The 72089-nt window shown below is 38.5% G+C and overlaps 3 long non-coding RNA genes across 6 annotated transcripts; 1 reads left to right on the top strand and 2 right to left on the bottom strand.

The window, feature by feature from the left end:
- Positions 1-2302: 2302 nt before the first annotated feature.
- On the bottom strand, positions 2303-5988 carry LOC110799765 (uncharacterized). Of its 4 annotated transcripts, none has more exons than XR_002536470.2 (4): positions 5406-5988; positions 3720-3864; positions 3266-3356; positions 2304-2866 (listed from the first exon to the last, which is right to left on the bottom strand). It is a non-coding gene; the product is annotated as an uncharacterized lncRNA (long non-coding RNA). The 4 variants fall into 4 exon arrangements; XR_002536471.2 differs by having other exon boundaries at positions 2304-2861; XR_002536472.2 differs by having other exon boundaries at positions 2304-2772; positions 5406-5987.
- Positions 5989-41610: 35622 nt separating this feature from the next.
- LOC130470513 (uncharacterized) lies at positions 41611-47818 on the bottom strand. Its single transcript, XR_008931006.1, has 3 exons — positions 47680-47818; positions 47396-47487; positions 41611-46114 (listed from the first exon to the last, which is right to left on the bottom strand). It is a non-coding gene; the product is annotated as an uncharacterized lncRNA (long non-coding RNA).
- Positions 47819-49044: 1226 nt separating this feature from the next.
- LOC110799764 (uncharacterized) lies at positions 49045-50939 on the top strand. The gene is made up of 2 exons (XR_002536469.2): positions 49045-49304; positions 49428-50939. It is a non-coding gene; the product is annotated as an uncharacterized lncRNA (long non-coding RNA).
- Positions 50940-72089: the final 21150 nt, after the last annotated feature.

The raw sequence follows: 72089 nt of genomic DNA, 5'->3' as shown, positions 1-72089 counted from the left end.
TATTTAATATTTCCGTTTCCGGTTTTATTTTCCGATTCCGATAATATTTCCGATTCCGGCAATATTTCAGATTTCGGCAATATTTCCATTTCCGATAATATTTTCCGATACGTACCATGTTTCCGTTTCCGGCAACATCTACGACTTGGATAATATTTATATTTCCGATACGATCCATATTTCGTTTCCGGCAATATCATTGTTTTCGAAGTATTCATTTATTTGCCTTTGACGATCTCAGCTCCCACTGAAACCAAGATTCGTCGATTCCGAATATTCATAGATGGAGTATTTAATGCCATTAAATACTTGATCCGTTTACGTACTATTTGTGTGACCCTACGGGTTCAGTCAAGAGTAAGCTGTGGATTAATATCATTAATCCACTTGAACTGAAGCGGCCTCTAGATAGGCATACAGTTCACTTGATCTCACTGAATTATTAACTTGCATAATTAATACTGAACCGTATTTATTAGACTTACCATTAAATGCATACTTGGACCGAGGGCATTATTTCCTTCACAAAGATGATATTGTATACACATACAAAAGAAAAGCTAGATTGGTGGTTAAAGATTATAAACACACTACAAGAAAATTTAGATACAGACGCAACACCTTGAGGCAATTCATTTTTTATGGCCTCTAAAACTGCCTTTTAGCATTAGTTAATTATGGTAGCTTCTAAAAGTTATTTTTAGGGTCGGTGAAATTTAGCCTGCCCCTAAAAATACTTTTTAACATTAATAAAATAATGGTTGCCCCTAAAGAGTTTCTTTAGCATCAAATGAAATTAAGTTGCCCCTAAAAAGTACCTTTTAGCATTAATGCAATCATATTTGGCTCTAAAACTGTTTTTTAGCGTCAATGAAATTTACGTTGCCCCTAAAAAGTACTTTTTAGCATTAATAATATATTTTTTAGCATCTGTAAATAATGGTTGCCTCTAAAACTTCTTTTTTAACATCAATTAAAATTTTGTTGCCCCTAAAAAATATTTTTTAGCATTAATGAAATAATGGTTGCCTCTAAAATATTGTTTTTAGGATTAGAAAATAATAGTTGCCCCTATTACTTCTTTTTAATATCAGTTAAATTTTAGTTGCCCCTAAAAAGTACTTTTTAGCATTATTAAAATAATGTTTGTCTCAAAAACCTTTTTTTTTAGCATCAGTGAAATTTAAGTTACCCCTAAAAGTATATTTTAGCATTAATGAAGTAATGGTTGCCTCTAAAATATATTTTAACATCAGTGAAATTTTAATTGTCCGTAAACTATTTTTTTAGCTTTAATAAAATAATGTTTGCCTCTAAAACCTTTTTTTAGTATCAATGAAATTTATGATGCCCCTAAAATGTACTTTTTAGCATTAAAGAAATTTTAGGTCAAGTCTTTGATTTTTTATTATTAGTTTTTTGCTTTTTATCCATATTTTGTGCTCGTAACCGTGGTTTTATATTATTCTGTTCATTTCTCCGACTTATTTTTCAAGAATTAAGTTTCTGATATTTTTTTTCTTGGATTAATAAGGGTATAATAGACTAAAGTAAACGATCAACCAATAGGAGAATAGTATTATAAATTAATAGTAGTCTATGTAGGATTCGAACCTGCATCATTGTGCAATTGCACAAAGCTCTGTCAATTGAGCTAATAGACTCTTTTTATTGGTATAGTGTCATGGTAGTTTTAAGGGGAAAAAACAAAGTGTAGTGACATTTAGTTTGTGAAGCTGCATATAAAACAAAGTGTAGAGACATATTAGTTCACATATAGTCTAGCTTTATTATCTTAAGTGAGCCCATGCGAACCAGGATTTCTGTGCTAACTGATAAGAACAATTATGCCCATGTAGTTAGTACTAGCTCGGAGAATGAATTAAAGAAGTAGAAAGACGATGCTAACTTTGTGTAGATTTGTATTTCCATAGAAGGCATGATTTTGAAAGTTGGAGTTGCATGCCAATTGACCCGATTTATACCACCTACATAATTTTGCCACGAAAAATAATTAAAGGCCGCAACATCTTATATTTCAAATAATGATATTTAGATGCAATTTAAACCGTGATGAAAGGTTTTTAGAGAGCACTGCAAATAATTTAGCGTATCATTTGTACATTATAAGGCCAATCATCTATAAGCTCATTTTTTGGTAAATAAATAAACTTTTATTAACCAAACGTCAACCATTTTTTGTACAAGCTTAACCAAATAAAATACACTAGGCCTCCCAACAGCATAGAAGCCAAAAACTACAAAACAAATAAGCTATCCAACCAAACTATACAAGTATGCAACCCAAAGACCCCCCCCCCCCCCCCCCCAAAAAAATGAGGAACTACCAAGGCCAAAACAAAACATTGGTCTAAAATAGCTTTGTACAAACTGATTGCACCACATGATATATGATGTTCAGATACACGTCACCATCAGGCTTTAACAACAGCAATGGGCCAACATCAATGTGCAAAACAACAAAGTGCACACAGGAGCAGCCTAGAGCAGAACAGAACAGCAGTACCAAAAGGACATCAGAACAACAATAGTGCACCAGAAGCAGCACAACACAACCACGTCAGCCTAGTTCTGTAACTCAGGATCAGATCAGACACACCCAAGCCAGCTGAAGAGAACATACAACAGCAGAACAAACTTCGCAGATTAAACCAAACAGCAGTGTTTCATATTAAATCTCCAGACTCAGCTTCAAAGCTTCAATTCTCCTGGCCTATAACAACTCCCTCCAAGTTACGCTAGTACCTAGGTCTGTATTATACATACAGATTAAACCACTTTATATACGGCTTGCATCATATGTTGAACTGTGGTTTCGTGCTAATCAACCCGTAAGTCACCTAATCTTTACAAAAGGATTATGTGTCAAAATCTAAATACAACAATATCCATCTAATCACTATCTCCTCTTGTTTTCTTCACTAAGATATCCATTCACAAATAAACACAATAAAAATATGTAAATTCATCATTATAATGCCATCTCTTTCGTAGAAATGAACAAGTAACAGTGATCAAAAAAATTATCACATTAAAAAAAAGACAGATATCCCAGCCTTTTCCGGCTAAAACAGCCTATCCAAGAAACCGACTACCATTGAGGTTAGGCATTTTCATATTTTACAAATCCTCGTTCACTCGACAAAAATATGCAAAGTTGAAACAGAAAGGAACCATGGATCAACAAAGTTGATTACTAAAGTGGACAAGCAAATGAAGCTTCCAGGGAAAAATTTGCACCTACCAGCTATGGTGTAATACCAGTCAGGGTCCTATGGAGCGAGTTCCTTGAGTTTACTAGTCTTGAGAATCTCAGTCCAGTGAGGCAGCTCCATCTAAGTAGAACCAATAAACAGTAAATCAAAATCTAGCGCCATGTCAAAGCTTGCAACTAAGGCCATCTCATAAACAAAACTAGCATCTATTATCTAAAACTAGGGCCAACTCATAAACAACTAATTGATTTTCCATTGCAAGTGTTTTCGTTGAAACAATGCAGCTTAAGCTAGGGAAAACTCCAACACAAAGCAACCAGATACAAACAGAAGCAGAAGTAACTGCTAATAGCAGACAAGAAGCTCTTAGAGAATTATTAAGTCCAAAGAATAGTAACAAATGACCAATATTGTTCAAACAAGATTAATCCAGACATTAGAACTAGAAAAGGATACCATATGGAAAGAACACCAAAGACCTACCCTCATAGATGATATAATATCAGGAAGTCTTAGTGACCGGCACTGGAGATTTATTGATTTCAGTGAGCTTCCAGATCTTCGACTTGTCTGCAAACTCATAAAGAAATTTTTGTTTCAGATCTACTAGGCTTCGGTTATCAGCATTCTGCAAACCAATTAAAAGGGAAAGTTACACTTTTTAGAGTGATACACTTTCTGTAAGGGTACATCAATAATTTTTATTAATTTGCACTCAGAGAGAACATAGATTTGCGTTGCTCATCTCCTGGTAAACTAAGAGTTCCTAAAAGAAAAATTTCAAGTCGTATTATACTTCAATGCATCGTAATATAGAGATGATCAAGAATAGAGTAGTAAATACCAGAAAGAATTGAAGGCAAAATGTCCAAGCCTGGTCTAAAATGGTCCAACTATATCTCACAGTTATGGAATTTAATACTCCTAAAGCTCTGATAGACTTTGAGAAATTGAACAACAGCAAGTAGTAGTCAGTGTCTAGAAGAAACTTTGGGCAATCAGGTGGCTAGCAGATCCTTAAATTCGTCTAAATATTTCCACTAAGTTTCAAAGATCGAGCAGCAGACTATGTTTGAAAAATAAGACATACTGCTTAATGAAATGACAACTGCAAATTAACAGAAAACAACAAACAATATTCACTAAGAAGGTTTGAGTTAGAAGTCAAGGTGGCAACCTTTACAAATTATTACCTCAGATCCATATGACTCCATCTAATCACAGTTATGGAGTACGTGACATTTACATGTCATCATAACTCTAAAGACCCATAATGTTTAAGCCCTAAGATAACCCATTACAGTAATGTCACTCAGAAGAAGTCAGAGTCAACATGTATAATAGCATTCTGGTGAAAATGGAATTAATAAGGAAAAAAATATTGCAACAGAATGCTATGCAAAGGACTAACTCATTAAATTTTTATTATAGAATTCATTAACAAGTAGCCTAACAAGTTTAAAGTCCACAACCAATAACAGTACCTGAGAGTACATACATTTTTTTTTAATTAATTTTCACTCTTGAGAGAACATAGGATACGCGTTGCTCGTCTCCTAGTAAACTACCGCCTGAAAACTAACTTATGATTCATTTAAAACTTTGATTTAAAACCATTCGAAAGTATCTTGTAAGAATTCAAAGTTAAGCCATTCATTTAAAACTTTGATTCCCAACAAAAATACAATGATTTTGTTATAAACAATTCAACATCCAGATCAACCATTTCAATGGTTATTCACAAATTTCATGTTCGATTAAGATTTCTCTTTCCAAAAGAAATCTAAATAAGCTTCAATTTGTGATATGAATTGTTCGATATAGCAAATCTGACACCAGAATTACACCAAAAATTCAATCAATTCTTACAACTTTATGCTAATTGACTTTTGCCACAAAAAAAACTTTTGCAAGCCACTGTGAAAACTCCAGTTATCATACCTATAGCCCCGATCAGGATTCAAGGTGTTCTCTATGGACAATATCAAATATTCAAGCCTAACAATAACAAACAACAGGCATCTGAAGTCAAAATACTCAATCAAAAGTTTAAAAAAAAGGTTTAATTCACAAATAAATCAGACCCTAGATGGTTAGATTCAGCACAACCAACATCAAAATAGTGCAAATCAATGAAACTTTGAAATGACGGTTGGAGAGAGAAATTACCTCAGCAGCAATGTAATCGATCAAGGGCGGCGGCAGGTAAACCTTAACGCATTTCCCAGGCTTCAAAAACCGAGCTTGGACGAGGATTGATAATTAGAGAAATCAAAACCCTATATTTTCTTGAAGAGTATGAGTGTAATTGATGCAAATTGCCGGTTTTGAATATTCTTAATTAACATCACTAGTGACAGCCAACAACAGGTGTTGGTGCTGGAGAATTAATTGACGACGATGTACACCTAGAAGGCTAGAAGGTCGGTGAGATGAGGCTGGAAGCTTCACTTTGTTGGGAGCCCGTCACCACAAATTTAAACTTTTGGTTAGAGAGATAGAGGAAAGTGATGAGGGGAATCTATAACTTTTGCCCTATCGCTCATCACTATCTATGAAATTGAAAACTGAGATAACCGATTCTTTGTATCCTCAAAAGTAATGAAAACATGAAAGTTGAAAACGTGAAATTTCTGGATAGCGGGCTTTTGGGATTAATCGCGCGGCATTATGAAATTAGAAAATGTGGAATAGCGGGCTATTGGAAAATGATTTTGGCGGAGAAATTTCGATCCCCAAATTATAAATTGGTTACTTCCGGTGTCTGATATATATAATAGATTAAATATGAAAAAATAGACTATGTCAAAAGTCTCGTTTTAAATAAAAAAAATGGATTTGTGTTTTATTCCGTGTCGGTTTTGTTCAGCCTTTCTAATTGTTTAAACTAATAATGTACAATTAATTGATTGGCTACATCGTATTCAACCCAATAATCAAACCTTACTTTTGTTCGTACTAAGAGTGTGTGCATTATGTATTTATGTTCACCTTATAAACCTAAATTTAACTAAACTGATTGGGCTCAATTGAACAATATTGCGACTTATAGAAATTGATAGGACTAGATCGATCCCAATTGCAAGGTAGTAATAGGACATGAGTGTCACGAGTGAAATTATTGAAACTTATTTGACCTGAACTGATTTAAATAACTTAATTATTTGACTCGTTGCAATGTTGTTGAGATTGTTTAAACTACAATGGTATATTACGTATTTAACTTTGTCTAAATTCGTTAAAAAAATTGATCTAAGTTTAACAAAAGGAATATTACTTTATTATTTTAATTAAAAGTAACTTCATTCATGATCAATCAAACGTGTTTGCCTCGTGGCTACGTTGTTTGAACTAATTAATGATCTAATTCGATACATCATATTCCATTTAATAAGTTGATTTTAGTGAATAAGGGTATGTTTGTTACGATTCTATGAGCGATTCTATGAGCGATTTTTTTTAATTCCAATTCTAGGTGCGATTTAGATCTTTTGGGCCGAGTAGCATCGTAAAAACGTACGATTTAGCGATTTAAATCGCGATTTTAATAACCTTGATTGAAACGTTTTGACCTGATAGAACCTTATTGTAACTTTATCTAAACTCATTATTGGATGTGAACCTTAAATTTTGCAGGGCATGTTTGAATTGAGCGTGATGTATTAAGGGGTAATAAAAGTCAGGCTAAGAAAAATTAGGAAGATTAGAGACAATGATAAGGGGATGAAGTGATGGTAAGGGGAATGAGCTGATTATTACCCTCATTTGGGGTAATAGCCTATGTTCATGAACTCTTCATTTTACTTCAAGTACATATGTAAGATCCTCGACACTCAGACATATGTATGGACACTGTCACACTTGATAAGTTCAGTCACTTTATTTTCACTTATTTCAGTTACTTTATTTTCACTTATTTTCAGAAAAAATCAGTTCAGATAAGTTCAGTTAAGTTCGGAGGAGTTCATATAAGATAAGTTCAGGAAAAATAAGGGTTGACGTAACTAAAATAAGTTTTGATAAGTTCAGTTCAGACAATATAAGTTCGGGAGAAATAAGTGAAAATCGGGTGAATATAACGCAGCCTATGTCCAATTCAACAAAAGTATTTTTCAAACAATTAACACATATGAATGGAGTAGTTATTTTTCAACAAAAATAATTTAATTCAGATAATTTAATTTTCGACAAGTTCAATTGAACTAAACAGAGCCTTAGTTAATCGAATAAGTAAATTTTACTGAATGGGGTTGAACTGAACTGGAAGGATCGGAGCTGCAATTAAGTATACAAGAACAAGGCCTAACCGATCTACAAAGTGGATTGAGGTTATTGTTTGAACCAAAAGAGTAAAAAATATGAGGGAGAAAGATAAAAGAAACTAGAGAAAACTGAGAAACCCTAGCCTAAAGTTTCAACCTTTCTACATTCTTTATAATTTGTCTGGTATTCTATCTCTATTCACAAGATTACCCATCTAAAATCAATAACAAGAGATTTATGATGCTTATTTATGATACTTAAATCAATCACAAAATACTTGTAAACTTATTGGTGATCTTCAAGTCACCTACTATCATTCTGGTGAACTTCAGGTTACTTACTATCATGGTGAACTTCAAATCACCTATCATTATACAATTTTTCAAAATCATTAATATATCTTGTATTTATTTTCTCAATCGATTCATTATAACTATTCGATTGAAATACAACTCAACCTCATCATTTTGTCCTGCCTTTGAATATATATACAACATATGAGGGAGTGTCAGCACATAAAATTTTATTTGATAAGAATTTTCAAATTCTCATAACGCCATGCTCCTTAAACTAGCCAAATGGCCTGGATTATCACATCATGCGTATATAATATCCTATAAAATATTTCATTCGATAACTCCTGGTTATCTTCTCAAAGTGATCACTGTAATTATAGAATACTATAATTTGAACATATTGTGATGTGATATAACGACACAAACTGGTGTCTCAATTATAACGGCAAGACAATCTAAACAAAACTTATGGAAGATAGCTTGTACTCTTCAAGAGTATCCATTACAACTTTGGTACATATCACAAAAGTACACATCTTCAGAATGTAGTATATTACTCATGCTCATAGAGCGAGTCAATAAGACATGATCAAGTATTTGTATAGTTTAACATATTGTATTATAATCTTGATCATATACTACTAATTTTATTATGCTGAGAGCTATTTCCCACTAATCCTTGCATGTATTCATGTATAAATTTGGTTCGTAGAGCGCTACAATGTTTACTAGACTTATATCATACACCATGTTTATCTTCAATTTAAAGCTCAACAAGATGCTTTGGTGTAATGGGCCAAACATTTGGTCATTTTTCCTCTGCAACCAACCAAAAATATAAAATTTGTATTTTCTCATCATTAACTTTCACATGCTTTTCATCATTTACAATCTCACTTCTGGTGCGTATATGTGTATTTTGAAATTACATTTGTACTTATTTATTCACCCATGATTATACTATATTTTACTTTCACATCCTCAATCATGATTATTGACACTCACTATCTTTAGTCATACAATTTCTTATTCACTTCTGGGACTGGTTTACCTAATTGAACGTGATCATAATACTTTTCTTCAGGATTTCGTTACTTGTCTCATCCACCAAAAAGACAATATATAACTATTTAAAGACACTCTTAAATCTCTCTCAAAAATATCGTGTCTGCAGGACAACACTAGTTTCATGAAAGAAATGTAGGGTATCTTGACAACAAGATTTAGAAACTATTATAGTTTTCTATGTCATATTTTCTTGTACTTCACCAAAAATTCTGCGGCTTTTAATGGTCAAAAGTCTAAACTTAAGCCGTGAACCTATTTTGACTTATAAACAACAGTCAAGGGTATTGTAGACACCTAATTTGTGTCTCCCCTTTGGGATGATGACGATACCATAATTCTTATTAGGTGATTGGAATAACTCCAGGCGGAAATCCCAATTGCTAAGAATGCTTCCAAAATTCAAGATCCAAAATCCAACCCCCGAGACCGTTCCCCTTTCGGTTCTTGGTACAAAATACAACTTTCCAAATCCAATTTCAAAATCCAAGTACAATATCATCTAGTAGACCATCCCATTGGTTTTACTAAGCCTTTTCCACCCAAAATCATATAAGGCAAGTCAAATTCGACCGCCGACCCACAAAACCGAGCATGCCGGGCCCCGTCCCGTGAAACCGGAATTCAAAACCCGAGAAAGGCTTGTTTTTAGACGCTAAATGATGCCTTAACCTCCAAGAAAATACAAAACGCCAAACCTAGTACTATTCGCACAACAGGTACAACACTACAAGACGAAACAAGGACGGAGCCGCGTCCTTGCTTTGGCGGCATTCAAGCCACGCCACCAGCGCCCTGCGCTGACGTGTGCTGGCGCCTTGCATCCATTTCCCCTATAAATACTCCTCATTTTCAGCATAATGAGTAGGAGAACAACAATACAACGTCGTAATTTTGACATTACGCCTCAAAATACAACTCAAAAACTCCTCAAAAACACATACAAAATTCCTAAATTCAAAAGCAATTGGGAGCTCTTGCCTAAACCTAACTAGGTAAATCCGAATCCCATTTTAATCAACTATGTTGCTTTGATTTCTAAATGATTAGCAAGTTAGTGTTTTTAATCATTAAAAAAAACCACTTGCAACAATCATACATGTTTTCCAAAAATACAAACTTTTTCAAAATACAAAATACAAATTTTCAAGATTCAAGGATGTCCAAGTTGTTTACAATCACCTCTTGGACTAGAATCACCTTCAAACGATGGGGTAATCAAAGATGACACCTTTTAACATTTAAAGGTTTAGTCTTTTGAGATTCAAAACTCCATTTTCAATATACATGTTCAAGTTTTCAATTTTCAAGATCCCACCATGTTTAGGGTTGTTCATGGTTATTTCCCTAAACTAGGATCCCTTCAAGTTCAAATTTCAAGTTATTTCAAGTTCAAAACTTCAATATTCAAGCTTTCAAGTTCAAGTTTAACATGCAAAATCTAGGATATTTGGGTTGAGCAACCTCTCCCAAGTTGAGATTTTTGGCTTTGAATTCATGTCGGGCGCACTTATTTTTAAGGAGCCGCTTGGCGTTCGAATCTCACGTGCCCAAGTACAAATTTCAATTATGCACCTTTCAATATTTCAATTTCAATATCGCACTTTCAAAACCGCAATTTCAATATCGCACTTTCAATACCGCATTTTCAATACCGCAATTTCAATACCGCAATTTCAATACCGCAATTTAAATTCCGCACTTTCAATTCCGCATCTTTACTTGCCTAGTCCATTTCTAGGCAATGTGAACCTACTCCTTAGTCCTTTTCTAGGGGGTCTTGTATTTACTAATTCCGCACTTTATTTAGTATTGTGATGTTGCTTTATTTGCTTTATTGCTTTCATCGCCGCACATGCTAAATACAACAAAATACAAAGGTTACATCACGCTTAACAAAGATATTTTTGGACAAACCGGCCTTAGGTTCCTTAAATCAATCTTTAAAGCAAAGTGACCACCATACAATTAGAGATTCAATTTGCTCTAAATTCAAACCCACATAGTCTAATCTAGGGTATATTTTCGAAAAAATGTTGTGCCGTCGTACTTGAATATTTCTAAAGCTCGCGGAATAAGCATTTTTGTTCCCGTGCCAGGATCTCACCCATCCGTTTCAAGGATTCAAGGCCTTATCCAAAATAAAGTCACTTTCGGTCTTTCCAAACGAGACTTTAAACAATGTTTGGTGGCGACTCCTTCGAGGTACAAAAATTCTACGGTTTTCTAAATAACCGCCCCTCTTGTAAAACGGGAAACAAGTTTTGACACAAAAAAACCCCCCTACAATTCTGGCGACTCCACTGGGGACTCTACTAATTTCAATTCGAAAATGCGGGCAGATTTCGAGCAACAAGCCACTGATCTGCTTAAGTACTGGATGCCAGCACTGGCGCCAGGCGCAGCCCCTGCACCCAACGCCACTGCCTGCATCCAGGACAGTGGCTCACAGTGGCTTGTTGCCCACTTTTGCTCAAGTTTCCGTGTTGGGAGTTAGTCTATTTTTGAATCTGGAAGGACGCTCCCAAACCTCGTGAACAAGTGCCGAAAAATGAGCTTTACAAATACAAATTCAAGTACGATTTCAATTTCAATTTCTAGGAATTTCATGCATTTTTCGAAAACCATATTGTGCAAAATGAATTTCTACCTTTGCCCAAACGGATGTGTTCTACATTCGGGCTAGCCCCGGGGGCAACGAAATGGTGACTCTCCATACGGTTCCCGACCAAAGTCTGTGACCATTTCCGCGCCTACCGAAACTTGGCATTTACTTGACATTCCCGATGTCAAGTATGGAGGCCGTCTGCCGACACACACTTCCCTTAGGCGGATGTGAAAGCTTGTCGCCGGATCCGTCTCTTAGCCGAGTACCTTTTGATACCCAAAGTCGACCACTTGCATCATACAAAACTTAGACCGACCTTAGGTTGAGAACTTTGCATGTCGCATTCATATTCATGACTAGTGTGACAACGGGCTACTTGTGCATTGTGTGGGCGTCTTTGCACGCATGAATGGCTAACCTCGAGTTCTATCTTGCCAAAACCAATTAGCCTCCAACTAGGAAGCCAAACCCCTAGGAGCATCATTCAAACCTCATGCATCTAAATCGCCGATTTTAGGGTCTTTAGGAGTGTCACTCCATTTGATTCAAAACCCTTAAACACGCCTCACGCACAAATGCCAAATTCAAAATTCAATCCAACGGCGTCATAATGCCGGATTTTCAAGTCCAAATTCCAAGTTCCAAATTCAAAATTCAATCCAACGGCATCATAATGCCGGATTTTCAAGTCCAAATTCCAAGTGCCAAATTCAAAATTCAATCCAACGGCGTCATAATGCCGGATTTTCAAGTCCAAATTCCAAGTTCCAAGTTCAAAATTCAATCCAACGGCGTCATAATGCCGGATTTTCAAGTCCAAATTCCAAGTTCCAAATTCAAAATTCAATCCAACGGCGTCATAATGCCGGATTTTTCAAGTCCAAATTCCAAGTTCCAAGTTCAAAATTCAATCCAACGGTGTCATAATGCCGGATTTTCAAGTCCAAACCTCAAGTTTTCAAGTCAAAGTTCAAATCCAACGGCGTCATAATGCCGGATTCTCTAGTCCAAATTTCGAGTTTCAAATTCAATCCAAATTTTCAAATCCAAACCTCAATTGTCAAAATTCAAATCCAACGGCTTCATAATGCCGGATTTTCTAGTCCAAATTTCGAGTTCCAAGTTCAAATCCGAATTTTCTAGAACCTCAATTTTCAAATCCAAATCCAACGGCGCCATAATGCCGGACTTTCTAAATTCAAATTTCGAGTTTCAAGTTTCAAGTCGAGACTCAATCCAACGGCGCCATAGTGCCGGATTTTCTAGTTCAAATTTCGAGTTCAAATCCAACGGCGTCATGACGGATTTCCTATTTCAAACATTCAAGTCTTCAAACCTCAAACTCAAGTTGCCAATTCCAATCTCAAAGTCTCAAGTTCAAATATCCGAGCCCATACCGGCATAATGCCAACTTTCCAACTCGACCTTCAAAATTTCAAAGCTTCAAGGGTCAAATTCCAAATTCATGCCGTCGTAATGCCGACTTTTCTATTCTATATTTTAAATATCAAAGTCCTATACTTCAAGGTTCCAAGTCCACGGCGGCATAATGCCGGACTTTCAAGTTCCTAAATTCAATGTTTCAAATCCACGGCGGCATAACGCCTGATTTTCCAAATACAAAGCCTCATGTTCCACATACAAAAGTGCGTCCTTTCCATTTCAAAGTTCAAACTTCAAACCAAATTCAAATTCCAAATTCATCTTCAAGCTACAAAGAAATCTTGCTTTCCATTGATCTCCAATTCAAAATTCAAAACATTTCCAACGGGTTGAAACTCCCTAGAAATAATACAAGTTCGAGATTCCATTCAACGGGTTGAAACTCCCTAGAAATAATACAAGTTCGAGATTCCATTCAACGGGTTGAAAATCCCCTGGAATAATACAAGTTCAAATTCTATCCACGGGTTGAAACTCCACTAAAATAATACAAGTCTAGTCTTCCATCGAGTTGAAACTCCCCTAAAATAATACAAATTCCAATTCTCGAGCGGGTTGAAATTCCCTTCAAATATTCCAGATCCAATGGGTTGAAACTCCCCTAAAATATTGACGGGTTGAAATTCCCTTGAAACAATACAAAGTCAATTCCCTTTTCAATCGGGTTAAAACTCCCTTCAAATACTCCAAGTCCAATGGGTTGAAATCCCCCTAAAATATTAACGGGTTGAAATTCCCTTGAAATAATACAAAATTCAATTTTCTAGTACAGTCCAAATTCTCGAGCGGGTTGAAATTCCCTTCAAATAAGTCCAATTTCCAATAGGTCGAAATATTCTTTTTCGACATTCCAAGTTCTAGTACAAAGAGTCAACCTTCACAAAAGAATGAACGCTCCTCTCAAACATTTCCAACGGGTTGCAAATCCCGAATACAAGTACAAAATCCAAAATCCCGAATCTTTGGAGTGGCACTTAGGGTCAAGTCTAGGTCTCATTCATTGCATGCATATCATACCATGTGTCGGGAAGTTCAAGTTCTAAAGTTCAAAATCATGTCCTAAATAGGTGCTCAGACTCCTCCTCTCAAAATCATATTCAAGATGACTTCACTAGCAGCAGCTGTAGCAGAGCTCTATGAACGTGTTGAGGAAGCGGAGGCTCGCATAAGGGCTCTCGAAGACAATCAAGAAACTCTTTTCCATGCTGTGGGCCCATTCGAGGTAGAGGAAATATTTCACAACCAAAGGCCTGTGCCACACCTTGTGAAGCCAAGTGAAAACTCGGAATCTGGGTTACCTCAAGGAGACATTTGCGGGATCTGGGTCAGCGATGATGAAGAAACATATCAGGACCCTCCTATCGAAAACATCTCTGATGATGAATGCCGAGAAATCGTGAGCGCCGACTGGTACTTGGACACCAAGGCAGAAAACAGTGTTCAAGTCATGACTAGGTCTGGTCGAATTCAAGAGCCAGCCAACAGAACGGCACCGGCAACTAATGTTCCTCTACCCACCGAGGAGAACCCTCTAATCAAGCAATTGAAGCGCACTAAGGCAGAGGTTAATATTTGGCAACTCATGGCTTCCTCTGTGGAACACCGCACTACTCTTATCAATGCTTTGGTCAAATTGAATGTCACCCTATAAGTCACTCCTGACGAATTGATCGGGTTGCTTATAAATCTGGAAGAAGGAATCACCTTTACTAATGAAGACCTCCCACCTGAGGGGGCAGGCCATCACAAGGCTCTCTATCTGACTGACGAATACAAAGACAAGATCATCCCCATGACTCTAGTGGATAATGGATCAGCCATCAATGTGTGTCCTCTCCGCACTGCTGAAAATCTGGATTTCACCCCTAGTTACTTTTCTAGTTCCTCCCAAGGTGTTCGTGCCTATGACAACACTCGTCGGGAAGCAATGGGAACTCTCACTCTACTACTCCGCACAGGGCCAATCGAGCGGAAAGTGAGCTTTCAAGTGCTCAACATCGAAGAAAGTTTCAATCTCCTATTGGGAAGACCTTGGATCCATGACCTCAAGGCAGTGTCATCCTCACTCCACCAGAAAGTTCGAATGGAGGTCCAAGGAAACGTCATTACCCTGCATGCGTCCCATCCAAGGACCAAAATAGCCGACAAGGCTCTGATATTAATCGAGCATGATGACAACGACGAAGACCTTTGGGGATTCAGTGCTGAAGTTGGAGCCATCGATCAAGAATGAATCCCATGGCAAAGTGCATGATGATCAAGCGTGGGCGCTTCTTGGGCACTACTCTGCCACCGCCCACCGAATCTCCTTTCAAGGCCCAAGGACAGACTAACTGTTGCGGACTGGGATACAAGCCGACTAAGTTCGATGACAAGCAGCAAAAGGCTAAGCTAAAGGCCTGTCGAGCTGGCAATGATCAATTCAAAACACCTCCTCATCAACTCACACTCAATAGGCAATTCGTGAAAGAAGGACAGGATGACTTATACTTCGACTTCCCAGAACCTTTCTATGACTCTTCAATAGGGATCATTTACCCTGGATTCGAGATCTTTCAAGACTGTCACTTTCTAGAGGATGCTCCTCCAATACAAGACAAGGCTTCCCCTGAATGCCTTGACTCATCAGCTTTTGGTCTGTTATTTGGCCAGGAAATAACCCCAATCATTTCCGAAGACGCCATGGTTCAAATGATCACTCAAATTGAAGATTTCGACCCATCTAAGCCAATTACTCCAAGCGAGAAGATGGTCAATGGCTGGAGAAAGTCTCTCAAGATAACTTCTCCAAATGGCAAAATGTTCAAGATTACTGTGGGCGAAGGATCTATGATGAGCGAGTCCGAGTCTGAGGATGAGTCTGGATCTGAGTCTAGCAATGCGTCTAAGTGTCTAGAACTAGAGTCTTGCATCAATCAAGAGCCTCTAAAGGCTGAGCTTCAAGTCAAAACAGTCGATGTAATGATTGCTGATTTCAATAACACTTCAATTTCTACTTACTCTTCGAGTCCTAATTCAAAACACAATCCTAATCCAAACAACTTTGCTTTACAAGAAACTGACTTTGAATTTCTAAAAGCTATCGAAAATCATGAAAACAGGACGCCCATAATTGAGGAAACAGAAAAAATCAACCTTTCTGACAACGGTGACTCAAAACTAGTTCAGATTGGTTTAACTCTTTCTCAAGCAGAGCGGGACGATCTTATCAAACTACTTTCAGAGTATGTAGACGTCTTCGCATGGTCCTATCATGATATTCCAGGGGTTGATCCAAGCATCGGTCAGCATACAATTCCCCTTATTCCAGGTTCAAAACCCATCAAGCAGAAACTCCGTTGAATGAAACCGGAAGTTTCCCTCAAAATTCAAGAAGAGGTCTCCAAGCAGCCAGAGGCCGGGTTTATTCGAGAAGCAAAATATCCAGAATGGATCGCAAATGTCGTCCCAGTTCCAAAGAAAGATGGCAAAGTACGAATGTGTGTGGACTACATGGATCTTAACAGGACCAGCCCTAAAGACGGTTTTCCATCGCCTCACATCGACATTTTGGTCGACAACACCGCAAATCACGCCTTACTCTCTTTTATGGACAGGTATGCAAGCTACAATCAGATTCCCATGGCAAAGGAAGACATGGAGAAGACAACCTTCATCACTCAGTGAGGTACATATTGCTATACAGTTATGCCGTTCGGGCTAAAGAACGCAGGAGCAACTTATCAAAGAACAGCCACAACCATCATGAGCGATATGATTCACAGGGAAATCGAGGTATATGTCGACGACATGATTGTCAAATCCAAAGAACGGCACGAGCATACCTCGGTACTTCGAAAGTTTTTCAACAGGCTCAGACAATACGACATGAGGCTCAATCCTCAAAAATGCGCATTCGGGGTAACGTCAGGCAAGTTACTCGGATATTTTATCAGCTCTCGAGGCATAGAGGCTGACCCTTCAAAAATCAAAGCAATTCTCGAGATGCAACCACCAACGAATGAAAAGGAAATTCGGGGTTTTCTCGGCAGACTACAATATATCAGCAGGTTCATTTCAAGCCTTACAATGATCTGTGAACCAGTATTTCGAAAGCTCCGAAAAAGCGAGCCCAAGGTGTGGGATGACGACTATCAGCATGCATTCGAAACAATCAAGAGCTACCTTTTCAACCCACCAGTACTAAAGCCAGCCATGTCAGGGATTCCCCTCAGGCTCTACCTCACAACAACCGATTCAGCAGTGGGGGCTATGCTTGCCCAGGAAATTGAAGGCAAGGAGAACGCCGTATACTACATAAGCAAAAAGCTGATCGAGTATGAGACCAAATACACTCAGCTCGAGAAACTCAGCATCGCCTTGGTTTGGGCCACAAGGAAACTACGGCACTACATGCTCTCCCATACAATACATGTGATCAGCAAAGCGGATCCTCTCAAGTATCTATTCGAAAAACCAGCACTCAACGGGTGGTTGTCCAGATGGTTGGTTATGCTAGCAGAATTCGACCTCAAATACATTCCACAAAAGTCTATCAAGGGTTTAGCAGTCTCAGATTCCTAGCCGGTTGTCCTGTCGAGGCAGAAGAGGAAGATTACGACTTACCCGACGAGAAAATCTTAATGACCAGTGATGACAGTTGGTCAATGCATATTGACGGTGCTTCCAACCAGAACGGATGTGGTGTTGGAGTAATCCTAGTAGCTCCAGACGGCACACACATTCCGATATCAGTAAAACTACAATTCAACGTCACAAACAATGCGGCAGAATATGAAGCATGCATCATGGGCCTGGAAGCCGCCTTAGCACTGGCGTCTAGAAACTTCGAGTGTACGGGGATTCCTCCCTAATCATCAATCAAATTTCCGGCAAATGGAAAGTAAGAAGCGAGAGCTTAGCTCCATACCAGTCCTATCTCGAATAGCTGTGTGAACAAATAGAAGAGCTTCGCTATACATACCTCCCGAGAGAGGAGAATCAATTCGCCGATGCACCGGCAAAACTGGCTTCAATGATCAACATTCCAAGCAGCATGGCTGAAATGCCACTTACAATTGAAACACGTTAAGAAGCAGCATATGTCCATGCTATTCACAATGTCAAGCAAGACGAAGATGAGCCTTGGTTTACAGACATTCAAACGTATCTACAAAATTCAGAGTATCCCCCGCACTTTTCAAGCAAAAATCAATGGACTCTACAACTGCAATCAGCCAACTTCGTCATGGAAGGCGGCATTCTATACAAAAGGTCCCTTGGCGGTCCTAACCTCCGATGTGTTGACAAGCACGAAGCTCAAAGAGTCATGGACAACATACATGCTGGAGTCTGTGGCACCCACATGAATGGGAAAATGCTAGCCCTCAAGATCGTCAGGGCACGATATTATTGGACTACCCTCGAACGGGACTACTACTTCTTTGTCAAGAAATGTCCTACATGTCAGAAGTGTGCGAATCTGAAGCACATTCCTCCATCACTACTATACTCTCAATCATCACCGTGGCCGTTCTCAGCCTGGGGTATCGACGTCATCGGCAAAGTCACTCCAATAGGCACCGGGGGTCATGAGTTCATATTGGTCGCCATCGACTATTTCACCAAATGGGTCGAGGCCAGGTCATTCAAAGTATTGGGTTCCAAGCAAGTGGCCCAATTCATACAAGAAAACATCATATGCAGATACGGTGTTCATCAGTGACCAAGGAACCCATTTTCAAGGAGAGTGTGAAGATCTATTCACCGAGTATAAGATTCAACATCATCGCTCTTCACCTTATCGCCCACAAACCAATGGGGCAGTCGAAGCAGCCAACAAGAATGTCAAGACCATCATCATGAAAATGACTACTAATTACAAGGACTGGCCCCAAAAGCTGCATTTCGCATTATGGGGATATTGAACTTCAATTCGCACTTCAGCTGGTGCGATTCCGTTCTCATTGGTCTATGGAATGGAAGCAGTACAACCTATCGAGCTAGAGATACCTTCTCTAAGGATAGTCCTCGAAAGCAAAATCCCAGAAGCTGCATGGGTACAAGCCAGATATGACGAACTAGTCATGCTCGATGAGCGACGTCTTCAAGCCGCTCACCATGTACAAATCTATCAGCGCCGAGTGGCCAGACATTTCAACAAAAGGGTCAGAACCCGAAACATCAAGGAAGGCGAGCTTATCTTAAGAGCCCTTCGCAAAAGCACCATGGACCCAAGGGGAAAATTCAAACCCAAATGGGCAGGCCCGTACATTGTCAAGAAAATCCTCTCCTGGGGAGCAGTCGAACTAACAGACATCGACGGAACAGAATTCATATCTCTGACCAACCTCGATCAACTCAAGAAGTTCTATGTCTAAGTTCCATGTTCAAATTCAAGAATCCAAATTCAAGTCCTGTAAGGTGGTCAGAACTACGTCCAGCCTGATTCCCTAACGGGACACGTAGGCAACCTCATTTCGAGGCCCGGCCACTTTAATACAAAAAAATTCAAATTTTCCTCAATTAAGGGAATCCTAAAAATCAAATCAAATCAAATTTCAAAAATTGTTGTTGTCTTTATTCCAAATGTGCCAATTCAAAGCAAAGCATGTTCAAGCGAAATTTAACACAATAACTCTTTATTTGGCCCTAAGGCTTTCAAAGCTAATTCAAATACAAAGTCAGGATCAAGTGAAGCAAAGTTCAAAAGCCTTTTCACTTCCTAAACACATCTTCCAAACACATTCCAAACACAATTCATTCCAAACACATTTAGCCTACAAAGATCTAGGGTCGGGCGACTATGCTCTTGAGTCTTGGTACCTTGAGTACTATCCCCCGGCTCCTCCCGCAATCAATCGTCAATCTTCCCTTTGCCCAAGCGGCGGGAGAAGGAACTTGCAAGCCTTCCAAGACGGGAGGACGACGAACCTCCTTTGGATTCCGAATGGTCAAGCACCGGATGGGCACACTCCCGTCACCTTCCTCATAGTTAGTTGATGCAGGACGTCTAGCTCTACAACCTCGGACTCTAGCTGGTCCGAAGAAAGAAATGTCCCTCTGGCTTAGGCCTCTCATCCATACAATATACCCCGCAGACAGAGTAACTGACTCAGGTGGGAACTGGATACTCAAGAACGGTTTTGCAACCCAATACCGCCTCCAAACTTCAAGCCGATTCGTATTCAGCACAACAGGTTTCGGGTTCTCTTCAGTGTAGTCCGGGATCTCCTGTTTCAAGCCATATTGTCTCATCACTCGAGCGGGCGAGTAGAAGACCAGCATTGTGAGGCTTGGCACCCTCAAAGCAGTAGAACCAGGGGCATGTCTCAAAGCAGCAATTCCCCACCAAGGAACTACCCACCTTATACAAGATTCGACCCCGGAGAGTACACACCGCCACTCATCCAATGAAAGTCGGCCATACAACATGGGTCGCACAGTGAATCCCTTTCCATTATAACTCGCCATGTTCTCCGGTGGTGCTACCAACATGAGCCTCTCCATAAGCCAGACCTTGGGGAGTATACAAGAAGCGCATTTCAAAATTCAACATTCAAAATTCAAATACAAGTACAAATTCAACAAACAAGAGAGCTCCAGATCCTTACTTAGCGTAACACAGGACTTCCCGATGGCAAGGAAGAGGAGTCCGACTTCAGCATATCAAGACCCGTCAATGTTTCGCCAATCACAAGCGGCAATGGGTCCCGACCATTAGCAAACTGCTCTACAATTTCTATTAGGGAGGCATCATCGTTGCCAAACCCCTGTTTCGAAAAGAGAAAGCGAGCGAATATACAAAAACTCAAGGCTCTCAGGCGGAATACTTAGGGAACATCAAGCCCAGCAAAGTAGGTGACAAAGAGGGACAAATACACCCCTTTGCCATATACAACAACACTCAAAAGTGGGGGCTTCAAGCCCAAATACCTTTCAAAACTCAAGAAAAAGTGTTCTTCAACACTGGGCATGCATGGCTCCAGCATGATGGGCCACCCCAATATAGCACTAAATTCCTCAGGGAGGGGACATACCTCATTATTTCCAAAACGGAAGACATGATGATTCGGATCCCAAGCCTCCAGAGCAGCAAGAATGAAGTGCAAATCCAATTTTACAAACCGGAAAGAGACGAGCACCCCAAGATGCATGCCATCAAGCTCCCTTTTCTCCAATTTGCCTAGCGAACCAAGCCACGAGTTCAAGGCACTCTCAAAGGACGCAGCCATATTTTCTTTTCTTTTCTAGAGGAAGAAGTATGCAATGATAGCAGGGAAGGATTGATGCAAGAAATGATCCAACAAGCTCCCTATTTATACAAGAGTCGGCTAGCACAGCAGGGGCCTGCATCTAAGGACGAGGCCACCGTCCTCTCTTATGACTCCGAGTACACACTCTTTAGTGTTTTGGACAGCAGGGTACAACCTCCATTATTCAAGATTCCAAAGCCGCAAACCGCGCAACTTCAAGCAGTCCGGATCAACGCTTCGGGCAGATTTCGGGTCATTTCAAAATTCAAGCATCCTAGTCCTAGATCGGCGTCCTAAGTCGAGTTTGCATGTGCATAAGCAAGAGTTGAATATACTTTGACTTGCGCTTTTCCTAACCAAAAACCCTCAGTCAAAGTGGGGGCTTATAGTGGGTATATACACCCGAAAATATGGGGCATATTTTTTTTCATGCATGCACCTAGCCACACATTTCAAAACACACACAACGCATACAATTCCGAACATTCAAGCATACAAAAAATGAAGGAAATAATGCCCTTGGTCCAAGTATGCATTCTATGTTAAGTCTAATAAGTGCGGTTCAGTATTAATTAACAAGTTAATAATTCAGTGAGATCAAGTGAGCTGAATGCCTAGCTAGAGGCCGCTTCAGTTCAAGTGGAATTAATGATATTAATCCACAGCTTACTCTTGATTGAACCCGTAGGGTCACACAAATAGTACGTAAACGGATCAAGTATTTAATGGCATTAAATACTCCATCTATGGATATTCGGAATCGACGGATCTTGGTTTCAGTGGGAGCTGAGATCGTCACAGGCAAGAAATGAATACTCCGGAAACGATGATATTGCCGGAAACGGAAATATGGATCGTATCGGAAATATAAATATTATCCAAGTCGTAGATGTTTCCGGAAACGGAAACATGGTACGTATCGAAAAATATTATCGGAAATGGAAATATTGCCGGAATCGGAAATATTGCCGGAAACGGAAATATTGTCAAAATCGGAAATATTATCGGAATCGGAAAATAATTCCGGAAACGGAAATATTAAATATTTGTTCGAAACGGAAATTGATTCCGGAATCGGAAATATTAAATATAGTTCGTATCGGAAATGAATTCCGGAACCGGGAATTTAATCGGAAGCGTATCGTACGAATAAGCATCGGACGAGGCCTGCCGGACGAGGGCCCAGCACGAAGCCAGGCCATCGCCCAGCAAGCCAAGCGCGCCACACGAACAGCCAAGGCCATGCCAGGCCCAGCACAAGGCCAGGCCCAGCAGGCCATGGCAGCGCGCGCAGCGCGCGCAGCGATGGGCTGCGAGCTGTGCTCACATGGGCTTGCGGCTCGCGTGGGCCGAGCGGCCGTGTGGGCTGTGCGCGGGCATGGCCTGCACGCTTGCAGGTCATGCTCGTGTAGAGTTTGTGTTCACATACGAAACCTAAAGAGTATAGAATTTGTTTAATGATTAAAATTCCTAATCCTAAAAGATAAATTAATTAAATAAGAATTCTACTAGGATTCTAATTTAATTAATTCGTATCCTAGTAGGATTCGATTACTTATTCCATGGTCTATAAATATGAGTTAAGGGCTCATAATTTATATAGAGTATTCAAGTATTCAAAGTGATTTTTGAGAGCAAAAATTCAGTCATATAATTGCCTACAATAGCCGAAAATTCTAAGTACCTTAAGGGCGATTCTAGTTGGTCAAGCTTAAGGCGGATCCGGACGTGCTGTGGACTATCTACGGAGGGACGACACTTGGAGTCCTAAAGACTTGTTCTTGTTCGGTTCGGGCGCAGCTAGGGAGGGCACGCAACAAAGTGTATGCATCTAAACTATGCTAAATGATTATGTGTAAATAATATGCTTTCCTGGCTTTATGGTTTTTCCGCATGATTTATGTTTTGTCATATGAATCATAACCTAACAGTGGTATCACGAGCCTCTTATTATTTTCATAATCTAAATTGCATGAACATGGTTAAATATTACAAATTTGCAAGAATTAAAAGGGGTGATTAATTTTCGTAATTGTTAATTAATTGCAAATTGCGTTTATTTAATTATACGTACGCAGTTTTTCGGCAGTTTCTTCGTTACTCATCCAAATCGAGTGATTTTTGTGTCAATTCCGCATGTAAAAGGCATTCTAAAATTTTAACGAAAAGAGTATTTTTCGGCCGAACCCAGAATTCTCAAATTCGAAGCCTAACTATGACTTTTTGGAGGTTTTAGTTTTTCGAATGCAAAATTTCGTAAATTTAAGATGTTAAATTAAATATTTGCGATTCTTGTTGATAAATATTGAATTTTTGATTGACATACTGTATATGTTTAACAAGTTTGAATGCCTAGCCTTGTTAATTATGCAATCTAATTTGTAATTATGATTAATTTGTTGAAAATTGGAATAATTTAGAATTAATTTGATTTTCATAATTAGTTATAATTTAATTAGATACCTATGATTAAAAACCACCATAAAAATTGTAAATTTATGTTAAATTTTAAATTTTTATGACCTAGACTTGAATCGATGTTAATCGAAAATCAATTAAATAATAAATTTTCGATTTTTCGCCCTAAAATTATGAAATTAATAAATAATATTAATTTGTCATTAATTTTGAATATAAATTTTTAATTTTTATGCGACTCGCTCATATAACTTGCACGCGATGGTGCGCGTTGGCTCGCTGGGCGATGGCCTGGCTTCGTGCTGGGCCTTCGTCTAGCGGGCCTCGTCCGATGCTAATTCGTACGATACGCTTCCGATTAAATTCCCGATTCCGGAATTCATTTCCGATACGAACAATATTTAATATTTCCGATTCCGGAATCAATTTCCGTTTCGAACAAATATTTAATATTTCCGTTTCCGGAATTATTTTCCGATTCCGATAATATTTCCGATTCTGACAAAATTTCCGTTTCCGGCAATATTTCCGATTCCGGCAATATTTCCATTTCTGATAATATTTTCCGATACGTACCATGTTTCCGTTTCCGGCAACATCTACGACTTGGATAATATTTATATTTCCGATACGATCCATATTTCCGTTTCCGGCAATATCATCGTTTCCGGAGTATTCATTTCTTGCCTGTGACGATCTCAGCTCCCACTGAAACCAAGATCCGTCGATTCCGAATATCCATAGATGGAGTATTTAATGCCATTAAATACTTGATCCGTTTACGTACTATTTGTGTGACCCTACGGGTTCAGTCAAGAGTAAGCTGTGGATTAATATCATTAATTCCACTTGAACTGAAGCGGCCTCTAGCTAGGCATTCAGCTCACTTGATCTCACTGAATTATTAACTTGTTAATTAATACTGAACCGCATTTATTAGACTTAACATTGAATGCATACTTGGACCAAGGGCATTATTTCCTTCAGTCTCCCACTTGTCCTTCGGGACAAGTGTGCATTTCCTAATTCCTTTGTCGCTCGATGCTTGCTCTTGAACATAAGGAAAGAGTTGTCATCCTTATTATGTCCAGAGGTGTTCCTCGGTTTCAGAGTTCAACTGATCAAATAAACAGATAATCATAGCCTATGATTCATCCGAGCACGGCCATGCATTTCACAGTTTCTAGCTCTCCGAGTGGCCTTGTACAACTTTTAAGCATCTCATCCCGATTTATGGGAGGACAATCCCAATCTTGCGATCTTGAGATTAGACTTCGTTTGATAGGTGATTACCTGAGCGTTGCCTTTATAGCCTCCTTTTACGGTGCGACGGTTGGTCAACGTCAAAGCAACCAGTTCTCAAACAAGTAATCTCAAATCACTCAGGTATTGAGGATTTAGTGTCTAATAATTTTAATGAAATTTACTTATGACAGATTTTCATCTCTTACAGTAAAGTTTCATAGGTCTTGTCCGATACTAGTCTTCCCAAAGTAAGTATCTATGCAAATGATTATGACTTTGCCATGTCCACATAGTTCAAGAAACAGAACTACTAGTCATCTTGCATTCTAGTCCTCTAACGTTTTCTATGCGTCCAATTTTATAAAAAACTCCGACTAGGGACCATTTTCAACTTTTGACATTCAAGTTCACTTGATAGACATTTCTTAGTCACAGGACTGGTCCTGACAGTCTATCTTGAATATATCGTCAAATTGAAGGGACTCATCATTTAATAAACCACAAATTAAATGGAAAAATGAATTCTTTTCATTTATTGTGAATGATTAACCAATGATGTTTTACAAAGATTTAAACTCTAAAACTTTAAAACATTAAACAGGGTCATCAAAGCTGTTCTCCAATATGCTTGATTCCCATAGCTGCAGTGTGCGAGTTGTGCTTCGCCTGCGGCAGAGGTTTAGTCAATGGATCTGATATGTTATCATCAGTTCCAATTTTGCTTATCTCGACTTCTTTTCTTTCAACGAACTCTCGTAGAAGGTGAAATCTACGAAGTACATGCTTGACTCTCTGGTGGTGTCTAGGCTCCTTCGCCTGTGCAATAGCTCCGTTATTATCACAATACAGGGCTATTGGTCCTTTAATGGAGGGGACTACACCAAGTTCACCTATGAACTTCCTTAGCCATATAGCTTCCTTTGCTGCTTCATGTGCAGCAATGTACTCCGCTTCAGTTGTAGAATCCGCAATGGTGCTTTGCTTAGCACTTTTCCAGCTTACTGCTCCTCCGTTGAGGCAGAAGACAAACCCAGACTGTGATCTGAAATCATCTTTGTCGGTTTGGAAACTTGCGTCCGTATAGCCTTTAACAATTAATTCATCATCTCCACCATAGACCAGGAAGTCATCTTTGTGCCTTTTCAAGTACTTCAGAATATTCTTGGCAGCAGTCCAATGCGCCTCTCCTGGGTCTGACTGGTATCTGCTCGTAGCACTGAGTGCGTACGCAACATCCGGGCGTGTACATATCATAGCATACATTATTGAACCAATCAATGATGCATATGGAATCCCATTCATTCGTCTACGCTCATCAAATGTTTTTGGGCACTGATTCTTGCTCAGAGTCATTCCATGAGACATGGGTAGGTAGCCTCGCTTGGAGTCCGCCATCTTGAACCTATCAAGCACCTTATTGATATAAGTGCTTTGACTAAGTCCAATCATCTTTTTAGATCTATCTCTGTAAATCTTGATGCCCAATATGTACTGTGCTTCTCCTAGATCTTTCATCGAAAAACATTTCCCAAGCCAAATCTTGACAGAGTTCAACATAGGAATGTCATTTTCGATAAGTAATATGTCGTCGACATATAATACTAGGAAAGCAATTTTGCTCCCACTGACCTTCTTGTATACACAAGATTCGTCTGCGTTCTTGATGAAACCAAAGTCACTGACTGCTTCATCAAAACGTATATTCCAGCTCCTGGATGCCTGCTTCAATCCGTAGATTGACTTCTTTAGCTTGCATACCTTTTTAGCATTCTTTGGATCCTCAAAACCTTAAGGCTGTGTCATAAACACAGTTTCTGTTAAAACGCCGTTTAAGAAAGCAGTTTTGACATCCATCTGCCATATTTCGTAATCGTAATATGCAGCGATTGCTAACATTATCCGAATAGACTTTAGCATTGCAACTGGTGAAAAGGTTTCATCGTAATCCACACCGTGGACTTGCCTGTAACCTTTTGCAACCAATCTAGCTTTGAAAACTTCAAGTTTCCCATCCTTGTCCTTTTTCAGTTTGAAAACCCATTTGCTTCCAATGGCTTGGTAGCCATCTGGCAAATCGACCAAATCCCATACTTGGTTTTCAGACATGGAGTCTAATTCAGATTGCATGGCTTCTTGCCATTGCTTGGAGCTAGGGCTCGTCATAGCTTGTTTGTAAGTCGCAGGTTCATCACTTTCAAGTAATTGAACGTCATAGCTCTCGTTCGTCAAAATACCTAAGTACCTTTCCGGTTGAGATCTATATCTTTGCGATCTACGCGGGGTAACATTTCTAGATTGACCATGATTCTCACCAGATTCTTCTAAAGATCGCTGAGTTTCATCCTGAATGTCATCTTGAGCATTCTCTAGAGTTTGTTGTTCGACTCGAATTTCTTCGAGGTCTACTTTTCTCCCACTTGTCATTTTGGAAATGTGATCTTTCTCCAAAAAGACACCATCTTGAGCAATAAACACCTTGTTCTCAGATGTATTGTAGAAGTAATACCCCTTTGTTTCCTTTGGATAGCCCACAAGGATACATTTGTCAGATTTTGGATGAAGTTTGTCTGAAATTAATCGTTTGACGTATACTTCACATCCCCAAATCTTAAGAAAAGACACATTTGGAGGCTTTCCAAACCATAACTCATATGGAGTCTTTTCGACAGCTTTAGACGGAGCTCTATTTATAGTGAGTGCAGCTGTATTTAGTGCATGTCCCCAAAATTCTAATGGAAGTTTGGCCTGACCCATCATTGACCTGACCATGTCTAGCAAGGTTCTGTTCCTCCGTTCTGACACACCGTTCCATTATGGTGTTCCTGGAGGAGTCAATTCTGATAGAATTCCACATTCTTTCAGATGGTCATCAAATTCATAGCTCAGATATTCACCGCCTCTATCAGACCGCAGTGCCTTAATCTTCTTGCCTAATTGATTCTCTACTTCACTCTGAAATTCCTTGAATTTGTCAAAGGATTCAGACTTATGCTTCATTAGGTAGACATAACCATATCTACTGAAGTCATCAGTGAAAGTGATAAAGTAGCTGAAACCACCTCTAGCATTTGTACTCATTGGTCCACATACATCTATATGGATTAAACCTAATAGTTCATTTGCTCTTTCTCCAACTTTAGAGAAACGTTGCTTTGTCATTTTGCCAAGTAAACATGATTCGCATTTACTATAATCCTCTAAGTCAAATGGTTCTAGAATTCCTTCCTTTTGAAGTCTTTCTAAGCGTTTCAAGTTTATATGGCCTAATCGACAATGCCACAGATAGGTGAGATCTGAATCATCCTTTTTGGCCTTTTTGGTATTTATGTTATATACTTGTTTGTCGTGATCTAATAAATAAAGTCCATTGACTAATCTAGCAGATCCATAAAACATATCTTTAAAATAAAACGAACAACTATTGTCTTTTATTAAAAAGGAAAATCCCTTAGCATCTAAGCAAGAAACTGAAATGATGTTTTTAGTAAGACTTGGAACATGGAAACATTCTTCCAGTTCCAAAACTAGCCCGGAGGGCAACGACAAATAGTAAGTTCCTACAGCTAATGCAGCAATCCGTGCTCCATTTCCCACTCGTAGGTCGACTTCACCCTTGCTTAACTTTCTACTTCTTCTTAGTCCCTGTGGATTGGAACATAAGTGTGAGCCACAACCTGTATCTAATACCCAAGAAGTTGAATTAGCAAGTATACAGTCTATAACGAAAATACCTGAAGATGGAACGACTGTTCCGTTCTTCTGATCTTCCTTTAGCTTCAAGCAATCTCTCTTCCAATGCCCCTTCTTCTTGCAGTAGAAGCATTTGGATTCAGAAGTGGGTTGACTGACCTTCCTCTTTACAGATTTGGCGCCAGTTTGCTTAGTTGGGCTGGCCTTGTTGCCACCTTTCTTAGCATTCCTCTTCTTTCCAGATTTCTTGAACTTGCCCCCACGCACCATAAGCACATCCTGCTTATCACTTTTGAGCGTCTTTTCAGCGGTCTTCAGCATACCGTGAAGCTCAGTGAGCGTTTTGTCCAGACTATTCATACTGTAGTTCAGTTTGAACTGATCATACCCGCTAAGAAGAGAATGGAGGATGGTGTCTATAGCCATTTCCTGAGAAAATTGCTGATCCAGCCGACTCATATTCTCAATGAGTCCAATCATTTTGAGAACATGTGGACTTACGGGCTCGCCTTTCTTAAGCTTGGTCTCAAGAATTTGCCTATGAGTCTCGAATCTTTCGACTCGAGCCAGATCTTGGAACATGTTCTTCAACTCACTGATGATTGTGAAAGCATCTAAGTTGATGAACGTTTTCTGCAGATCCGCACTCATGGTGGCGAGCATTAGACATTTCACATCCTTGTTGGCATCAATCCAACGATTGAGGGCTGCCTGAGTGACCCCGTCGCCTGCGGCTTCGGGCATCGCCTCTTCTAGGACATACTCCTTTTCTTCCTGCATAAGAACTATTTGCAAGTTCCTTTACCAGTCAAGGAAGTTTTTCCCGTTCAACTTCTCCTTTTCGAGAATTGATCGAATGTTGAATGAATTGTTGTTTGCCATTTTTAAAACTACAATTGAAAAGAATAAACAAATAAATAACCATTCACAGTTTCTCTTAATAAACTTAAATTCTAGCATACATGCATAATTCAATGTTTATTAAGCATTTTATTCAAGTTTATGTGTTCCGGCAGGTGTGAATAAAATGATTCCAAGATCCTAAAATCATTGAAGAACTAAGCACAGTTTGTCGACTTAATCCTAAAACATCTTAGGTAAGCAAAAGCCTTTTGCTAATAGTCTAGAAACTATTCTTGGTTGATAGGTACGTCTAAGAACTTATTAGGTAAACCTATCGATTTTGCCACGACATAAAAGGACTCCTTACTTATATCGTTGAGTTTCACCAAAACTAACATGTACTCACAATTATTTGTGTACCTTGCCCCTTTAGGACCAATAAGTAACACCTCGCTGAGCGAAAACTATTACTAGATTGATGTAAAGGATATCCAAGCAAGTGTATATTTTGGCATGGCACCTTTTAACTCAATTTTTAAGTTTGGAACTTAAGGCTCTTACTATGTTGGTTAGATTTTAAGTGAACTAAAATCCTTAATCATGCAACATAATCAAGCTTTTGATCTCATGCATTTTAATACATATTTAAAACAATAAATAACTTAAAACATGCATAAGATAAATGTGATCTAGTATGGCCCGACTTCATCTTGAAGCTTTGACTTCAAAGTCCGTCTTGAAAATCTCCGTGGGAGGCACCATTTTCTTCAAATAGGATAAGCTATAACTAATTACAACTATTTGATGGTTCGCAGACCATATTTGAATTGAAAAATAACTTTGGTACTTTAGACCAATTACATTCAAATTAATGGTACGCAGACCATATTTTCTATCCTATTTGGGCCATACTAGTCACTTCATAACCTGCAAAACAGTACATATACAATATATACCATTCACCCATTCATTATCATGAATGGCCCACATAGCTGGTTAGTAAAACACATTATGCATCACGTAAACATTTGCAGCAATTAATCAAGGGCACCAATAATCTACCAATTATTCAGTCCTTATTAATTCTAATCAAGTTGTTTTAACCTTAAGGATTTGTAGACCTAATCAAGAGTTTATGACTAAAAGGGCTCCCACTTAAACCAATAAATTCATATGCTTTACTAATTTTAAACATAAAAATGTATTTCTAGTCTAACCGGAAACATACAAATTTAATTAAAATTTAAAGCTCATATAAATTTATAATTGAATCCAAAAAGTTTAATTTAATTTCAGTCGTATTTAAATTAATTCATGATTTTAATTTTAGTAAAATAATTAGAATAAATAAAATTTATTATAATTACAATATTCAAAATTAAAATCCAAGAAAATAATTTAAATTATTAATTTTAAAATTAATTAAAATTACGTAAACTGAAAATTTCAAATTAAAATTTCAAAACGATCTAATCGCAACGCAAACACCCTACGCAACGTACGCCCATGGACCACACGCACATAGCCATCGCTGGCCATGTGCGCGCAGCCCATGCGCTGCGTCGCATCGCTGCTGCTGCTATCCTTCGCAAGGCACCACGCGAGCTTGTGCTCGCTGCGCGCGCCAGCGCTCGATGCACGCGAGCCATCGCTCGCTGCGTTCGCTCGCCGGCGCTCGCTTTATGCGAGCCAGCCCTCGCTGCGCGCGCTTGCCAGCGCTCGCTTTATGCGGGCCAGCGCTCGCTGCGCGAGGCATCGACGCTGGGCGTAGCACTCGTGGCACCCGAGCTTGCGCTCGCTGCGCGCGAGGCTCCGCGCGCTTGCGCGAGGCAGTGCGCGTTGTGGCGCAGCTCGCTTGCTGCCCACACGCGACTGCTGTGCCTTGCATTCGCCCTCGCCCATTCGTCCATTACTCATAGCCCACGATACAAGGCAGGGCTGCTGCCTTGTGCTCGTGCACCATGGCCTTGCTCATTGCATTCGTGCCGCATGGGCGACGAGCTCCCTTGCTTGTCGTCACATGCCCGCACTATACAACACCCCTTAAGGGTAACACGTAGCGTCCATTGCTTTGTGCGTGCAAGTTATATGAATGAATCGCATAAAATTTAAAAAATTTATATTTAAAATTAATGACAAATTAATAAATAATATTAATTTCATAATTTTAGGGCGAAAAATCGAAAATTTATTATTCAATTGATTTCCGATTAACATGGATTCAAGTCTAGGTCATAAAAATTTAAAATTTATCATAAATTTACAATTTTTATGGTGGTTTTTAATCATAGGTATCTAATTAAATTATAATTAATTATGAAAATCAAATCAATTCTAAATTATTCGAATTTCAACAAATTAATCATAATTACAAATTAGGTTGTATAATTAACAAGTCTAGGCATTCAAATTTGTTAAACATATACTGTAGGTCAATCAAAATCTCAATATTTATCAACAAGAATCGCAAATATTCAATTTAACATCTTAAATTTACAAACTTTTGCGTTTGAAAAACTAAAACCTCCGAAAAGTCATAGTTAGGCTTCGAATTTGGGAATTCTGGGTTCGGCAGAAAAATTAATATTTTTGTCAAAATTTTAGAATGCCTTTTACATGCGGAATTGACACAAAAATCACTCGATTTGGATGAGTAACAAAGAAACTGCCGAAAAACTTCGTACGTATAATTAAATAAACGCAATTTGCAATTAATTAAAAATTACGAAAATTAATCACCCCTTTAAATTCTTGCAAATTTGTAATATTTAACCATGTTCATGCAATTTAGATTATGAAAATAATAAGAGGCTCTTGATACCACTGTTAGGTTATGATACATATGACAATTCATAAATCATGCGGAAAAACCATAAAGCCAGGAAAACATATTATTTACACATAATCATTTAGCATAGTTTAGATGCATACTCTTTGTTGCGTGCCTTCCCTCGCTGCGCCCGAACCGAACAAGAACAAGTCTTTAGGACTCCAAGTGTCGTCCCTCCGTAGATAGTCCACAGCACGTCCGGATCCGCCTTAAGATTGACCAACTAGAATCGCCCTTAAGGTACTATTATTTTCGGCACTTTTAGGCAAATGTGTGACTGAATTTTTCTCTCAAAAACTCACTTTGAATACTTGAATAATCTATGTAAATATGTGACCCTAGGCACCTATTTATAGAGTTATGGAAAAGGATTTTGGAATCCTTAAGGATACTAATTTATTTAATTATAACCCTAATAGGACTCTAATTAAATAATCATTATCTAATAGTTTTAGGATTTAATCATATTTCGAATCCCGATTGCTTTAGGATTCCCGCACAAGCATTGCACGAGCATCATACACCCGCGCAAGCCTTGCGGCCCACGCTAGGCGCACAACGCTCGGCCCACTGCGGCTGTGCTCTCGCGCGCGCGCCCCAGGCCTTGGCTGGGCCTGGTCGAGGCTTGGCACGCGATGGTGCGCGTTGGCTCGCTGGGCGATGGCCTGGCTTCGTGCTGGGCCTTCGTCTAGCGGGCCTCGTCCGATGCTAATTCGTACGATACGCTTCCGATTAAATTCCCGATTCCGGAATTCATTTCCGATACGAACAATATTTAATATTTCCGATTCCGGAATCAATTTCCGTTTCGAACAAATATTTAATATTTCCGTTTCCGGAATTATTTTCCGATTCCGATAATATTTCCGATTCTGACAATATTTCTGTTTCCGGCAATATTTCCGATTCCGGCAATATTTCCATTTCCGATAATATTTTCCGATACGTACCATGTTTCCGTTTCCGGCAACATCTACGACTTGGATAATATTTATATTTCCTATACGATCCATATTTCCGTTTCCGGCAATATCATCGTTTCCGGAGTATTCATTTCTTGCCTGTGACGATCTCAGCTCCCACTGAAACCAAGATCCGTCGATTCCGAATATCCATAGATGGACTATTTAATGCCATTAAATACTTGATCCGTTTACGTACTATTTGTGTGACCCTACGGGTTCAGTCAAGAGTAAGCTGTGGATTAATATCATTAATTCCACTTGAACTGAAGCGGCCTCTAGCTAGGCATTCAGCTCACATGATCTCACTGAATTATTAACTTGTTAATTAATACTGAACCGCATTTATTAGACTTAACATTGAATGCATACTTGGACCAAGGGCATTATTTCCTTCATCCTCCTCCTATACACAATCATACAATCATCCAATCAATACAAGAATACAAGAATACAAGGTTCAAAGCTCACCGGTAGTACGAAGCGTACTGGTGGAGCCAGCATCCTCAGGAAGTCGTCATAGCTCCCCTTCCTGTGTACAAAATCCCTCCAAGAGCGGCAAACAGCATCGCCCCTAGCCTCCACATAGAGCCGGGCCAACTCTTCATCCAACGCCAACATGGACCCTGGTGGGTCCTTGGGGATAAGTCTCTCCCCCGAATTGTGCTGCGGGGACACTCTCTCCCCTAGGTACCACATATGGAGGTACACACCTGGAAGCAAAACCCGCCGCCCAGACGGGAAATGGGAACGTGCAGCCGAGGCAGGTATAAGCGCGTTGGCAAAAGGACGTCATACCACCTGCAAAACAGACAACTCAGGCAACAACACAAATACAAATACAAAGAGGGCACAACAGTACAAGAATATTACCTCGTCAGCAGGTAGGACTCTCCAAGCTTTGCGAGAGGCCGCCAGAGGCACACTGCTGCGCACCCCTCCTATCCAAGAGGCAGCATACGGGTAAGCCGCATCTCTAGTACGATCCGGCGCCAAAGTCGGAAAGTGCTCATATATCCAAATCTTTCAAGAAGCAAGCAAAACATCAGTCAAGTTCAAATACAAGCATGCCAGTACAAAGTACAAGGTACAAGAATTCTTAAATACCTCCAGCACACTCCACAGAGCAGCCATGCTCGGGTCACTCCCCACCGCAGTCCGGGAATCCCGCTTCATCTCATACAAAAGGTGGCTATATGCCAAGCCACCCCAGTTATAGCTCGAAACAGCTCTCAAGTCCCTCAGAACGGACAGGAACCGGATGTGCACCCGACTGTTCCTACTCGGGACCATCACTCTGCTCACCAAGGCTAGGAGAAAGAGCCTAACCCTCTGCTCCGCGGATACATCCACACCGCAGATAGCCTCCACGATCACAGTCACAGAAGCAAGGGCATCGTCATCTGACAAGTCAACAACAGGGCCAAGCAAGTCCCTAGCAGCGGCAGAGCGCCACGTCAGCTCTGGATCAAAGGTCACGTTCCTCTCAGAAAAAGGGAGACCCGTGATCATAGCAAAATCAAAGGGGGTAATGGTGATCTCCCCCCATGCCATGTGGAAAGTGTTGGTGGTATCCCACCACCGCTCCAACAAAGCCCACAGTCAGGGCATGATCCCCTTTCTCCTCGATGTGCCTCCCATTGTACGCCAGAAGTTGGCCAGGCCCGTCTGCAACCAAATCTCCATGGCCTCCTCATCAGCACGAAGAGCTTTAAAAGCCCTCTGAACCTCCACCAAGGACCAGAAAGTACGAAACGGCTTTCCATCGGCCTACAGGTGAACGAGTTAACTCCAAACCTATACAAAACAAGATACAAATTCAAAGCACAATACAAGACTCACCATGCCAGCGCGAGGCCGCTGAGACAAGTGCCACTCTGGCCGAAACACCAGGTCAGAAGGGCTCCAACCATTACCACTAAAAGTAGGCGCATCCCGGGGAACCATACCCCCGTTGGGCGCGTTTATTGCAGCCGCTTCATCATCCGAAGCGTCCTCCTCAGCAGCTCGATCTACCGACGATTCGGTGAGCTTCCTCCGAGTGTGACGAGGCATACTAAATCAAGTGGAGTACAAGGTGTCAAAATTCTAAACTGGGGGCTATCCTATACTAGCCTAAACAAAGTCAAAAAATTCAAGACGAATCCCCAGTGGACCTCTAGTTCAAGGTACAAGTTTAAAACCAACGCCTAGGCTACCCATGCCAAAGCAAGTATACAAGTTCAACACCAACGCCTAGGCTACACATGCCAAAGAAGGAATACAAGTTCAAACACCAACGCCTAGGCTATCCATGCCAAAGCAGGTATACAAATTCCACAACAACGCCTAGGCTACCCATGCCGAAGCCGATACAAAAAATATACATTCAAGAAAACTTTCACAAATTCAAAACTACAAGTTTCAACAGTTCAAGTTCAAGTGGCTATCAAACAGTCTTCTACAAGATTCAAAAAGCTTAAGCATACAAGCATCATTTCAAAGTACGAGAAAATCAAAACTATATGCAATCCTAGAGTTATTTCATAAGCAAAAACATGAAAAACTTACATGGATAAGGCAAGAACAAGACCAAGGGAAGGCAATTCGACGTTTGAGAGAGAAAGAGGGCAAGATGTTGCTCCTCAAAATGGCACGGCAAGGGGCACTTATATAGTGCAGCCCGCGCCACACGCAGCCCCAGCGCCCAGCGCTGCCCCCTGCATGCGCGAATCTTCAGCGCGCGATCTCCCGTGCTGATTGCACGTCCTTTGCTGCTACGGTCTTCCGCACCAAGCATCAAACATCGCATCAAGCCATCCATCAAAAATACGGGTATACACCTGTATTTCCAAGTGCAAACAGATGCATATTTCAAGAATACGAAGTCCAAAAAATACAACGACTCAGGCGTTCAACTCCCAACGGACCCAAGCTCCGGGAAAGTCAGTCGAAATTCCAAATTTTAAGGGCCAGCAAAAAGCTCTTATCCCCAGCAAAGCACATCCCCAACAGATTAACTCCGGGTATTCAAAAATTCAAGATTCAAAAAATTCAAGATTCAAAATTTTCGATGCCAAGCTCCGTCCTGAACTGAAGGCGGAAAATACAAGTACAAATCGGAGTCATCACCAACCGCACCGAGGTAGACTTTATCCTTTTTTCTAACACCTGTTTTATGTAGGTACCTGTTAGGTTATGATACATATGACAAAACATAAATCATGCGGAAAACCTTAATGCCAGGAAACATATTATTTACACATAATCATTTAGCATAATTTAGGTGCATACACTTTGTAGCGTGCCCTCCCTAGCTGCGCCCGAATCGAACAAGAACAAGTATTTAGGACTCCAAGTGTCGTCCCTCCGTAGATAGTCCACAGCACGTCCGGTTCCGCCTTAAGCTTGACCAAATAGAATCACCCTTAAGGTTCTAAGAATTTCGGCTAAATAGGTTGCAAGTGTTTGGCTGATTTTTGCTTCAAAATCTTACCTTTGAATACTTCAATGTTGTGTATAAATTTGTGACCCTAGGCCCCTATTTATAGATTTATGGAAAAGGACTTATAATCCTATTAGAATACTTATTTAGTTTAATTAAAATCATGCTAGGACTCTATTAAATAAACTTTATCTATTAGGATTAGAATTTAATCATATGTCGAATCCCGATAGCATTAGGATTCGTATAGCACGCACACGAGCATCGCACGAGCACCGTACACCCGCGCGCAGGCCTTGCGGCCCACGCTGAGCGCACAGCGCCTCGGCCCAGCTCGCTGCCTGTGATCCGCGCGCGCGCCCAAGGCCTTGGTTGGGTCTGGCCTTGCGCTGGGCCTGGTCGAGGCTTGGCGTGTGGTTTGTTGCGTGTGGCTTGCTGGGCGACGGCCTAGCTTCGTGCTGGGCCTTCGTCTAGCAAGCCTCGTCCGATGCTAATTCGTACGATACGCTTTCCGATTAAATTCCCGATTCCGCAATTCATTTCCGATACAAACAATATTTAATATTTCCGATTCCGGAATTAATTTCATTTCGAACAAATATTTAATATTTCCGTTTCCGGAATTATTTTCCGATTTCGATAATATTTCCGGTTCTGACAATATTTCCGTTTCCGGCAATATTTCCGATTCCGGCAATATTTCCATTTCCGATAATATTTTCCGATACGTACAATGTTTCTGTTTCCGGCAACATCTACGACTTGGATAATATTTATATTTCCGATACGTTCCATATTTCCGTTTCCGGCAACATCATCGTTTCCGGAGTATTCATTTCTTGCTTTTGACGATCCTGCCGACTCATATTCTCAATGAGTCCAATCATTTTGAGAACATGTGGACTTACGGGCTCGCCTTTCTTAAGCTTGGTCTCAAGAATTTGCCTATGAGTCTCGAACCTTTCGACTCGAGCCAGATCTTGGAACGTGTTCTTTAACTCAGTGATGATCGTGAAAACATCTGAGTTGATGAACGTTTTCTGCAGATCTGCACCCATGGTTGCAAGCATTAGACATTTTACATCCTTGTTGGCATCAATCCAACGATTGAGGGCTGCCTGAGTGACCCCTTCGCCTGCGGCTTCGGGCATCGCCTCTTCCAGGACATACACCTTTCCTTCCTGCATAAGAACTATTTGCAAGTTCCTTTGCCAGTCAAGGAAGTTTTTCCCGTTCAACTTCTCCTTTTCGAGAATTGATCGAATGTTGAATGAATTGTTGTACTTAAAAAACTTAAATTCTAGCATACATGCATAATTTAAAACTACAATTGAAACTACAATTGAAAAAGAATAAACAAATAAATAATCATTCACAGTTTCTCTTAATAAACTTAAATTCTAGCATACATGCATAATTTAATGTTCATTAAGCATTTTATTCAAGTTATGTGTTCCGGCAGGTGTGAATAAAATGATTCCAAGACCCTAAAACCCATTGAAGAATTAAGCACATTATGTATTTAGACTCAATTCTAAAATCTTTTAGGTAAGCAAAAGCCTTTTGCTAATAGTCTAGAAACTACTCTTGGTTAATAGGTACGTCTAAGAGCTTATTAGGTAAACCTATCAATTTTTCCACGACATAAAAGGACTCCTTACTTATATCGTTGAGTTTCACCAACACTAACATGTACTCACAATTATTTGTGTACCTTACCCCTTTAGGATCAATAAGTAACACCTCGCTGAGCGTAAAACTATTACTAGATTGATATAAAGGTTATCCAAGTAAGTGTTATTTTGGCATGTCACCTTTTAACTCAATTTTTAAGTTTGGAACTTAAGGCTCTTACTATGTTGGTTAGATTTTAAGTAAACTAAAATCCTTAATCATGCAACATAATCAAGCCACAATCTCATCCATATTTAAGACATATTTAAAAGCAATAAATAACTTAAAGCATGCATAAGATAAATGTGATCTAGTATGGCCCGACTTCATCTTGAAGCTTCAACTTCAAAGTCCGTCTTGAAAATGGACTGGAAACTCCGTCTTGAATTTCACAGTGGGAGGCGCCATTTTCTTCAAATAGGATGAGCTATAATTAAACTAATTACAACTATTTGATGGTACGCAGACCATATTTTAATTGAAAAACAAATTTGGTGCATTAGACCAATTACATTCAAATTAATGGTACGCAGACCATATTTTCTATCCTATTTGAGCCATACTAGTCACTTCATAACCTGCAAAACAGTACATATACAATATATACCATTCACCATTAATTATCATGAATGGCCCACATAGCTGGTTAGTAAAACACGTTGTATGCATCACATAAATATTTGCTGCAATTAATCAAGGGCACCAATAATCTACCAATTATTCAGTCCTTATTAATTCTAATCGAGTTGTTTAACCTTAAAGGATTTGTAGACCTAATCAAAAGTTTATGACTAAAAATTGCTTCCACTTAAACCAATAACTTTATATGCTTTACTAATTTTAAACATAAAATTGTATTTCTAGTCTAATCGGAAACATACAAGTTTAATTAAAATTTAAAGCTCATATAAATTATAATAGAATCCATTTATTTAATTTATTTTTCAGTTGAATTAAATAAATTTAAATTAATTCAAGGTTTAATTTTAGTAAAATAATTAGTATAAATTAAAATTTATAATAATTATAATATTCAAAATTAAAATCCAAGAAAACAATTTAAATTATTAATTTTAAAATTAATTATAATTATTTCCGAACTGAAAATTTAAAATTAAAACGAGACGCATCAATAGTTTGCAAGACGAGGCACTTGGGCTTGCGCCCAAGCCCCATCGAGCTACGAGGCCCATTGCCCCGTGCCATTGATCGTTGCCCATGGCTCGCACAGCAACATCGCACACACGCCCCATCGCCACGCACACACGCAGGCTTGAGGGCTACGCTGCGCGCAGCTTGGTGCTGTGTCGTGGCTGCCTACCCTTCGGCAGGCTTGGTGCGTCGTGGCGCAGCGCACTGCTGCCCACACGCATCATGCTTAGCGCTGTGTGCCCACTGCCCTCGCCCATCGCCTAGCATGCACGACTAGGCCTAGAGCCTTGCGTGCCGCATAGCTCGTTGCTCGCTGCATTCGTATCGCACGGGCGACGAGCTCCCTTGCTCGTCGTCGCGTGCCCCCACTATACAACACCCCTTAAGGGTAACACGTAGCTTCCTTTGCTTTGTGCGTGCAACATTTATGAGCGTTTTCATAAAATTTAAAATTTTTAATTTAAAATTAACGACCAATTAATAAATCATATTAATTTCATAATTTTTGGGCGAAAAATCGAAAATTTATTAATCAATTAATTTCCGATTAACATGGATTCTAATCTAGGTTATAAAAATTTAAAATTTAACATAAATTAACAATTTTTATGGTGGATTTTAATCATGGATACCTAATTAAATTATTAATTAATTATGAAAAACAAATCAATTCTAAATTATTCGAATTTCAACAAATTAATCATAATTACAAATTAGGTTGTATAATTAACAAGTCTAGGCATTCAAATTTGTTAAACATATACTGTAGGTTAATCAAAATCTCAATATTTATCAACAAGAATCGCAAATATTCAATTTAACATCTTAAATTTACAAACTTTTGCGTTTGAAAAACTAAAACCTCCGAAAAGTCATAGTTAGGCTTCGAATTTGGGAATTCTGGGTTCGGCAGAAAAATTAATATTTTTGTCAAAATTTTAGAATGCCTTTTACATGCGGAATTGACACAAAAATCACTCGATTTTGATGAGTAACGAAGAAGCTGCCGAAAAACTGCGTACATATAATTAAATAAACGCAATTTGCAATTAATTAACAATTACGAAAATTAATCACCACTTTTAATTCTTTGCAAATTTGTAAAATTTAACCATGTCATGCAATTTAGATTATGAAAATAATAAGAGGCTCGTGATACCACTGTTAGGTTATGATACATATGACAAAACATAAATCATGCAGAAAACCTTAATGCCAGGAAACATATTATTTACACATAATTATTTAGCATAATTTAGGTGCATACACTTTGTAGCGTGCCCTCCCTAGCTGCGCCCGAACCGAACAAGAACAAGTCTTTAGGACTCCAAGTTTCGTCCCTCCGTAGATAGCCCACAGCACGTCCGGATCCGCCTTAAGCTTGACCAACTAGAATCGCCCTTAAGGTTCTAAGAATTTCGGCTAAATAGGTTGCAAGTGTTTGGCTGATTTTTGCTTCAAAATCTTACCTTTGAATACTTCAATGTTGTGTATAAATTTGTGACCCTAGGCCCCTATTTATAGAGTTATGGAAAAGGACTTATAATCCTATTAGAATACTAATTTAGTTTAATTATAATCCTGCTAGGACTCTATTAAATAAACTTTATCTATTAGGATTAGAAATTAATCATATGTCGAATCCCGATAGCTTTAGGATTCGTATAGCACGCACACGAGCATCGCACGAGCACCGTACACACGCGCGCAGGCCTTGCGGCCCACGCTGAGCGCACAACGCCTCGGCCCAGCTCGCTGCCTGTGATCCGCGCGAGCGCCCAAGGCCTTGGCTGGGCCTGGCCTTGCGCTGGGCCTGGTCGAGGCTTGGCGTGTGGTTTGTTGCGTGTGGCTTGCTGGGCGACGGCCTGGCTTCGTGCTGGGCCTTCGTCTAGCGAGCCTCGTCCGATGCTAATTCGTACGATACACTTTCCGATTAAATTCCCGATTCCGGAATTCATTTCCGATATGAACAATATTTAATATTTCCGATTCCGGAATTAATTTCCGTTTCGAACAAATATTTAATATTTCCGTTTCCGAAATTATTTTCCGATTTCGATAATATTTCCGATTCTGACAATATTTGCGTTTCCGGCAATATTTCCGATTCCGGCAATATTTCCATTACCGATAATATTTTTCGATACGTACCATGTTTCCGTTTCCGGCAACATCTACGACTTGGATAATATTTATATTTCCGATACGTTCCATATTTCCGTTTTCGGCAACATCATCGTTTCCGGAGTATTCATTTCTTGCTTTTGACGATCTCAGCTCCCACTGAAACAAAGATCCGTCGATTCCGAATATCCATAGATGGAGTATTTAATGCCATTAAATACTTAATCCTTTTACATACTATTTGTGTGACCCTACGGGTTCAGTCAAGAGTAAGCTGTGGATTAATATCATTAATTCCACTTGAACTGAAGCATCCTCTAGCTAGGCATTCAGCTCACTTGATCTCACTGAATTATTAACTTCTTTAATTAATAATGAACCGCATTTATTAGACTTATCATTAAATGCATACTTGGACCAAGGGCATTATTTCCTTCAGTACCGGCGTACAAAGAGTGGTCTCGATTGCAGAACATCTTAATCATTCTCCGTCCCTTTCGAAATACTTTGACTTGCGCTTTCCTAACCGAACGCTCAGTCAAAGTGGGGGCTTCTGTAGACACCTAATTTGTGTCTCCCCTTTGGGATGATGACGATACCATTATCCTTATTAGGTGATTGGAATAACTCCAGGCGGAAATCCCAATTGCTAAGAATGCTTCCAAAATTCAAGATCCAAAATCCAACCCCGAGACCGTTCCCCTTTCGGTTCTTGGTACGAAATACAACTTTCCAAATCCAATTTCAAAATCCAAGTACAATCTCATCTAGTAGACTATCCCATTGGTTTTACTAAGCCTTTTCCACTCAAAATCATATAAGGCAAGTCAAATTCGGCCGCCGACCCACAAAACCGAGCATGCCGGGCCCCGTCCCGTAAAAACCGAAATTCAAAATCCGAGAAAGGCTTGTTTTTTGACCCTATATGATGCCTTAACCTCCAAGCAAATACAAAACGCCAAACCTAGTACTATTCGTACAACAGGTACAACACTACAAGACGAAACAAGGACGGAGCCGCGTCCTTACTTTTGCGGCATTCAAGCCACGTCACCAGCGCCTAGCGCTGGTCCAGCGCCCTGCGCTGACGTGTGCTGGCGCCTTGCATCCATTTCCCCTATAAATACCCCTCATTTTCAGCATAATGAGGAGGAGAACAACAATACAACGTCGTAATTTTGACATTACGCCTCAAAATACAACTCCAAAACTCCTCAAAAACACATACAAAATTCCTAAATTCAAAATCAATTGGGAGCTCTTGCCTAAACCTAACTAGGTAAATCCGAATCCCATTCTAATCAACTATGTTGCTTTGATTTCTAAATGATTAGCAAGTTGGTGTTTTTATAATCATTAAAAAACACCACTTGCAACAATCATACATGTTTTCCAAAAATACAAACTTTTTCAAAATACAAAATACAACTTTTCAAGATTCAAGGATGTCCAAGTTGTTTACAATCACCTCTTGGACTAGAATCACCTTCATACAATGGGGTAATCAAAGATGACACCTTTTAACATTTAAAGGTTTAGTCTTTTGAGATTCAAAACTCCATTTTCAATATACAAGTTCAAATTTTCAATTTTCAAGATCCCACCATGTTTAGGGTTGTTCATGGTTATTTCCCTAAACTAGGATCCCTTCATGTTAAAATTTCAAGTTATTTCAAGTTCAAAACTTCAATATTAAAGCTTTCAAGTTCAAGTTTAACATGCAAAATCTAGGATATTTGCGTTGAGCAACCTCTCCCAAGTTGAGATTTTTGGCTTTGAATTCGTGTCGGGCGCACTTATTTTTAAGGAGCCGCTTGGCGTTCGAATCTCATGTGCCCAAGTACAAATTTCAATTATGCACCTTTCAATATTGCAATTTCAATATCGCACCTTTCAATACCGCAATTTCAATATCGCACTTTCAATACCGCAATTTCAATTCCGCACTTTCAATTCCGCATCTTTACTTGCCTAGTCCATTTCTAGGCAATGTGGACCTACTCCCTAGTCCTTTTCTAGGGGGTCTTGTATTTACTAATTCCGCACTTTATTTAGTATTGTGATGTTGCTTTATTTGCTTTATTGCTTTCATCACCGCACATGCTAAATACAACAAAATACAAAGGTTACATCACGCTTAACAAAGATATTTTTGGACAAACCGGCCTTAGGTTCCTTATATCAATCTTTAAAGCAAAGTGACCACCATACAATTAGAGATTCAATTTGCTCTAAATTCAAACCCACATAGTCTAATCTAGGATATATTTTCGAAAAAATGTTGTGCCAACGTACTTGAATATTTCTAAAGCTCGCGGAATAAGCATTTTTGTTCCCGTGCCCGGATCTCACCCATCCGTTTCAAGGATTCAAGGCCTTATCCAAAATAGAGTCACATTCGGTCTTTCCAAACGAGACTTTAAACAATGTTGGGTGGCGACTCCTTCGAGGTACAAAAATTCTACGATTTTCTAAAGAACCGCCCCTCTTGTAGAACGGGAAACAAGTTTTGACACAAAAAAAAAACCCCTACAGGTATATTCGCATTTCAACATATAACACCCTTGATAAATAATTTTCTTCAGGGAAGAGCAAGACCACATATTTAAGTTCTTCAATATTATCTAGTAAATTCTATTATAAATTCTACTTGTTTTAGTAGACGAATAACCTTTTTCTCCGTTGCGGTAATATACATTGGTCACATATCATTTTTATCTTTCTCTTGTTTGTTACCATCTTTGTCCCACTTCTGGTGGGGATATGAGTTATTGAAAGAACCACCTCGTCCTCGGCCTCGAACTCGACCATATTCGTATCCACGCCCACGTCCATGACCACGTGTTCGACCACTTTTGTTGTGTGGTGTTTTCTTTCCCATTATGGGATGTCACATTCGCTTCAGGGAATGAAGCAGGACTAGTTGGACATGATTATTAATTTTTCATCAATAACTCATTATTTTTTCTCACCCACGAGAAGACAAGATATCAATTCAGAATATTTCTTAAAACCTTTTTTTTCGATCTTATGTCTACAGGACAACATTATTTGCACGAAAGGTGGAGTACATATTTTCTTATCTATTTGCATGAGTAATTTCCTCCCCACATAAGTTCAATCAAGAAATTATTCTAAACTTAGTTGAGTTCATTCACTCATAGACTAAAATAAGGTAATCTTAATGAAACCACTCATAACGAGCTTTTGGTAATACTCTCTATCACAATTTTCTGGTGGTCATACTTATCTTTCCTTTAGATATATTACTCCAAAGAATTTGTTGGTTTTTAATATGAGATTTATTGTAATAATTTGGCTCAAACTCATTGGAAAAAAGTACTATTAAAATTTATCTAAGATCATGATACGAATATAAATGCATTATAGCTTTTTTCACAAAAAATGCTAACGAAATTTACGTTTGGCTATGAATAACTTGGTATTTTAGTCTTATGAAAATTGGTAATAAAAGTGACAGACTATTTGCCAACAATCAATATTGGAAATTAATCAAAGAGAGGTTAATCATGATAAACCTAAACAACATAATATGTCATTATCATCCCAAAATACTATTAAAACATAAATTTGCGAGACGAGTCACCTATTATGCGCTTGAAAAGAAATATGACAGATCTACTGCCATGAGTAAGAATATCATCAAAACATATTGAAATTTCCACATTTGACATCAATACATGATAAATTGATAATGTATAATTGCTATAACTCATTAACTCTCATGAAATAAGCAAACCCTTTAAAAATAATAGCAAAGCACCGAATAAAGTTGCGGCACATACAATTTCTAAAGAACCAAAAAATATGATTGAAATCAACCGAAACAACTCCGCACATGTAAACTTAACAAATCCAATATAGTTATCAAAAGGTAACCACAAAAATATATCCTATCGTGCTACAAAAACACATTAATTTCGTATATAGCAAACAAATAAATTACTATGAGACAATAATATGTATTACCGCATACAAGATAGCGTGCAAACAAAAGTTCCCTTGTGTATAAAACAAAGGAAAAGTGCCAGAAACAAAGTAAAAATTTACACTTAGTTAGAATATAGAGTTGACGTACCGATTCTCAAGATCTAATTGCAATTGGCTGACATATTAAAAAAAATTGAGTTTATAATAGCATCGATTTCGGATGTACCTTATTAAAAATTAGCGAGATATGGTTTTGTAACACCCCGACTTCTAAACACCATTAATTAGGTTAATTATCTTTAATTAGCAGCGGAAACCCTAATTTAGTCGGAGCGTCACATGCCGTAATTTCCTCGTGGGAAATACAAGGCGACATAACCTTTTTACATTTACTGACTACTGATGAGTAACAGTAATTATACTTCACTTCGATTAATTCTTTAATATTTACATCGAAATCTAAATGAAATTTAATAAATATTCCTAAAATTGATTAAATATAAATATTAAAATCCAACTCAATAATTGAAATTTGACTTAGAGTTTAATTTGTTCATCCATTATTACTAGTGATACATGATTATCTTTATTAAGCATCGATCGTGAATTTGATGGTTGCATCCTCACTCTAAGGCAACCCCTGATTTTCTTCGTACCTAAAACAAAAGCAACATCGTGAGCCGAGGCCCAGTAACATACTACCCTAACAGCGTAAACTCATTTCAATTCATTTTATTTACTTTGCAATCAGGGAGAATAGAACATAGTAAAACACTTTCATAAATGCATTATAATAAAACATCATTTATAACTTGAAACTTTAATAGTTCCCATTATCTTTCATAAAACCTTCATTTTACTTGGTAACTGACAAGTTAGCCTTGCGGGACGTCTCCCACCTTGCGATAGTCCTCAAGGAGCACTCTCCCTTGTTGGACATACGCCCGTACCTACATAGTTTCTCTTTTAGCTTGCGGTAACCCTCAAGGAGCACTCTCCCTTGTTGGGTGTCCCGCGGTACGGCGATACGTGCACGACCTAGAAATAGTAACCCCACTAACTGCCATAATCGGTTACACTTTTATTTATCATGTTTCGAATCTTATTCATAACTCATAAACATCATTCTTATAAAATCATTCATAAACATATTTGTAGGGATGTCAGTGGGGCGGGTTTTATAGGAGACCCGCCCCGCATCCGCCCCAAGTAGGCGGGGATGGAGGGAGGTTTGGCGGGTGATGGGGCGGGGATGGGTATAAAAATCATACCCGCCATGGGTGATGGGGCGGGTGTGGATTTTGTGTTGGACCCGCCCCATCCCCGCCCGCCCCGCCCCATCCCCACCCGCCCCGGTTGATACTCGTCAACCCTATCCTAATATCATTCCCTACGTGAATTGAAAAATTTAAAGAACATAAAAATGTTGAACATTATTTTTTATGCGTTTGAATTGGTTTGTAGTATGTGATATTATGAATTAAGGCAAGATTCTTCATTTTATGTGTTTGAATTTTTTTGGTTATGGAAGTTACTCTTTTCCATAATGTTGGCGAAATAAGAAAAACAAGGTGGGTATTGACGCGGATATGGGGGCGGGGATGAGAGGGGGATGGATACCCGGTGGTGGGGCGGGGATGGATTTTAGTTTGTACCCGTTGGGGCGGGGATGGGGATGAATTTTGTACCCGCCATGGGTGATGGGGCGGGGATGGGGATGAAAATTTTAGGTGGGGATGGGGATGGAGGGACATACATCCGCATCCGCCCCGCCCCATTGACATCCCTACATATTTGAATATTATCATTCACGAAACACACTTATAAACATATTTCGTATCCCACAATCCAATAAAAACATATTATTATAAATACATTTCATAATCTCGTAAAACACATTTAATAAGGGGATTGTGGATGTTAGCAATAGATGTTACCTCAATCGTAGTTCATACCCGTTTGGTGGACCGTTCTTCCTGTGCTCCGTAAACCGATTGATTACTCTCGTAGTATACGACCAAATTAGTAGCTATACAAATATAAAATTGTAAATACTCATTTTTATAATCTTTCCATATTTTATTAGAAAATCATGATTATTTAACAAAACATTTTACAAAATATTTTAAAATGATGACTTTGGATTATCTAAAATAGTTAGGAAATTGAAATCATTTTTATTTTGTGGTAATACGCGCATAAGCACATACTGAGTACTTACCAAAATTATCATGGGAAATAGTAGGTTGACTTTTATACAACTTTAGTGATTGGCAAATTTTGGGAAGCTGAAAAGACCAAACTTTGGTCTTTACCCAGAGAGTACGAAGCAGAGTAGCACGAGACAAAAGAAGGAGGTGAGTCTCGAGATGGCAACTGGGTATGGCCCACAGAACGACGGTGAGTAGAGGCAGCAGGGCGCCGACGAAAGGGGGCTGCACTGGTGGTTGTTGGCTGGGGCGGAGGTACACCGAGAAGAGAGAGAGAAGGACAAGGGGGCTAAAATGCGATGAAGACCGAGAAGGAAATAGGAGAAAGGCAACAAGGTGATTGACGTGGGTGGTCCTTTGGGTGGTCTTAAATTAATCGGTGTTTCTTGTTGGTGGTTTCCGGTGGTAATTGAAGCCGAGAAAGGAGCGGCTACGATGGTGGTGGTTCAACACCAACACCAACACCGAGGAATAAGGTAAGAAAAGTTCACCGTTTCTAATGGTGGTAACTGGAATAAGATATTGGTTTTGGTTGTGAATTGAATTTGATGAATCACTAAGCTATTTATAGATCTTTAGAGGGATGCAAAAACGTCATCTATGAGCTATTGTTAGTGGTTTTGTCAGGAAACAATTGGCATAGAGAGGAGAAGGAGAATCAGTGGGCAAACCAGTAGAATTAAAGTACAATGGATCTCATGGGTTGTGCGTTGGCTTGAATTGGTGAAGGAGAGTCAAAAGTTTGATTGTCCGGCAAACTCCATGTTTGCCAAGTATGCAGGTACATACGACAAGGAAGAGGAAGAAGAAGACTTTGGTTCTTGTAGTTGTTGACTTGGACTTATAATAAGGGCAAATTTGTAATTTAAAAGCTTTGGGCTATTTTTGGAAACTACTAAAAATAGAAATGTTTAGCTAAAATTATTCTTTATGAAAATAACGTTAACGAAAAATATATAAATTTTCGTTTATAATTTATCGTAAAAACGTTTAATATAACGAAATTTGATTATTCGTAATTAAAACGAAATCAAGCTAATAAACATTTTTAATTTTAATAAATCAAGTTTAAAAATTTCGGGATATTACAGGTTTTGATTTGCAATTATAGACTTGATTAAATTAACAGGGTAGATCTATGGTGCTGATAACGTGTTGTGAAATACAGAGATAAAGGAGGAGAAATTGGGAGAGAATAACTATGTGTTTTATTCCATGAACAACAGGCTATATATACATACAATAGAATTGGGTTTGCTTGAGGAACAATAAACCCTAAGATCTAGAATATTCTGGAAATATACTAGGGTATAATGGGCATCCACATAATATTCATAACAGGAATCTCGTTTTTTTTAGAAAGAAAATTACTCCCGTAAAAAAAAAAGTAATTATATTATTCACTTATTTTAATTAAATTATTTAAGCTTTTCTCTAAATCTTCCTCCTCAACCTAAAAAACCCTAACGTTGTTTCCATAACTTCCCTCTTCAATCTTCATCAACCAACCTCAGCCCCTTCCCGTTGACCACCGCCGAGCTCTCGCCATCTTCCAGTCGACCGTCGTCGAGCTCACACCATCTTAAGTTTTCCACCATGAATGCGCAAAGAGATCACGATGAAATCATGGGTTCAGGTAATTAAACTATTGTTTTCAATTTTTCCTTAATTTTGTTAAAATTTGATTTAATTTGATTACGATGCTTGCAAAATTAGAGAAATTGGCTGAAATTTGAATGATGATATTGTGTAATTTAAGCTCGAAATTTTACTGAAGAAGAGAGGACAGAGTATAAGGAGATTATGTGGGACGACAAGGAGCTTTGATACCTTGTACGGTTCGACTTTGCCCTCACGATCTATTCGTCAATAATATTTGCAGTGATCTTGATTGTCTTTAGTTGCCTTGTTGTTGATCCAAGGATATTAGTTTGCCTTGTTGTTACTACAGTAGTACAGTTACAGTTTTATAGACTGTTAGTACAGAATACAAATGTACAATACTCTATTGTTCTTGAACGCTATGAACGTAGATGAGTCAAGCACTACAGTTTGAGCTGAACTTGTTCATTTGCCGAGCTTGAGATTTTTGTTTGTGTTTTATATTCTTAAAAAGTGAGTCTTGACCTAGCTTGTTCTTTAGGGATGGTTCAGACGATTTTCGTGCTCCATATGCCATAAAAATTTTAGGAAAAGAGGTGACACGTGATGAAATGAGAATACTGTGTGCTTTGCAATATGTTATAGGTGTGTATTTGTCTTTTAATTTTAGATGGTGCATCAGTTGGTGTATATTGGTTCATTGCAGTTGGTTGATAAGATAGCTAGGCTCAGCTTGAAGTTGTTTGACATGATGGTGCATTACCATTTTTTAACGTTTTGGCATGGCATACCTGTTGCGTAGTTGAATTTGGATAAATGTGTTTTAGGTTGGTGCTAAATCTCCTTGTTATCAGATGACATTGTGTTAATGATCTTTTGACTTAATTTGATAGATTTGATAATTGAAGAGTAATGCAGATGCAGCTGCTGCAGCCGCTAGTTGTCATACAAAGTCCAACATATTATCATAAAGTAAACATGACTAGTTGTAGAACTAGATCTTCTTGTATTCATTAAATTGTCGTAAATATTGAAAGGCTTAAGAATATGGCAAAGCCTATATTTTATACTTGTATTCATTTGTGAAAGACCTAATTACCTTTTTTTTTTGCATAAATGTACCTTAGACTTTAAGGGTACACCTCCCCCTAAGGTTATTCTAACCATTTTGTGTTGTCTAGAGCCTAGTTATTCAAAATCGGAATCGGTTCGGACTGAATTGGGTGTTCGGCCTTCCGAGTTGTTAAACATAGCTAATTTAGTTTTGATTCTTTTGAAGTTTTTTGAATAACTTGATGTCTCTTTAATATCCACATTTGATTGATATGTTTTGTTGGGTACCTTTGTCTACAACCAGAAGTAAATGTCAGAGAACTCTTGTTTGCACCATGTAAGCTCTATTGGAGGTTTCCTTTGCTTCTCTCCCTTGTGCTGGAAGCCTTGAAGTTGAAGGGCTCAACTGTGATAAGTCTGATAACATTTAAAGATAAGAAATATGGAAAAATGTTCCTCAGCTGGTTCACTTAATATCTTGAGTAACTGAGCTTGACAAAGATCATGTTATTGCCTGTTATAAATAATCTTTCAACTTCTGTTTGTTGTGGTCAGTCTTCAGTTGTGAAATCTCTTCATCCATGCAACGGTGCTGATTTTTTTTCCCTCTTAATAACTCTCAATGCTTATTATGATTACTGATTTGCAGATTTAAGTCTTTTGTCTTCTCATTTAAGTAATAAGAAATCTTTTGCTGCTTTCGTACTGGTCGTGCAGTACCATGCTAACTGGCATCGATCCATGCAAGTAAGCCCCATTTTCATAGTCACACCTTCAATCCTGTAATTATTTATGGGATTTCTAGAGTACTTTTCCTTTACACATATGTATCTGATTTCTATGAGACTTAGCTACCATGAGTTGGTGTTCTTGCTGCATTTTGAGTTGCGCGTTGCGCATCAGGGTGTGAACTTGTTTGTTCAATTACAACCTTACAGGTACCTGGCCTGACATGATGTCAGACGATGTTACTGATAGGTGTCAAAACTGGGATAATGTAGGGTGTCTATTCAATGTTTTAAAGAACAAGACATATTGCTAGAAATAGTAGTTTGGCCTGAAATTATATTGCACACATTTGGACTTCTATTTCATTTGTGATTGGAAATTACTACAAGTATAATTTTGTGTGAATTTTTTTTCATGTTTGTTATACAAACAAATGAAGAATGCACACACGACACGCACACCAGACACAAATGGGTGGGAGAAAACAACATTCTTGGTTACAAAATTTGAGCTAATTGTCTGTTTAGCACATTAAGGAGATAGGCTGTGATTTTGGCTCCTTATCAAATGAGGAATCTTGTTGATGATACGCAAGCTGAGGCAATCTCTTCAGAGGCGGCAAAAGGTTCTTCTATCTTACTTGAATGAGTTTCAGAAATGTCTTGCAAACTTGGAGAAGCCCTTCAAACCCATCTGGTGGAAAGTTGTTAGTCAGTTAGAGCACTCCCATTAATGAGTAAAAAAAAAATCTCACCACTCTTTCTCTACCATTTTCTTACTCCTCCACATCATTTTTCTCACAAGATTTTTTTTTCACAAATTTGCATCCCATTCATGAGGAAAAAAAAATTTCCTCACCACTCTATCTTCTACTATTCACTATACCCCACCACATTTTATTTCTCCAATATACTTCATCTATTATGTATTTATTTTAATGTTCATTCATTTATGTTAATTATTTAAATATTTATTAACACTTAATTAATTTTTTTTTTGGTAATTAAAATTAATGAAAATTTTGGTAATAATAATTTTTATACTCAACATAATGATGTACTTTTTACCTTTTATGTCCAATAAATAGATTTAATAGAAAATAATTAATTAATGTAGATAATAATAATAATAATAATAATAATAATAATAATAATAATAATAATAATAATAATAATAATAATAATAATAATAATAATAATAATCTGAAAGTTGGTAATTTTTTTTTCTGGTAAACTATTTTTTTTTTCAATAATAATAATAATAATAACTTTAAAGGAAAATGATTTTAATGAATTTAGAGAGAAATAAGTGATTTTTGAAAGTGTGTAGAAATATAGCAAATTTGGTCTCTATTTATAGAGAAAAAAAAATTATGGCCGTTGGTGATTTTTTTTTTTTTTTTTATAAATTATTTTTGGCTAAAATAGCCGTTACAAAATATAATCGTTACAAAAAACAGTTCTTTACACTCATATTTTTCTCACCGAAATCTCACACTCATATTTTTACACTGTTTCCTCGTGAGTTTTCTCGTGAGATTTATCTACACACTCATGATTTTTTTTTATCTCACCAAATAGTGTAGTAAATTCTCGTGAGATTTTTGGTTTTCCTCACCATTGGGAGTGCTCTTAGTTGGTACCAAGTCTTTAGGTGTCCTCCATATTTTCAGATGATACTGGTACTGGGTGAATCCCTTGCTACATTCTGTTTTCTAGCGATACATTGATTTGGTTTGACTTTGATAGTTTTTGTTATTTTTTGGTTTTGGTTTTACAATTTGGTTGGCTAGATTAGTTTTTGTAGTTTGGGCTTGCAGGTTGTTGTAAAGCCTAAGGTGTTTTATCCGGTTGAGCCTGTACAAAATTTTGGTTCACTTTTGATTAATAATATTACTTATTAACAAAAATTAAGCTTATAGGTGGTTGTGCTTGGAAATGTCTAAAATAATACGCTGAAATATTTCTGGTGCCTCTAAGCTACATTATTTCTGGTGCTTCTAAAAACCTTTCATATCAGTCTCATATTGCATCTAAATATTATTATTTGAAAATAAAATATTACTAATTATATTTCTAGGCAAAATTATATGGTTGCCCCTAAACATATGTGGTCTTTAAAAACAATTTTTTACTATGCCTCTAATTATATTTCGAGGCAAAATTATATGGTTGCCCCTAAATATATGTAGCTTTTAGAGATAATGTTTATGTTGCCTCTAACTATATTTCGAGACAAAATTATATAGTTGCCTCTAAATATATGCAGCTTTTAAAAGCAATTTTTTATATTGCATCTAATTATATTTTGAGGCAAATATATTTGGTTGCATCCAAATGTATGTGCTTTTTGAAGCAACAAGTTATATTGCCTCAAAATGTGGCCTTTAAAGGCAACTACTAATTAGCGACGGACTTATTAGAGGCATCCACTTTTTTGCGTCAAAAAGCCATTAGAGGCTACATCACCGTTTTTAGAGGCAATTATGTCTTGCCTCTATAAGTTATTTTTCTTTTAGTGACAACTTCATGTCGTTGATAATGTTGAAATCTTTTTCACCATGTCGGAATGCTTGAACTATTTTGGATAAATCTAGCAATCATTGCATATGGCAATATGGCAATTGGAAAACGAAACACCTTCCTCAATTGAACTTGTAGAAAGGAATTGTGTACATCACACAATGTAAAAGTTTTGCATGTTAGATAAAAGAGCAAGCTTAAGAAATTTATTCGTACATTAAAGCATGCAAGTGGGAATTGGACCATATTTTTCAACAAGGGTATTGAGCAATCATAGCTTTATGAAAACATGGATCATCTTGTAGATGATGAGTTTAGTGGGAGCTAAGTCAAGTTTATTGGTTCTACATATGAGATACATATCTCTCTATTGAAAATGACATTCAAATTCGAATTGGTTAGATTTGAAAGTATTTGTCAATATTAGAACCATGGCGAAACTTAGAACACACTGGGTTAAAGATCTATTGGATAAGATAGGTCTGTGCAAAACTATCCGAAAAACCAAAAACCCGAAAATCCGAACCGAAACCGATCCGAATATTAGGGTACCCGAACCGATAACGATTTCGGTTTGGGTACCCGATCCGAAACTTTGTTAACGGGTTGGGTAACCGATACCCATTAACAAAGATTCGGGTACCCGAATTACCCGAAAAGGTTCAGTTTTCAATTTTTTTTTAAAAAAAGAAAAGCTGAAAAAGTGAAAGGAAGTATACTACTCCCTCCGTCCCGGAATACTTGACCTGTTTTCCTTATCGGGCCGTCCCTTAATACTTGACCTGTTTCTAAAAATGGAAATATTCTAACAATATTATATTATTTCTCACTCCACCCCTATTAACCCACCTACCCCCTACTCCATACAAAAAATAATTAAAAATTCAACCCCTACTCTCCCCCAACCCCACCTCTTAACCCACCTCCCACTAACTACATTAAAATAATACCCCACTATCAACTACTACCTATTAAATTAAATAAGTCAATTCAAGTTCCTTAAACTCTGTGCCGGTCAAACCGGGTCGAGTATTCCGGGACGGAGGGAGTACTCCGTAATTTTTTTTGAAAAGAAGTATACTACTCCGTAACTTACTACTCCTAAGTGGCAAGTGAAATAACCTAATTCCTTTTCTTAGTCTTCAATCTCCAGACCGCCGCTCATCCTCTCTCTCACTCACTCTCTTTCTCTCTCTTCTCATTCTCTATTTCTTTTAGTCACTTACAATCTACAAATCAGAGATATCCATCATCTCCTCTTTGGGTCTTTGATATCATACTACTATTCTCCATCATCTCCTCAACACTCACTACTCACCGTCGTCACCGGCCGTTCACCACTTCGCATCCACTCTACAAGTTTTATAAGCAGATAATCAATTATGGAATATGGTTCCTATTGGAGTATAGAACATTAGGTTATAATTAGCTTGTAACTACCTTGTAACTACTTAGTATACATTCTCTAGTTTTATACTATATGTCTATCTCAATTAACTACACAATTAATAAAATGTAGTCTTTAGTTTTCTCTTTCAAAGCTCACGAGCTTCCAAGGTTCAACAATGGCTTCATGTTTTCTTCTTCCTTTCTTCTTCCTATTTCCTCAAATCTAACAGTTCCTATGGAGGAAGCACCATATTAATGCTATATCTAATTTTAAACAATTTTTTTTTAAAAAAATAAAATAAGTGTTGCATATTAAAAATTGGGAATATATAAATTCAATCAAAATCCAAAAATTCGGTTCAGTTCGGATAATTGGTTTGGGTATCCGGAATTTCAGACCGAAATTCGGGTACCCGATTCTTATCAGTTTGGTTTTGGATATCGGTTTTGCCGTTATCGGGTTTCGGGTAACCGAACCGATAAGCTTATCGGTTCGGTTACCCGAACCGTGCTCACCCCGAGGATAAGATCTAAAGCGTTGTTTGGATTCTGTAAACGTAATTACTAAATCAAACACAATTGAGAGACTCATAAGAGACTCTCAACCCATATGAGTAGGTCTAAGTAATGAATGCTTTAACTAAGTATAAAGCTAGGCTGTTATCACTAAAGTTAAACATGAAGGGCCTTGAAGAGGTGCCTTCACCTTATATCACATGGCAATGCCAAGATTTTAGTAATATTCAGTATCTCTTGAAACAGAATAAAGCTAAAAGTTACATGGATAGATTTTAAAATGCGAATGGTTTTTGCATTACAATCAATCATAAATGATGTCATATATAGATCGCCAAGATAACTCGTGAACATTGGATCGTGATGAGTTTATACCAATCTCTATTGATCTAGATCAAAGATCATTAGAACCATATCAAGAACATCTAATACATTTGGATATGTACGATGAGCACTTGATAAGAGGAAGTGAAGATGAAATAAAGTTTTGATGCTACATGCATTTGCCTAAGCAAAAATTGAATCTTGTTGTTAGGCAAACCACAAACATACACGGACAATTAGGCGTCGTGATTAAAAGGTGGTAACATAGGTTCTGAACCATATGTGATGCATGGGAAACTGAATCAATGATTAGTTTCCAAGTTCTCAGTTGAAAGATGTATCTCCCACATCTCTGTGAACTGGTTGGAGTATTCCAAAAGGATGGCATCATTTGCAATTCTACATAATTGAAATGAATTCATCATTGCCTAAGAAGCAATGAAAGGGAATTATTTCTAGTGGGAGTTCTTCAATGAACTCAGGTTGATCACATGTCTGCTATCTGAATAATTTTCTATTTTGAATATGAGAATCATTCTAACAGCAATGAAAGACTAGATCATTCTATAAACATATTCGAAGATCTTTTCATCTTACATCGAAAGGCTTTCGATAGAAAGGATGCTAAGAATAGAAAAGTATGATAAACTAAACCTCTACATTGAATGAGACACAACATTCATATGCAGAAATGGAATCAAGTTTGAGTTCCATGAATGTTTTAAGTATTGGGTGAAAGGCCTATATCTGTAAATGCTTGATTTTGGGTTAGAGGCCCACAAATTTGTAAGCATTTGGTTTAAACATTTATCATTATGAAATTACATTTCATAGATCATTTAATCTTGGTTTAGTATTAAATGATGATGTAAAAACTCTAATAATTCCTTGCTTTTTATAATAAGTTTTCCAACTTAAAACACAGGAATTACCAAGATATTACCGCCACCGTGATAACGGCTAAGGCTATTTACCAGAATCACGCAGCGGAATTAACTAACTTTCAAAACATATTAAATAAATAATTAATGGTTATTAAAACAAGTTTGAACCGTTGAGGCCCAAAACCAAAGTATTAAACCATTTAAAAATCCATTAACTGTAAATATTAGCAATAGTAGTAGTCATGACTATGAATAAAAGTAGAGTTTATAAATACGGAAGATTAACTCTCAACACAAATCCCATGATAACTTCTCCCGCAAGTTATCTCTACAAACCTACTTTATTAAAATTCTACTCCCCAACAACGCAAATGCAATTGATGGATCATCATAGGGTCATTAAGGCAAAGGCCATGACCAGAAGACATGAAACACGAAGTCAGCAAAAGCTGAGTACGGACAAGCTAGAATAACATTCTATCAACATGAAAAAGCCATATAATGAATAATCCACATGCAAAAGCCATATAATAAACAAGTAAACATGGAGACAAGACTCGACACTTGACACGACTCTTGACTCACAGTTTAATAAAAAGTAGCTTCGAACGGGTAAAATAAAGTATCCTAAAAAGGAAAGAAAATGGTGATGGGAGCCACCCATACACCAAATAATAAGTCGGGCTACTACCGACAGTTGAGCCATACCGACATAATTCCAATGCACAACGGCATAAAATGAAGAATGAAACAACGTCTTGTATCATTCAAGGAGTACAAGTTTTCCGGCAAGACTCCCCCCATTGTTCATACTCAAGGTATATACGTTCCAAGAGTTTTGAAGCTCTTTCGGGTTACACTTTACGTTAATTAGTATGTTATGTTCAAGGCGACTCAAGACTCTACACAAGACATAACATGCAAACAATCAAACAATTAAACAATTCAACAATGACACTCCATTTTTAATCCTTTAGGACTTGTGATCAAACATAGACTCAAGTGAAATTACTCCCATTGTTCCTTCTCAAAAACACTGTTTGAGATAACCCGACATTGCCTATTAACAAGCGGGGTGTGCCCTTAGCACGAATTGTCCTTAATCCAATTCACATAGACTCTCTAACATATTCTACCCCTTGGTAGAATATATATTGCTCTCCGGCAATATTCTACAGGCTCAATATATATGCTAGACATCCTGTACTATAGCATAATAATAATAACAACTTGCATGCGCACTACTCTACCATGCAAACCAACTTGAACAACATGCTTGACATAATTCAACGATTATACAAGTCCATAACATGATAGTTCAACAGAATCTATAAAGCATAATTCAATTTATAACATGCTCGTTCACATAGATTCAATAATAATAATAAAATGCCCGTTCTCGATATCAAACATGAATTCATAATAACATTTCATTCCCAATCATCAAACATGAATTTCCAACATATAAGTTCACATGATTCGCATTCAATACACTTCACAAAGTCCTCAAGGGATGGGTGGTCACCCTAGTCTTGTACGTACCTGGAATACCTAAGTACGGGGGTCACTGTGCGAATCACGACTCACTAGAAATCAACTCCTATAAACACAAAAGGAGAAACTAAATTATTATCCATGTTACTAAATTTCCAGCAACTATTTAAGATTCTAAAACTCTTAGTTTAATTAAAAATCAATCGTTAATCGTTAATTTAATAGTCTCAAATAGTTAACTCAAATCCTAACATAAAAACATTTTAGCTTTAAAACCATTAAAAACCAACTTTTTAAAGCTTATAAACAATCTGAAAATTTAAGTTGATTCCCATAATTTAAATTGTCATTAAATTATGTGAATTAATCTCTTAATCAATTGGAATTAAAACCCTAATAATAGTTTATCATAAAAACATGTTTTGACTTCAAAAATCGACACTTTATTAAATCATTAAATCTGAAAATAATAATTTCAATCATCAAAACCAATCTCTTTAATTTAAATACGACAATAAACCAATACGGTGTTCATAACCGTTCTAATCAATTTAAATAACCCAAATTATTAAATAATCAAGATAATTAAAACAAATTTAAAAACTGACATTTAATGTTAAAAAAATATAAATTTGATTATCCCAATCAACAACACACACACACAACAATTAATTGTGTTGTGTGTGTAGGCGTCGAGCAAACAACGCAACAACACAACAACACGCAGCACGCACCGCAGCAGTGCAACGCGCAGCAAAGGGGCGAGAGGGAGGGAGCTGGGGTACGCAACACAGCAGCAACGAGCACGAGGCTCAGCGCTACGGGGAGAGATGAGGAAGGGATTGCGGGCACGCGGAGCGGAAGGCCACACAGCTCGCAGGCACGCGTGTGCTACGCTGCGGCTGCGAGGCAAGGCGAGGCTGGGCGAGGGGTGCGCGCACGGGCTGGGCACGACTCGTGCCTTGGGCTGCAAGCAAGGGGACAGTCGAATGAGAGGAGTGAGGGTGCCGCAAGGAGAGAGAAAAAGAGGAGAGAGAGGGAGTGCTGAAATTTTTGTGAGGGTTTAATGAGAGGGTCTATTTATAGTTTTTCTCTCCCATATGGGCTAGGTTATGGTAGTTTGAGTTGGGCTTATTTCCGGGCTCAATTAAATTTACTACTTGCAAGCTTTGTTGGGTTTGATCATGGGAAATTAACTGGGCTTTAACTAAATTAAATTCGTTTTCAAAATACGACCCAACAAATCCCGATTAAATAAATTCGTTGAATCTATTTCATAAAAATACGGTTTCCGTAATTAATTAATAATCAAATTAATCAAAAATAAAATGCATTTAATTCTCATTAAATGGAATTAATTTATAAAAATACTTTATTACAACGAAATGCTTTATAAATATAATAAAATATATTTATAATTATAGAAAAATACGAGGTATTACAGATGAAGTCCAAGTGATTCAAAACATTCAAATGGGATGTCAAGATGGATTCTTCGACAAAGAAACACCCATAAGTGAACTTGAATATTGAAATTACAAAAGGATCCCTAATCCAGGTCATTGAAAGGTTGGACGACCAATGACTAATGAAGATTAGATTGCAAGTTGATTTATAGTTCTGTTTCTTGAACTAGATGGACTGGATGTCAGAAATCATTTGCATAGATACTTACTGGAACTTGTATCAGATTGACCATGAGGACACTTTAAGAGATTAAAGTCATGTCATAAGTAGTTCTCATTAATGGTGATTAGAACCATTCCTCAGAACATGAGTGATTATGCTTGCTCGGTTGAGAATTAGCTAAACGTCGCACCGTAAAAGGAGGCTATAAAAGCAGTTATTGGGCGTACTACGAATCAAAGTGAGTGTTCATAGATTTCAAGAATGGATTGTCCTCCTATCTTTGATAGGATATTGAAGGAAATAATGCCCTTGGTCCAAGTATGCATTCTATGTTAAGTCTAATAAATGCGGTTCAGTATTAATTAACAAGTTAATAATTCAGTGAGATCAAGTGAGCTGAATGCCTAGCTAGAGGCCGCTTCAGTTCAAGTGGAATTAATGATATTAATCCACAGCTTACTCTTGACTGAACCCGTAGGGTCACACAAATAGTACGTAAACGGATCAAGTATTTAATGGCATTAAATACTCCATCTATGAATATTCGGAACCGACGGATCTTGGTTTCAGTGGGAGCTAAGATCGTCACAGGCAAGAAATGAATACTCCGGAAACGATGATATTGCCGGAAACGGAAATATGGATCGTATCGGAAATATGAATATTATCCAAGTCGTAGATGTTGCCGGAAACGGAAACATGGTACGTATCGGAAAATATTATTGGAAATGGAAATATTACCAGAATCGGAAATATTGCCGGAAACGGAAATATTGTCAGAATCGGAAATATTACCGGAATCGGAAAATAATTCCGGAAACGGAAATATTAAATATTTGTTCGAAACGGAAATTGATTCCGGAATCGGAAATATTAAATATTGTTCGTATCGGAAATGAATTCCGGAACCGGGAATTTAATCGGAAGCGTATCGTACGAATTAGCATCGGACGAGGCCTGCCGGACGAAGGCCCAGCACGAAGCCGGGCCATCGCCCAGCAAGCACGCGCGCCACAAGCCCAGCCAAGGCAGCGCCCAGGCCTACCGCAAGGCAGGCCCAGCGCGCGCCAAGGCCACGGATGCGTGGGCCGCGCTGCGTGGGCTGCTGCTCGCACGCGCATGGGCAGCCCTTGTGGCTGCCGTGTGTGTGTGAGTTTGTGCTCATGCGTGATTCCTAAATCTACAAGAGTTAGTGTATGATTAAATTTCTATTCCTAAATTGGATAAATTAATTAAATAGAATTCATGTAGGATTCTAATTTCAATTAATTCGTATCCTACTAGGATTACGATTCCTTTTCCATAACTCTATAAATAAAGGCCTAGGGGTCATTATTTATAACACAAGTTTTTAAGTATTCAAAAGTGAGTTTTTGAGAGAAAATCAAACACACATCTTGCTCAAAAGTGCCGAATTTTCTGAGTACCTTAAGGGCGATTCTAGTTGGTCAATCTTAAGGCGGATCCGGACGTGCTGTGGACTTTCTACGGAGGGACGACACTTGGAGTCCTAAAAGACTTGTTCTTGTTCGGTTCGGGCGCAGCTAGGGAAGGCACGCAACAAAGAGTATGCATCTAATTATGCTATATGATTATGTGTAAATAATATGTTTCCTGGGTTAATGGTTGTTTCCGCATGATCTATGTAAATGTCATATGTATCATAACCTAACAGTGGTATCACGAGCCCCTTATTATTTTCATAATCTAAATTGCATGAACATGGTTAAATATTACAAATTTGCAAGAATTAAAAGGGGTGATTAATTTTCGTAATTGTTAATTAATTGCAAATTGCGTTTATTTAATTATATGTACGCAGTTTTTCGGCAGTTTCTTCGTTACTCATCCGAATTGAGTGATTTTTGTGTCAATTCCGCATGTAAAAGGCATTCTAAAATTTTGACAAAAATAGTATTTTTCTGCCGAACCCAGAATTCTCAAATTCGAAGCCTAACTATGACTTTTCGAAGGTTTTAGTTTTTCGGATGCAAAATTTCGTAAATTTAAGATGTTAAATTAAATATTTGCGATTCCTGTTGATAAATCTTGAATTTTTGATTGACCTACTGCATATGTTTAACAAGTTTGAATGCCTAGTCTTGTTAATTATGCAATCTAATTTGTAATTATGATTAATTTGTTGAAAATTAGAATAATTTAGAATTAATTTGATTTTCATAATTAATTGTAATTTAATTAGAAACCTATGATTAAAAACCACCATAAAAATTGTAAATTTACGATAAATTTTAAATTTTTATGACCTAGACTTGAATCCATAACAATCGGAAATCAATTGGATAATAAATTTTCGATTTTTTCGCCCTAAAATTATGAAATTAATAATATTTATTAATTTGTCATTAATTTTAAATATAAATTTTAAATTTTTATGCGATTCGTTCAAATAACTTGCACGCACGAAGCAATGGACGCTTCGTGTTACCCTTAAGGGGTGTTGTATAATGCGGGCATGCGACGACGAGCAAGGGAGCTCGTCGCCCGTGCGGCACGAATGCAATGAGCAAGGGCGTAGTGCACGAGCACAAGGCAGCAGCCCTGCCTTGTGTCGTGTGCCACGAGCAATGAACGGATGGGCATGGGCGAAGGGCGAGCCAAGGCAGTCGCGTGTGGGCAGCAAGCGAGCTGCGCCACAGCGCGCGCTGCCTCGCACAACAGCGCGCAACCTCGTGCGCAGCGAGCGCAAGCTCGCGTGCCACGAGCGCTGCGCCCAGCACTGCTCGCGCGCGCAGCGCGCGATGTCGCTCGCCCAGCGAGCGATGTCGCGCACCAGCGAGCGATGGCTCGCGCGCGCGCAGCGAGCGATCTCGCGCGCCAGCGAGCGATGGCTCGCGCGCACCAGCGAGCGATGCAGCGCCCCAGCGAGCGATGGCTCGCGCGCACCAGCGAGCGATCTCGCGCACCAGCGAGCGCGGTAACGCGCGCGCGCTGCGAGCGATAGCTCGCGTGCGGTGGGCGCTGTGCGGAGGCTTGCGTATGGGACAGCAGCAGCTATGCAACGAGCGCATGGGCTGCGCGCACATGGCCAGCAATGGCTGTGTGCGTACAGCCCATGGGCGTGCAACGCGTAGGGTGTTTGCGTTTCGATTAGATCGTTTTGAATGTTTAATTTGAAAATTTCAGTTCACGTAATTTTAATTAATTTTAAAATTAATAATTTGAATTAATTTCTTGGATTTTAATTTTGAATATTATAATTATAATAAATGGAATTTATTCTAATTATTTTACTAAAATTAAAATCATGAATTAATTTAAATGCGACTGAAACTAAATTAAATTTTGGATTCAATTATAAATTTATATGAGCTTTAAATTTTAATTAAATTTGTATGTTTCCGGTTAGACTAGAAATACAATTTTATGTTTAAAATTAGTAAAGCATATGAATTTATTGGTTTGAGTGGGAGCACTTTTTAGTCATAAACTCTTGATTAGGTCTACAAATCCTTAAGGTTAAAACAACTCGATTAGAATTAATAAGGACTGAATAATTGGTAGATTATTGGTGCCCTTGATTAATTGCTGCAAATGTTTACGTGATGCATAATGTGTTTAACTAACCAGCTATGTGGGCCATTCATGATAATGAATGGGTGAATGGTATATATTGTATATGTACTGTTTTGCAGGTTATGAAGTGACTAGTATGGCCCAAATAGGATAGAAAATATGGTCTGCGTACCATTAATTTGAATGTAATTGGTCTAAAGTACCAAAGTTGTTTTTCAATTCAAATATGGTCTGCGTACCATCAAATAGTTGTAATTAGTTATAACTTATCCTATTTGAAGAAAATGGTGCCTCCCACGGAGATTTTCAAGACGGACTTTGAAGTCAAAGCTTCAAGATGAAGTCGGGCCATACTAGATCACAAATATCTTATGCATGTTTTAAGTTATTTATTGCTTTAAATATGTCTTAAAATGCATGAGATCAAAAGCTTGATTATGTTGCATGATTAAGGATTTTAGTTCACTTAAAATCTAACCAACATAGTAAGAGCCTTAAGTTCCAAACTTAAAAATTGAGTTAAAAGGTGCCATGCCAAAATATACACTTGCTTGGATATCCTTTACATCAATCTAGTAATAGTTTTCGCTCAGCGAGGTGTTACTTATTGGTCCTAAAGGGGCAAGGTACACAAATAATTGTGAGTACATGTTAGTTTTGGTGAAACTCAACGATATAAGTAAGGAGTCCTTTTATGTCGTGGCAAATTCGATAGGTTTACCTAATAAGTTCTTAGACGTACCTATCAACCAAGAATAGTTTCTAGACTATTAGCAAAAGGCTTTTGCTTACCTAAGATGTTCTAGGATTAAGTCGACAAACTGTGCTTAGTTCTTCAATGATTTTAGGATCTTGGAATCATTTTATTCACACCTGCCGGAACACATAATTTGAATAAAATGCTTAATAAACATTGAATTATGCATGAATGCTAGAATTTAAGTTTATTAAGAGAAACTGTGAATGGTTATTTATTTGTTTATTCTTTTCAATTGTAGTTTTAATATGGCAAACAACAATCAAAACATCATCATGGGTTCTGAGCTTATGGTCAAGCTGAACCTAACAAATTTTCTTGAATGGGAAGCTAAGCTAGTTGAAATAGTCAAACTCAATGGACTTGAGTATGTACTATCACATCCCATGCCAAGCTACTATGCCAGAGACATGACCCCTGAGAGATTTTACGCCTGGGATGCGGATCTCAAAAAGGTTATGAGTCTCATGCTGAACAATATCCCTGATGATTGGGCTAGAAGGTTTGTAGCCTATGAACCTTTTACGCTCATCAAGAATCTGAGGGATATCTGTCGTGGAAGTACGGAGGACAGGGACCTGAACGTCCATGAGTTGATTAAATCAATGTCTGGGCTAAAGGTTAGTTCTCCCAACAGGTGTTATAGGATGGAGGTCCAAGAAACACATGTTCAGCTCCTTCGCACTAAACAGAGGGTAGGCATCCCACTGAGGTTCCATGTGGATCTTATGTGTTCATATTTTGATCGCCTAAGTCTACTGGGAACACCAATAAGCGAAAGGATGGCAGTCTCTGTCTTGCTCAATTCACTACACAGTGGGTTTGGTCGCTTCAAGCAACAATACCTAAGTGAACCAAGAGAAGAAACAGTTGCAGAATTTATTCACCTTGTCAGAAAGGCTGAAATAGTACTGGACTGTGAAGCCAAAGATTTACTCAAGGCTAGAAAGAGACCATTCAAGAAAGGTGGAAAGTCCAAGGGCAATGCTAAATCAAAGCAGGACAAGTCCACATCAAGCTGTCTTTATTGTGATGGAATAGGCCATTACAAAAGAGAATGTCCAAAGCTAAAGGAAGATCAGAAGAACGGAACAGTCGTTCCATCTTCAGGTATTTTCGTTATAGACTGTATACTTGCTAATTCAACTTCTTGGGTATTAGATACAGGTTGTGGCTCACACTTATGTTCCAATCCACAGGGACTAAGAAGAAGTAGAAAGTTAAGCAAGGGTGAAGTCGACCTACGAGTGGGAAATGGAGCACGGATTGCTGCATTAGCCGTAGGAACTTACTATTTGTCGTTGCCCTCCGGGCTAGTTTTGGAACTGGAAGAATGTTTCCATGTTCCAAGTCTTACTAAAAACATCATTTCAGTTTCTTGCTTAGATGCTAAGGGATTTTCCTTTATAATAAAAGACAATAGTTGTTCGTTTTATTTTAAAGAGATGTTTTATGGATCTGCTAGATTAGTCAATGGACTTTATTTATTAGATCACGACAAACAAGTATATAACATAAATACCAAAAAGGCCAAAAAGGATGATTCAGATCTCACCTATCTGTGGCATTGTCGATTAGGCCATATAAACTTGAAACGCTTAGAAAGACTTCAAAGGGAAGGAATTCTAGAACCATTTGACTTAGAGGATTATGGTAAATGCGAATCATGTTTACTTGGCAAAATGACAAAGCAACCTTTCTCTAAAGTTGGAGAAAGAGCAAATGAACTATTGGGTTTAATCCATACAGATGTATGTGGACCAATGAGTACAAATGCTAGAGGTGGTTTCAGCTACTTTATCACTTTCACTGATGACTTCAGTAGGTATGGTTATGTCTACCTAATGAAGCATAAGTCTGAATCCTTTGACAAATTCAAGGAATTTCAGAGTGAAGTAGAGAATCAATTAGGCAAGAAGATCAAGGCACTGCGGTCTGATAGAGGCGGTGAATATCTGAGCTATGAATTTGATGACCATCTGAAAGAATGTGGAATTCTATCAGAATTGACTCCTCCTGGAACACCACAATGGAACGGTGTGTCAGAACGGAGGAACAGAACCTTGCTAGACATGGTCAGGTCAATGATGGGTCAGGCCGAACTTCCATTAGAATTTTGGGGACATGCACTAAATACAGCTGCACTCACTATAAATAGAGCTCCGTCTAAAGCTGTCGAAAAGACTCCATACGAATTATGGTTTGGAAAGCCTCCAAATGTGTCTTTTCTTAAGATTTGGGGATGTGAAGTATACGTCAAACGATTAATTTCAGACAAACTTCATCCAAAATCTGACAAATGTATCCTTGTGGGCTATCCAAAGGAAACAAAGGGGTATTACTTCTACAATACATCTGAGAACAAAGTGTTTGTTGCTCGAGATGGTGTCTTTTTGGAGAAAGATCACATTTCCAAAATGACAAGTGGGAGAAAAGTAGACCTCGAAGAAATTCGAGTCGAACAACAAACTCTAGAGAATGCTCAAGATGACATTCAGGATGAAACTCAGAGATCTTTAGAAGAATCTGGTGAGAATCATGGTCAATCTAGAAATGTTACCCCGCGTAGATCGCAAAGATATAGATCTCAACCGGAAAGGTACTTAGGTATTTTGACGAACGAGAGCTATGACGTTCTATTACTTGAAAGTGATGAACCTGCGACTTACAAGCAAGCTATGACGAGCCCTAGCTCCAAGCAATGGCAAGAAGCCATGCAATCTGAATTAGACTCCATGTCTGAAAACCAAGTATGGGATTTGGTCGATTTGCCAGATGGCTACCAAGCCATTGGAAGCAAATGGGTTTTCAAACTGAAAAAGGACAAGGATGGGAAACTTGAAGTTTTCAAAGCTAGATTGGTTGCAAAAGGTTACAGGCAAGTCCACGGTGTGGATTACGATGAAACCTTTTCACCAGTTGCAATGCTAAAGTCTATTCGAATAATGTTAGCAATCGCTGCATATTACGATTACGAAATATGGCAGATGGATGTCAAAACTGCTTTCTTAAACGGCGTTTTAACAGAAACTGTGTTTATGACACAGCCTGAAGGTTTTGAGGATCCAAAGAATGCTAAAAAGGTATGCAAGCTAAAGAAATCAATCTACGGATTGAAGCAGGCATCCAGGAGCTGGAATATACGTTTTGATGAAGCAGTCAGTGACTTTGGTTTCATCAAGAACGCGGACGAATCTTGTGTATACAAGAAGGTCAGTGGGAGCAAAATTGCTTTCCTAGTATTATATGTCGACGACATATTGCTTATCGGAAATGACATTCCTATGTTGAACTCTGTCAAGATTTGGCTTGGGAAATGTTTTTCGATGAAGGATCTAGGGGAAGCACAGTACATATTGGGCATCAAGATTTACAGAGATAGATCTAAAAAGATGATTGGACCTAGTCAAAGCACTTATATCAATAAGGTGCTTGATAGGTTCAAGATGGCGGACTCCAAACGAGGCTACCTACCCATGTCTCATGGAATGACTCTAAGCAAGACTCAGTGCCCAAAAACACTTGATGAGCGTAGACGAATGAATGGGATTCCATATGCATCATTGATTGGTTCAATAATGTATGCTATGATATGTACACGCCCGGATGTTGCGTACGCACTCAGTGCTACGAGCAGATACCAGTCAGACCCAGGAGAGGCGCATTGGACTGCTGCCAAGAATATTCTGAAGTACCTGAAAAGGCACAAAGATGACTTCCTGGTCTATGGTGGAGATGATGAATTAATTGTTAAAGGCTATACGGACGCAAGTTTCCAAACCGACAAAGATGATTTCAGATCACAGTCTGGGTTTGTCTTCTGCCTCAACGGAGGAGCAGTAAGCTGGAAAAGTGCTAAGCAAAGCACCATTGCGGATTCTACAACTGAAGCGGAGTACATTGCTGCACATGAAGCAGCAAAGGAAGCTATATGGCTAAGGAAGTTCATAGGAGAACTTGGTGTAGTCCCCTCCATTAAAGGACCAATAGCCCTGTATTGTGATAATAACGGAGCTATTGCACAGGCAAAAGAGCCTAGACACCACCAGAGAGTCAAGCATGTACTTCGTAGATTTCACCTTCTACGAGAGTTCGTTGAAAGAAAAGAAGTCGAGATAAGCAAAATTGGAACTGATGACAACATATCAGATCCATTAACTAAACCTCTGCCGCAAGCGAAGCACAACTCGCACACTGCAGCTATGGGAATCAAGCATATTGGAGAATGGCTTTGATGTCTCTGTTTAATGTTTTAAAGTTTTAGAGTTTGAATCTTTGTAAAACATTATTGGTTAAACATTCACAATAAATGAAAGGAATTCATTTTTCCATTTAATTTGTGGTTTATTAAATGATGAGTCCCTTCAACTTGACGATATATTCAAGATAGACTGTCAGGACCAGTCCTGTGACTAAGAAATGTCTATCAAGTGAACTTGAATGTCAAAGGTTGAAAATGGTCCCTAGTCGGAGTTTTCTATAAAATTGGACGCATAGAAAACGTTAGACGATTAGAATGCAAGATGACTAGTAGTTCTGTTTCTTGAACTATGTGGACATGGCAATGTCATAATCATTTGCATAGATACTTACTTTGGGAAGACTAGTATCGGACAAGACCTATGAAACTTTACTGTAAGAGATGAAAGTCTGTCATAAGTAAATTTCATTAAATTATTAGACACTAAATCCTCAATACCTGAGTGATTTGAGATTACTTGTTTGAGAACTGGTTGCTTTGACGTTGACCAACCGTCGCACCGTAAAAGGAGGCTATAAAGGCAACGCTCAGGTAATCACCTATCAAACGAAGTCTAATCTCAAGATCGCAAGATTGGGATTGTCCTCCCATAAATCGGGATGAGATGCTTAAAAGTTGTACAAGGCCACTCGGAGAGCTAGAAACTGTGAAATGCATGGCCGTGCTCGGATGAATCATAGGCTATGATTATCTGTTTATTTGATCAGTTGAACTCTGAAACCGAGGAACACCTCTGGACATAATAAGGATGACAACTCTTACCTTATGTTCAAGGGCAAGCATCGAGCGACAAAGGAATTAGGAAATGCACACTTGTCCCTAAGGACAAGTGGGAGACTGAAGGAAATAATGCCCTTGGTCCAAGTATGCATTCTATGTTAAGTCTAATAAATGCGGTTCAGTATTAATTAACAAGTTAATAATTCAGTGAGATCAAGTGAGCTGAATGCCTAGCTAGAGGCCGCTTCAGTTCAAGTGGAATTAATGATATTAATCCACAGCTTACTCTTGACTGAACCCGTAGGGTCACACAAATAGTACGTAAACGGATCAAGTATTTAATGGCATTAAATACTCCATCTATGAATATTCGGAACCGACGGATCTTGGTTTCAGTGGGAGCTAAGATCGTCACAGGCAAGAAATGAATACTCCGGAAACGATGATATTGCCGGAAACGGAAATATGGATCGTATCGGAAATATGAATATTATCCAAGTCGTAGATGTTGCCGGAAACGGAAACATGGTACGTATCGGAAAATATTATTGGAAATGGAAATATTACCAGAATCGGAAATATTGCCGGAAACGGAAATATTGTCAGAATCGGAAATATTACCGGAATCGGAAAATAATTCCGGAAACGGAAATATTAAATATTTGTTCGAAACGGAAATTGATTCCGGAATCGGAAATATTAAATATTGTTCGTATCGGAAATGAATTCCGGAACCGGGAATTTAATCGGAAGCGTATCGTACGAATTAGCATCGGACGAGGCCTGCCGGACGAAGGCCCAGCACGAAGCCGGGCCATCGCCCAGCAAGCACGCGCGCCACAAGCCCAGCCAAGGCAGCGCCCAGGCCTACCGCAAGGCAGGCCCAGCGCGCGCCAAGGCCACGGATGCGTGGGCCGCGCTGCGTGGGCTGCTGCTCGCACGCGCATGGGCAGCCCTTGTGGCTGCCGTGTGTGTGTGAGTTTGTGCTCATGCGTGATTCCTAAATCTACAAGAGTTAGTGTATGATTAAATTTCTATTCCTAAATTGGATAAATTAATTAAATAGAATTCATGTAGGATTCTAATTTCAATTAATTCGTATCCTACTAGGATTACGATTCCTTTTCCATAACTCTATAAATAAAGGCCTAGGGGTCATTATTTATAACACAAGTTTTTAAGTATTCAAAAGTGAGTTTTTGAGAGAAAATCAAACACACATCTTGCTCAAAAGTGCCGAATTTTCTGAGTACCTTAAGGGCGATTCTAGTTGGTCAATCTTAAGGCGGATCCGGACGTGCTGTGGACTTTCTACGGAGGGACGACACTTGGAGTCCTAAAAGACTTGTTCTTGTTCGGTTCGGGCGCAGCTAGGGAAGGCACGCAACAAAGAGTATGCATCTAATTATGCTATATGATTATGTGTAAATAATATGTTTCCTGGGTTAATGGTTGTTTCCGCATGATCTATGTAAATGTCATATGTATCATAACCTAACAGATATGGTGTTGTTGTGTAACAAGGCCTCTTGGAGAGTTAGATACTGTAAAATGCATGGCCGTGCTCAGAATGGTTAAGGCTTAACCTTCTGTAAAAGTTTAACAGTTGAGCTCTGTAATCCGAGAAACACTTTGGACCTAATAAGGATAGCTTGTATCTTACCTTATGTTCAGTAAGTAACACTAAGCGACAAAGGAATGTGAATGCACACTTGTCTGGATGACAAGTGGGAGACTTAAGGAAATATGTCTTTCACCCAAGGTGCATTAAGTCTAATACCAAGGTTCAGACTAATTGCGAACAATTCATTCAGTAAGATTAAGTGATCGGAACAGCTAGCTGGAGCAATGCTTCCGATCAGTGAGTTCTAATCTATATTAAGCTCACAACTTACTCTTGACTGAACATGTAAGGCCACACCAATGGCATGTAACAGATCACCGGATTAAATGAATCGGAAATTCATTTAATAGATTTTCGGGAATTAGTTTTAGAAAAACGTATTATACGATACGACCTTGCGTCGGAATCGTATATCGTATCGTGAATATTCGTAAGCTGGGCGAAACGAATAATCGTATAGTACGACGGTGATTCGTCGTATACGATACGATAAATAATAGACGTAAGGCATTAGTCGCGAATACGAGACGCAACAAAATTGTCGGCCCGTCGAGCCAAGCACGCAAGCGCGCAAGGCCCAACGAGCCAGCAAGGTTGCGCGCAGCAACAAGCCAGCCCGCGGCACGAGTGTGCGCATAACTGGGCAGCAGCGCAACAAGCGAACAGCAAGGCCCGCGACCCACTGCTGTGTTGCTTGGCTGCCGCGCATGGGCTTGCGTGAGTGTGGGCATGTGTGTGGCCGGTTAGGGCCTTGTGCCTTGGCCGGTTACACACAATATAACCTTAGGGTTATATTCCACACTTATCAGTAGTTTTTCCAATATCCAAAAACCTAATTCTAATATTACGTTCTTCAGTTTTCTCTTTGTGAAAAATGTTCATCCCAAAAAGAAAAAACCTTGTACGTTGTCTTAGATACAATAATCAAGGCGGATCTGAACGTGTCGGTGAACCAAGTAGAGAAACGAAAAGTGGAGTTCTTTGTTCGTGTTCATTGATACATTACTTGGGAAAATACGCTTCGAATGTAAGTTTGCTTAATGTGTGCTTTATACATGTTTCCTGTCTTTGGGGATTGTTCCGCACATGTTATGTATGTTTAACTGTATTCCCCTACATTAGGTTCCAGCCTTTAGAAGGAATTTAAAACAAACATGATGACCCTATAATTAATGTAGCACAACTTTGCTTCATTTCCCATTTGTAGGTGAATAACCAGACTTAGATCCCGGAATTTGAGTTCCTAACAAAGTTAGAACCTCAAGCGGTAATCTAATAACATAGGAGTTTATTTGCAAAGTCGTTTCACATCAACATAAATTTGTAGGTAGAAATAGAATTTTGATTTCATTTCTTTTGTTCTCGTTTCATATCGTTTCT

This window comes from Spinacia oleracea, chromosome 3, assembly GCF_020520425.1.
Source record: "Spinacia oleracea cultivar Varoflay chromosome 3, BTI_SOV_V1, whole genome shotgun sequence".
NCBI classification, from domain to species: Eukaryota; Viridiplantae; Streptophyta; class Magnoliopsida; order Caryophyllales; family Amaranthaceae; genus Spinacia; species Spinacia oleracea.
This window is presented reverse-complemented; position numbering and strand designations above follow the sequence as displayed.